We start from the raw sequence: 72,089 nt of genomic DNA on the forward strand, positions 1-72,089 counted from the left end.
GGATGGAACTTCTGCCCACAATTAAATTGAGTTAGTCCAATGAATCATTTTTTTGAGTGTAGATGAGTGAGCGACGAAACCAAAGAGGCTTTATCAAGCTAAGAGGAAAAGTCGATTTATCCCAGTGTTACACATTCGTATCTGAGTGTTTAAATATTGTTCACTGCAACTTAAACATTACCATTTACAACGGATCTGTTGTTAGTAGCTCATAATAACAATGAAATATTAAAGAACCCATCTATAATCAATGCTTCTGTTTGAGGCTCCCTGGAAATATGTGAAATGGGCATGGATTAATCAAGACCTGCATATTTAAACAGGGGCAGGCTAAAATAGATTTCTAGGTAAAAATATTTCCAAAAGGCTGTAATTGGAGGAAGTATTGAAGGCAGAAATGCAGATTTTGGTTCATTTGAAGTGAGTTTGTGGTTAGGCTCAAGGATGTGGAATTAACAGGCCACCTTTCTTCCAATCATTTTCAACTTAGTGCTGTTTGACGGAGACAGATGGGGAAGGTAAATCAAGGCAGCTGAGTGGAGAGCACTGCTGACAGCACATTAGAGCCTCTCTCAATGAACTGTCACAAGTGCACAGTGAAAGTAAAGTTTGATCATACGTGGCTGCTGTCCTGTCAGACATCCTTAAAAGCAAATGGGGCCTAAGTGCTGCGGAGCTCTCAATGAGCCTGAGATGACAGTTGTAGCCAGAGCAAAAAGAGGGCATCGGCACTCTATCCTCCATCCTGTAAAAGGACAATGAGGTGAGAAGGACTCTGACTGCATTTCTCGCCCCGCAGCCGCACCCCCGCAGTAAAAACATCTGACAAAGTGTCACTCTCCCACATCATCATTCCTGTCGTCAAGGACCAGGTCCAAACTTTTATGCTGCTTGTGCAGGAAGGTGGATGAATATGGGCAGCCTTTAATTTTCTACACTCATTGTGCAGAATTTCATACAAAAGAAAACAGCTACATTAAAAGCAATTTGCGGTCATTATTGAGAAACACGTCTTTGCAGGTAAATGGACTTCACTCATATAACACTTTTCAATTGTGTGAGCAGTCCCAAAGCGCTTGACATGGTTAATCACATTTACCCATACATTTACACACCAATGCAGGCTGCTGCCATGCAAGGCACTGTTAATCTACTGGGAGCAATTTTGTTCAAAATGTTCAATGTCTTGCTCAAGGACAATTCGACATGTAGACAGATGGAGATGGGAAATTGAACATGCAACCTTCAGATTGGGACGATCAATCTACTAACTGAGCCATGCCAGCGAGCCAGGTAAGTCTGATGTCAACATTCAAAGCTGGTCAGTCTCTCATCAATCTCACCAACCATAAAACGGCAAGGTTGCTATTGCCCAAACGTTCAACCTCGACACTATGGGTGCAGAACTTTCTCCTGCAATGTATTCTGCTATATCCAACACAGGGTTACGTGGCACTTTACCCAATCCAAAATGACTATGGCCAAAGGCGGGGGACACAATGGGCAAGTCCACAGTCCATCACAGAACAAACAATACAGATATTGACAATAACACACACAAACAAACACAGTCGCAGCTATAATAAATTTAGTAACACCAAATAACCACAAATGGCCTGAGAGAGGAAACTGGAATACTTTCAGAGAACAAATATGTAGATGAAGGACATGCAAAATTGGGTTTGGCCAATCTTGCTTGCCGTTATTAGCTCTTGTTTTAATCTGTTGGTGTCTCACTTTTGTCTTTACATTTTAAGTGCATTGTTTTTTTTATGATTTTCAGATGTGCCTTGAGAAGTTCTTCTAAATCCAGTGTGTCTTTATTTGTGTTTATTTGCACAATAGAGTGAGAAATGACTTGTGATTATACACAGCTTCCTTTATAGAGCAAGGGAACTTGGGTTTGTATGTTATAAAGTAGCAGTTTAACTCAGAAAGTCCTGAGAGGTCAGGACACCTGTCATTACTCCACTTTCCTGAGCTGCTCCATAAATTGGGTTCATAAGATCAATTTATGTCATGCTATAGTATGCCAGTGTTGTGCCATAATGTATGCACCTCCTGCAATATATGCATTTTGAAGCTTTTAGAGATATTGCATTGATTCTCACAGTATAAATATGTTCCTCTTTAAGAATTAACCTTTTTGGGGAAGGCATTGTTTACATGTATAACTTGGCAAAGGATATTACTACAGATAGACTTCCATATATGTCGAGACTAAAAAAAAAAAGAGTTACTTTCAAATCCTAAGTAGGTGTCCCATTTTATGTAAAACATTGTTCCATTTTAGTCTGACTGAGAGTGGGACATTGGAAAATATACCTTTGAAACTGAAATATTAGATTGATGTTTAATTCTATGCTAATGCATTCAAACGTGATGTTAGATTCTTCAATAAATAATTTGTTTATACTTTTGAAATCTACCATTCATCCATCCAAATGATGGCATTTTTCTCAAAAGTCAGAAAGATACATGAAGCTTAATTCATGTGCTCCAAATGGTGTTAAACTACTTTTCCCTCCTATTTTGGGGCAATATGTAGACTTTTATTGAATATTTTTGTGAATGTTGCTTTTCACTCATTTATCCGTGAAGCAAAATTACATATTAAAACTGTTTAAAGCCTGATCACATCTTTTCATAAACTTAACTCGCAATAAGCAAACTCTAATTTGCCTGATTGGAGAGCAGACCACCTTAAATTACAGAAACCACAAGAGAGCTAGAAGAGAGTGCTGACATATCTTTAATAAATAACTTACAGGCCCTTGGACCAGCAGCGGTTAGAGCCTTGTTTACCTCAGCCCGAACCTGCACTCCTACACTGCATGATACTTCACTCTTCCATTAGTGGGTGTGTTGAGGCCTGTGCCCACTGTTTAGCCTGGCACAGAGGTACTTCTAGTTGTAGGAACTCAGTCTCCCACATATTTTAAAACCCACTTTTACTCACTTCCCAGTAGGCCAGCATACCTTATCTCTGACGCAAAAGAACACTTTCATAAGTGCCCTGCTGAAAAGGGAAAACACACAAACAAAGACGTATTCAGACATAGATTGAACTTTGTTGTTCACAACCAATTTGTTTGGCGGGTGGTGGTGGGCAAATGGACTGTTTTTCCAAATGGAATGTTTTACACACTTAAAAAATTTACCAGATGGGCGAGTAAAACATGTACATTGAAAGTGGTATCATCATTATGACATTAAAAATGTAAACATTTCTGGAGGCCTTTTAGAGTCCCAGTGTGAGAGCATTTCTTCTACGCTGGTGCTTTCAGTGTTGACCATTTAACACTGAAGATCTAGCTGTCCTCTCGGGAGCTTTTCCTTAACAAAGATGATAAGCCAGCTCTGAAACACTCAACAAAGGACAATAGTGGAGCAGAAATGGTCCATAACATGGTCCATCTCATTCTAGCTGAAGGCTTTTAACGTCACTATTTCTCAGAAAGACATCCCCCACATCTAAAAAGTGGGTCTGGACCAGGAAAAACAACCATTAAAGGCAATTCAACTGTATGAAAGTAGTATCTGACAGGTCCACTTTTAGTGACAGATGCCATTTTAACCTGTAAAATGTGATACTGGCACTTTAATGTTATATCATTTTACCTTTCAACTCCAGGAACCCATCTGGTTCATAATAAGAGCACAGTTTTTCTTTAACATTGGCTACTGCATTCAACATACTGGCATTTAAATGTCTTTAGTAAGGAACCTATTAGATAGCTGTTTTAGGTTGTGGGTCTGTCATGAAACAAAATGACTTTTTCAGTATGTTAGATTAATATTTCAAACGCAATATACCATCAATGTCCTCTTACAACGAAATGAAATCTATATGCTCCTGATGTTGGGAGCATATAGCCTCTTAAGCTTTAAATCATCACCTCATTTCTTTAGCACCAACTCCTCCAAACAAGAAGCTTTGGAGGAAAAAAAAACAACTCACATTTTCATCGTCACCACAGTTCAGATGACAATTATGACAGCCCAGGTTTAATCATAGAATCGGGTAGTTCATTTTCTCAATGTCAACATGAAACCTTGTCAAAAAATGAATTCTGTCTTTCTCTCGGGAGATAAGCAGGCTCCAGTGCACCAGGCTCATTCAGAGGAAAAAAACTTGCAGGTCACAAGGCAGCGACTTGCATGTTTTCTTATTTTTTTTTTTTACCCTCTCTCTCTCTCTCTCTCTCTCTCTATCCTCCCCCTCTCCTTTTTTCTGAAAACCACCCAAGAAGAGATTAATCATGAAGGGAAAACTCAACTTCACCCTCTAGCTGCAGGTCACAGTTCTTATTTCGTGTGGAATTGGCTTTCGGAAAGCAGAAGGCCTGCCCGGGGGGCAGGGACCTGATATGAGAGGAATTTGAGAATGAAGCAGAGGGGATTGATTAGCCCACTTCATATCCCACACTCCGTAAGCACAGTCCAGCTGCAATCTAACACACCGCTGAGCTGAATAGACAAGAGAAATTGGATTCCTTCCTAATATTTAACCTTCAAGTCAGCTCTAACAGCTGTTGATGGGTTGCTCTCCCAGGTAGTTACAAGAGGACTTTTTACATGTTACACAGAGAGGGAATAGCAAAGTGGGAATGTGATGACTTTTCTGTAGGTTATTCAATTACAATGGTGCAAAGAGCAGCTAGGCCATTGAAGCACATCATCTGCATGCCACTGCACTGAGGGATTTAATTTTACACCTCTACTTGTCTGAACAGGCTGTACGAGTGTGTGTGGGCGCACAAATATGCAGCACTCGCACACATCTGCACACACACACACACACCCACAAACACACACGCGCATGCACAAACAAGTGTATATGAGTATATGCACGTAAAAAGCAATTAATGCCACAAAAGTTGAGAGTGCAGCTAATGGACGGATCATATACCGCCATAATGGCTTGCTTTGATGTCAGTTGTCAAAGTAGACCTATTTTACACTCGGAGCAAAAGGCGCTTGAAAATATCCTGTAATGCTTCCATTCTTTTTATCTCTTTTCATGAGCAGATGTTGGAACAAAGAGCAGTGGCATCATTTCCTTACACTTAGATCTCAAGAGAGAATATCGGTTCGATTTCTGGTTTTCTTGGTCTGCACTTGAATCCTCATCAATGTATAAAAAATATGAAGAGTTGACGGATAAATGGTGCATGCCTCTCAGTGATTCCACATCCACATTAGAAGGCAGTGAATATTTAGTGGCTTCGTTTATAGGCCAGTTTGATCATATCCTCCCACCATCTCTTGTGCCAGTCTTGGGGAAGTGTTGATAAGAGAGCAGGATGTCATCAGGCTCCTTTTCTCAAGTCATTAAGCCATACAGTTTATTCCAAGCAAAGTGTTGCCCATTTGAATGAGCACATTAGCGAATGTCTTATGATAATTAAGTGCTTGAGTTGCAGAATTGCAGAATTGGATTCATTAGTAGAGTCACACATTTTTTATTAGCACCTTATTCTGTTCCAGGGCTGCAGCAATGCCTGACGACATCCAGCTTTCCCTCCCCACACAATGAAGAGAAATTTAAGTACTGAACTTCCATGATTAGAGAGACTGTAAAAACTTCACAATGCCAGCTTGAGAGTAAATTTAGTTGATTTTTATGTTCCCCACAAGAATTTAGGTCAATTTGCTAAAGCATACTTCAGGCACAGGAAAGCAATCCAATAAAGTAGTCTGGTACAAATCTATAGATAAATGATGCTTCACATTCAATTACAGTGAGAATTTTATCTTTACTTTTCAATGATTTTGTCAATTAGTCAACACAGTCTTTCTTAATTCATCAAGGACTCTGGCCTGGTATTAGTCAGTGTGTAAGCATTTATTAGATTAGCAAAGGCAGGGAGAGAGAAGAGAAACCCATTAGATGACTTGGATGCTTTTTGTTAAAAAAAAACCAAAAAAACAAATCTGTAAGCAGATAAACAACTCACATCTTACTGACGATGTGTGTCTGTTATTTGAGAACAATCTCCCATTCTTCTTCACTTATGAACTGGGTTCATAGCAGCAAACATGAAAAGATGGTAAACAATGCTTTATTCCCCGAATTTGACACATTGACTATCGTGCAAATAACAGCACACCAAACCAATCCACTGGGGAGCTCATGCAGGGACCGTGAAACTGTACTCACAACACAAATTAATTGGGGAAAAAATAACTAATTCTGACATTCCCTGAAGAGGGCCTTTCATCTTATAAATACTGGCTGCAAACTTGAGCATTTTTGCTTAAGTAACACAACACTGCAGATGATAGGATTCGTTTGGCTCAGCCCCAGGGGCTCAGCGTGACAAAGAACACTTGTTTAGCAACTGCATAACCAGGTCCCAACATGGGCCTGTGACTGTGCCCAACCTCACCTAGAAACCTGCTCCATTTGCATTTCCCCTTCTCCAGACACAGGGCAACACATTCAGTGGGGATACAGAATCGTGGCGATGCCATTGGAGGCTTGCACATAAATTAAGCCTATAGTCCCCCTTCTCTCCTCCTCGTCTTCTCCCACTGCTGCTCCTCCCCTCACCTCTTTATTTGTCCCATGGCTTCATCACATCACAGTTCATGCAAAGGAGAAAGTGATACCCAACTTTAAAGTTTCTCCAGCTAATTACGATCTGTATTTACTTTCCTGAGGCTGCAGTGTGATCCAGCATATCGGCTTTTTGAGTGTGGAAACCAATGTTTAATTCAGCATGGTCTCTGTCTTTAGGAATAATAAAAACTGTGTGAAATAAAGTTCAATGCAAACCCACACCTATATCACTTAATCCCATTCAAGCACAATCTTTTATCGTTAGTTTTCTATAGATTTTCAATATTGGCACCACAATTTAAAGGATTCAAACTGCACCCACAGAGAAAACTATTCAACCATTTTAGTTAGCCATCTGTTTCATTTCTTTGGGAACAGAAAAGTCTACCCATCCATCTTCCACAACGCATTATTAAAACTCAGGGTCATGGTGCGCTGAAGCAAATCCAAGCTGACGATGGGTGAAGGCAGGGCACAGGCTGGACATGCGCTCAATTTCAAACCTACAGACAATATTAAAGACATCAATTAGCCTCAGACACATGTTTTTAGACTGTAGGAGGAACTTGTAGTACATGGAGAAAAACCTACACATGAGCAGTGGGAAAATACAAACTCATCACAGAACAGCTCAGAAGACCCAAACCAGGAGCATTCTCACTGTAAGGTGAGAGTGCACGCCACGCCACGATACATAACAGCTGGGTTATGATTATAATTCCTCTAGATGTGTACACACAGAGCTCACAGGGAACCAAAGAATATGTTGAATCGGTTTCCCTGAGTTTGTACCACTTTACTAAAGAACATGGAATTTGGCAAAACACAGTTAAGCGACAGCTGAGCGCTGCACCTGAACGCCTCCTATGCAGACATAAATGGAGAAGTGGAGCCACTGCAGGTGCTGCTTTGCTAATGTACTACTTGGACTTCTATTTAAAACATATTGGTGGACTTTAGAGAATGTGAAGTTTTCTCAATGGACATCAAATCCTTAGATGAATGAAGTCATTCTTGTCATTACCAGTGTTTTTCTCAGTATGACACCCTCGATGATGCCATTTCTCCCCAATTGACTTTAATTTTGTGAATTATCTCTTAAGTCAGTAATTAGATAGTTTTGGGACTGAAAGGGTTAAAAGTACAGATATTTGGTTTTTAATTTTAAAGAGTAGAGGTAAAAGCTTGAAAAGTGAAAACCCATTAAAAAAAACTGAAAAATAGATTACATTATAACATCTCACCAAATGATACTGAATAGGGGGGAGTGGAGAAATCCTAAAACGAGTTTATTATTGGAAGAAAAAAGTTAAAGAACTCATTATGACATTTCCATTTGTCAAAACTTGGAAGCAGTCACAAAAATATTGTGGTTGCTAAACAATATAAAATATGAACTAAAACAAAAATGTGCCGTGTGTATTTCTGAAATATTGGTTTACTAATGCAACTCCTGAACACTTTGTTTTAACTTTCTCACCTTTCACATTTGTTCACACAAACGTATAACACATTAAATTGCAGTTATATTGGTCTCTATATGTGTTTGAGCCTGCGTCTGCATGTCCTTGTGATAAGACTGGAAACCTGATCTGTGACTGCAGTTCTGACTGCGAAAGGCTCTCCACCCTAAATAAACAGACGGATACAGATAGAGCCTTCTGTCCACCTTCTGAGTTCGTAATTTTTGCAATTTGGTATGTTTCCAGGTAACTTGGGGTTGCGTAGCATACTGAGTAATACCACTGATGACCTGTGGTGTCAGTCTTGGGCACTATAGCTTATTTGCAACCAGCATTGTGACAATATGATCATTTTGAAAAAAATATATTTAAGCACAATTCTAAATCATAAATTTGGGGGGGGGGGGGGGGGGGGGGTGTATGATACAACATGTTACAATAATGGCCCTCAGTAAGCATGTACCCATCCATTCACAGAAACCCAAAGTGAAAATTGTCTACGTTTTTTGCACTATAAAATATAAAATATGATTTTAGTCTGTTTAATTCTTATTAACGCATTTAATTACATAAAAGTGGTACATGATTTATATACGTGTGTATATTGACATTATCTTGTCAGAAGGTTTTTTCATTTCATTTTAAATAGCTTTCACAAGTGCTCTATAAATCATCAATAACATATAAAGTATGTGGTGGACAAACATTTCAACAGGACATGCTATTATATTGTGATAGTTTCTTTTTTTAGTCAAGTGTTTTTGTCATAATGTCTACTGGCATCCTTTACTAAGATGGCATTGTTCTATCAGCAGCAACGAAGCCCTCAATAGTGAAGTGTCCAGACAACAGGAAAAAAAACACTTCTTCCCATCTGTCCATCTGATTTGAGAAAGAGAAGACAGAAGACCACTATGGTGTTGATTCATTTTAACACCCCCCCCACCCAATCCTTGACTTTCCAGACAGCCACACTTTTATTTGGCACATCATTTGCTATTGCCACAAATGCAATCATTAATTTACGGTTCCCAGTGAAACGTCATATACCCAGGACACTTTTTTTTCTTTGTCTAATTAAATATAATTTTGAAGCTCTTTAAATCCAACTTCATCCAGATGCACAATCTAATTTTTCATTTGCTTTTGTACATGATATAAGACATCAAGTCAATAATTTATTAAATTACTATTCCCATTCATTTTCTTCTATCTATAATTGATCTCTCCAGTTGAAATTCTGTTGTTCCTCTTACTCAGCCAGTCTGTGGAGAGCCTGCGTGACATCACTGTGAACAGGGCTTGTACCTCACCATATAACCCCACTGGAAAACACACTCAGACACACACAGGCACACGTTGGCACAATGATTTTTTTTTTTTTTTTTTTTGCAGCTGTTATTCTTACAACCTTGACTTTTTTTTTAATAAAGAACAGCCTAAACCGGGCACAAAGCTTCACAATAACCTATTTAGATCAAGCTCCCAGCTCAAGTCCAACCTGGATTCACATCACGCCTGCAAGCTGACCAGGTCAGAATTTTTTTTTCCTATTTGCTTGTTTGTTTGTTTTTAAGCTGCATTTTTTTTTCTATGAAGCCTGTCCATCAGGGATTTATTGATCATGGTGTACAAATCATTACTCTGGTATGCTCTGGATAGCAAAACATGTATGAAGTCGTCTGCATTCCTCATTGAACTATGGTAGCCTTCTCACCTCAAACTTGTCGCTTATGCATTTGTTCCACAGTATACTGCAATTGCTTCTGGGGAAAATCAGAGTTGGACTTTAGCAGCTCCAAGACCACTTCACCAAGCCACCCTCAAAATCTCAACGAGATTGACCTGAATACAGCCAAAGTCCAATACTGCTTTTTGTTTTATAAATGCTGGTGAAAGTTTGCTATATTTCCTCTTGTCATAGCAACAACTCCAAAATTCTAAATAGTCACAAATTATTGATGCACAGTGTTTTTCTAGAATTAACTCGACTTGTTCTGCAGAAGTTAATATTTTTCATCTGCTCTCCAGCTTGTTTGCTCCTGGTGGGTGAATATGCATGTGGCTCAAGCTATGGTGGATGATTGGTTGGCAACACAGAGAAGCTCTCACTCCATTGGTTAAAACGCTTTGCCGCTCAAGAATGAAAGCCAGGCCGATATTTGTCGCGGAGCTGCAACCGTAGGGGAGAGGGTTTATTCGATTAATCGCCCAGCCTGAGTGTTCATACTGTCAAAAATGTCAAACAGAAGTATCAAAAATAAATTAAAACCCACATACACAGATGCTTTGGATGTCTTTCCACGGTGTATAAAACAACAATTTCTGAATCTTATGCCTGTCTTGTTAGGAACAGTTGTCATACTACGCAGCAGCAAGCTGAACTCCAACATCAGGGCCATTACCTCTGGTTTCAGTCAATCACAAATCATTTTGAGGTTCCTCAGAAGAAATAAACCATCCTCTTGGTTAAATCTGAGAACTGCTTCTCACAGAGGCAAATTCAGTTCCAGTGTAGGACAGGAACAGAGAGGCTCTTTCCTGACTCATACAAACAGGACACCAGAGCCCTTCTGGATCTGCTTGCAGAGCAAGTATGCCTTTCTTCTCACCCACATTAAAAGGCTGCAAGAGCTGGCTCAGCCAGGTGGTTCACCACTATCAACCTGAGAAATGTTAATTTTTATGTTACAGTGGTGCTCCAAGATGAAAAGTTGCTCTGTGTGACTTTCTAGAGAGTGCAACTCCAGCATGTTGGTTTTCAGCTACTTTCTTGTCGGAAAGATTTTGTCCTCTTCCTCTAAACCCCAACCTGACCTTAAAATGTTTTTGACTTGATCTTCTGGGTGTTTCACACACTGTAGTTTAGGCTGCATCTCACCACGTTAGAGTCAGGCTTCAAATCCTGAGAGAGCTGCCAGTAATCCATCAAACAGTAAAAATGACTTGTGACACCTCAAGTGCCAACCCTAAATGTCTAAATGCATAGATGATAACTCTTATTATGTATTATGCATCTTTCAATCTGAACAAAACTTGGACTTTTCAAATAATAATCCAAGCATTGCTTTCATTAGAATTTTTTTATTTTTACTTTTTAAGTGCAACCGTTTCATGGATTTGATTGTGTACTCATTATTGTCACTGTGGTTAAAACCTGATTTTTGCCTCCCTTTTATCAATGCAACAACTTGTTATCTGTTTAGAGAACATTTATAAACCTGTGCTGTTTAAAAGAAGATATTTTGACTCCTGGTCACATTTTTGCTGTGTTGAGTTTGTACGTTCTCCTTGTGTCTTCAGGGCTTTTCGTTACATACACCGCCTTTATCAGGCCAGTCTGTAACAGACTGCTGACCTGTTCAGGGTACATGCTTCTTTTTACCCAGTATTATATAAGCATCGTAACCTTTGATGAATAGTACATTGCTATCTGTTATGTATATACAGCATATTTATATGTATATTGTCTATAAAATGCTATTCATTTGTATAGTGAAATTTGTTTTCATGGGATTTTGCTCAAATGTGGATTGAAAATCAAAGTAGGAAACAGAAAATCCTTACATTTGTTGTCACAATGATAATAGCGAATAGTTGAAAAAGTCTTGGTAAAACTGGCATAAAAGCGTTGGACAATTAACAATAGACTTCTAATTAAATGTTTAATACAGAGATTCATTTGACTTCATTTTAAAATTCAGCGCTTTACTGAAACAATTTCCTCTCAATAATTACAATTTCCTTCCGGGCCGACACTTACAATGCAATCTTCTGATCTTATAAAAATGTGTTTTGATTCATTATTTCTTAATCAGTGTAGTTTGTGACAAGAAATGAGTTTATAGAATAAGAGCTCAAATAATCAGGGCCTTTGACCTGCTACAGCTGACTCATTATTGTATGTCAAAGAAGAGCTGAACAGTTTTGACAACCAAGCACAGCAGAAAAAGATCAGAGAAAGAAATAGGTTGTTTCAATTGCCTCTCTGCTATTGAAATTAACTAAAGGGACATCAAACATTCTTGGCTGCATAGTTCTCTCGGGGAAGACAGACAACATTATTTGATGCCATCTGAGGCTCACCAGTGCTGAGGATCACACTACAGCTAACTGACACACCGGTGATTATTCATGGCACCCGTGCTTATTATTGTGAAGGAACTGAACAATGGTTTTCTGTTGTGGGAAGTGAACAGTTAGAAGTTCTAACCCCTGCCAAAACAATCGCCCCATGCATTTCTCTCAGCAGTGGAACAACAGAGGGCTGCAGGGATGCAGACATCTCTGTCTCTCTCGGGTGTAATCGGACTCAGATAAATATTTGCCATGCAGTGTGAACATCACACAAAGTCATTGTGATGCGCTTGTGAAGCTTGCTGTGATTGCTTTACTCTACCACAGAGATGGATTTTTGTCTTCAAGTGACTTTCCCTTAAAATGGTTACTCTTTGGCCCAAAAAATAACAGAAAAAAACCCTCAACATTCGACTGGCGATGGTGAAAATGGAGTGTAAATCTATTTAAAAACTGTTAGGAATCAAGCCAAGAAGTAATTCCTCAAACATAACAAAGAATAAATATTGGCAAAGTAAAACTATTAAAATATTCAAAGCAGTGAAGAAGATTTCCACTTCTTATGTTGGAGGTTTGTTATTTTCCTTTACAAGCCACACCACAAACAGGTGGCCTAGTATGGGCACTGGCATAAATAATATTGCTTTGTCTTTGAAGAGCACAGTTAAAGCTCTTCTCTGAATTTCTGCTTCCCCCACAGCAAGCTGGCCTATCTTGCTCATGTTTTACCATCACACACATCCATCACTAAGTCAAGAATCATATCAATACTTGCCCATTTCCCCATTTGGGTTGAGCTGAGTAGATCAATTCATTTAAAAGGAACCACAGCCAGACATCCGTTTTAGAGATTAGTGCATATATTGGCTAGTCATCTGATGGAGGGTTGAAGGTTCATTAAGTCAATGGAATCCTTAATCAATAGGCAAACTTTAAGCCCGGGCTTTTATGGTGGACTTTCTACTCAGTATGTTGTTACACTGCTGAAGCACAGAGCACTGCACTTCCTGGGTCACATTTCCATTATGATTTTATTGTATTTTAAACCTTTTGTGTGTTTTGTCCTTGATAAACAGCTCGTCTCACAAAAAGCTTGAGTTACTCCTAATAGAATACTATAATGTAGCATCTGAAGTATTGTGAAAGCGAAATATAAAAGCCTTTACAAATATGCACCATAACCTTGGTGCTTTCGGTAAGCTTTGACATGACAATATTGGCAGTATAATATTAGTCGATTGCGATTTTTTTTGTTCTATTCTGCGAGTCTGAGCAATTGGTGATCTTGGATAGCTACACAGGACTGAAAGGCATCTAACTCATGCAGTCATATTCTTACAGTGTTGTCTGAATGACAGTGGGTGATAAGTCACCACAGTCCTTAACTACTGGGTTTATGTAAATCTGGCATCTCAAGTTTCTGTCTCTCGTCCAGTGTGTCCCCTCTCCAGTTAAATCATGGGGCACACTCCGGCTGTGATTCTTAAGTGTCACTTGTGTCCACCTGAATTATTGTTTGTGTGTAATGCAGGGGAAGAACTGGGATGCAATGAGAAGTGGTTGTGCCCTCTGATTGATTGTTAAGTGTTGTCCAGGAGCCCATTGCCAGACTCCACTTAACGGCCTGCACAGCAGAAAGCAATCAGTGGCTGTTACTAAGGGTCTCGTGGGGACGGGCCCAGTCATGATTGATCTTCAGTGGATCTCTGAAGATGTCTAAGAGAACTGGGTTTCACCAGAGTGGTGTTCAGGTCAGAGCGAATGCCCTCCAACTTGAGAGTGAGGCATCACATCACCAATGAAAACTTTGGGTGGTGCAACACAAATACGCTCAAAGTCTTTTTTTAACTGACTGAACTTTCGTTGTCTGAAGAAAATTAAACGTCTTGGTATGAGTGATCACAAGTGTTATTGCCACATGAGACTTTTTAATTGGCATGACAAATTGTGGGCATTTGCATACATCAGTTATATGGTATGTTAACTGCAAATTACCACATGAAGCCGTGTATTCTAGTCAAATAGTAAATCCCAGTGGATATATTGCATGTCTTCAGGCACTGTTGTACCTGAAGTCACACACACACCCACACACCCACATAGCAGAGCAGTCGGCTCGCCGGTGGTGTGTCAATGTGTTCAGTGACCACAACGCCTGGTGTTAGTCTCATTACGGAGGGATCAAAGGGACATGAGCTTCATAGCAGTGGGGACTCTCCTCAGCCCCCTGAGAAGCAACTCCTCCTCTAATCTCAAAGGTCATATTTAGTCATTCAAATATAAAACAGCGTCGCATCACATGCAGCCGTGTGACATGCTGAAGTCTTCTCCAGGGCCCATATCAAGGATAACCCCACCAAAAATGAAATAAAAGATCCAGAATGTATAAATCACATATAGATATTGATCATATGGGAGTAAATATATACATAAACGATCATTTTAATAATCCTCACAGATGCTGAGTCGTCAAAATATTTTCTTTGAAATTAGCATGACACAACACATTAACGTCATAGGTGAACTGAGGTTAACAGCCCTAATAGCCTGAGAGGGCTGTCTTTTCAGCATTACTTTCATGTACATCCGCCTTTTATTTTTGATTTCATGTTCCACATATTCTCTTACTAAATTGTTTTCTGGTCTCTATAACATGTTTTTGTTTGTTTTTTTTACCCAAGAAACCAAGTAGATGTGATGCTGGGCAACTTTTGCAAACACACAAATACTGCAGACAACACAATGCCCACAATTAAAATCACCTCAATAATTTTTGTCATGGAACTTAGTTTCCATTCTTTAAATGACACAGTGAGTGGACAATGACGGTGGCAGCTAATAACATTGCAGTGCCAACAGCAGTTCCTCGGGATCTGAGCAGCTGTTCTGCAGTCTATATTGGCCTGTTCTTCAAGTGGAGAAAAAAAGAGAAACCTAGATGAGAATTTTGTGCTTCAGTGGCTATTGAAAGATGAGGCAATAAACTGCTAAACTTGAGTAATCACACACTCCCCGAGGAATTTCTCAAATGGGGATGGTCAAAAACCTTGAAATTTGAGCCCCTTGCACACGACCCAAGCTTTAACATTTGATGAGATTCATTATTGTGGAGAGCTGAATACAAGTGTCCTCTGATTACAGGGCAAACCATTAAAAGTTCCTACCAGTGTGCATTTCCATGGTAGAATGTCAATGGGATTAAAATCTCAATTCATTCCAGTCAATTCTCCAGTAACAAGATTTCATTAAAAGCAGGCAGGGAGGAAAATGGACTCGAAAGCACTGAAACAGCTGGACTATAAATTATAAAGATGTGCTTTCTGCTAACTGAACACACCTTCAGCTTGCAGATGCATTATTATTTAATGTTCAGAGGAGCTGGTTTTATGTAAATTGGAGTCTTCTATTCTCTTCTGCCCCCTTCTCAATGCCAGGTACTTCCAACCCAAGCAAAGGGAGAGATTATGCAAACCAATTAACATATGAAAATAACGTATTAATATACTGTCTCTGAACTGTATCCAATCAGTTCCTTTTCACTGGCGTGTGTACAAAACAATTAAAATTAAATTTATACTGCTCTTCCTTAACATATTCTGCAGAAAATGGAATCAGTGAGCAAATGCTGACAAAAGTTTTACAGGCCTGTGTTCTTCCTTAAAGGCACACTGACTTTAAGAATATTTATAAGACACCATGCTAATAAATTCCAGTCTTTGTTTCTCCCTAATGATGTGTGCATCTGAGACAAAGCAGTGAAATCCATAGCGGTAGCCAGGTGCTAATGAATGGCTTACATTATGCTGTCCACTAATTACTACTGCACCATAAATAAAACACAAGACAATCAATTAGTGGTAGACGTGTGTTTGTTAGTCACGGGCAGCAAGTTCCTTCAGGCCAAGGCTTTGCAACAGACCTGCCTCTTCAGGGTGTAACTCAAGAACAGATAGGCTGAGTTCAGATAAATCACATTTTGAATGTTAGTGAATGCACTTCGGGCAATCTGCGCACGCAGATTGTGAGTAAATTAATATCTACAGCGTCAACCAGGAGAGGAGTAAAACGTTAGAATGCACATGGAGCAGAAAGTCCCTTCCACTGAATTAGACAAAAGAAATCCAAAGGGCAGCTGTCATCTCGCCGTCTTCTAATGGAGTTTCGCAAAATGGCTTTCTCCTCCACTTCATACGAAGCTCCTCCAGTTTCCCAGACACCAACTGGCTGACGTATCACACTTGATTTGAACCAGAGCAGGGGAAATCAGAGTGCATTAACACTGCATGTAGAAGGCACTAACTGAATGATCCTAGCATTATGTGGCCTCTGGTCTGGCCTGCCTGCGTAGTTTGATGCATAATTTGAGCATTAATGTAATTTACATTTTAACACAGTCCCAAAAGTAAACTGATTAGTTGATAGTTATCTACTAATGTGGTGCCAAGAGGACCCACATGTCACTTGCATCCAGGCGGGGGTGGGGGGGGGATTAGGCCACACATGACAAGGTTGGCCGTACAGGAACACAAAGAGACAATGCCTGCCAGAAGGATAGAAAACAGAGAAAAGGTACCGCGCGCACACACACACACACACACACACCCACACACAAACACACCCACTCACACACAAAATGTTATGTGGTATAAATGGCTGTCGTTCAGGTTTGCTAGTGTAGCAATTTTGTCTAACAGGATCCATCTTTCTTTTTTATTTTCAAGGACCTTTAAACAGATCATACCAATAAGTAGGGAGAACCGTAACGCTGAAACCCGGGGATATAACAATAAGTTCCCGGCTGTGTTTGGAGGCTTTGGACCAATTGCATTTGCAAAGTGTAAAATGCTAAGCAGCGTATTAATCAATCTAAAATTCAAATGAAATTTATAAAAAAAAAAAAACTTTGAAGTGTTTAAAGTATTTCTGAGCCATCAAATGCAATTTATTTATGACCCAGAAGATCTCTTTCCCTTTTATGGAACAAATTAGTGCCCCTTGAGATGACAGAGCTGCTTCAAAAAAACAAAAAAAAAACAAAAGTGCAACAGAGTTGCAGTCCCATGATGCAATGCTCCCAGTGGTTACATCTGCTCCATTCTTTCATCTTTCTCCATTGTTAGGTGGGAGCTGTCACATTAGGAGGAGAATCGTGGCTCCTTCCCACCCCCAAGTGCCCCTTTTTTTCCCATTCCAGCAGTTGGCAGGGTGGCAGGGCCATACAAAGGAGCGTGCACCAGGAGCGCAGAGGGGAGCACCGTTAGAGGAAAAACAGTTTGGGAATTAAGGTCATTAATTTTCCACTTTCAAGGGCTGCCACACAGACGGAGATAAAGTCAGCATAAATATTCTGCCGAAGTTTCTCCTGTTTTTCTCCTCTCCCCATTTTCATCGGCAGCCCATTTATCTCCATGCTGTCAATTAGAGGCAAAAGCAAAGAACTAATTAGGAACTGTGCAATTTTAATTAGCTGTTTTGATAATTAAAGTAATTGGTTCCCTTGTGTTTCTGCAATGTGTGCTGAGAACTTTTTTGATATCTGGGCAGCAGATTTCCTATCCGCTGGTTAATTAGTCACTTTTGCATTAAAAAGGAGCCTTCCTTAATAGCCTTAATTTGCAGTTGAAAAGAGAATCTACCATCAATAATTTGTGTAATTGGTAACCGTTTGATTGTAATTTAGAGGCACGGCCGGACAGCTCGGCATGTCTAATTCCTAATGACTAGGATTAAAGTTGGATTAACTGTTTGGGAAAGGGATTCACTCTCCCCTCTTCCCTATCCACCAAATGACACCTTGTCTGCATTTGATTGGTCATGAAATTCAAATTGACTAGGTGAACAGCAGGACTTATGCTCTTTCTATTACTTTCTATATGGTGAGCCTGTCAGGCTACATCAAAAAGATTCCAATAATTCCTACTTTCCACCCACCATCCGAGAAGCCCAGCTAAGAGGAGAATAAAAAGTGGTTACAATTTATTATGTGATGTCTTAAACCCCTGCTATCACAGCCGTTTGTGTGCAGCACTGAGAGGAAAGATGTCCACGTTTGGCCACTAGGGGGAGCAGAACCTTAAATCTCAGAGTAACAAAGTAAAGTCTCAGTGTTAAATAAAACTTCACTCATGGAGCTGTCAGTGTGTTCCTGTCTGAATATTAAATTGCATATTAGGCACAGAGTACATTCACAAACAGCAGCTTTATGTCTGCCTTTACTTTGCACACCCCATAAACTCAGGCGAGGCCGTGACTACACAATTTTTCTGAACAAGGACTGAGAGCAATGTGTCCTACAACAGCAGAAACGTAAACAGAAATCACGTTGATGTTTACAGGTGTCAGTGTGATGCTACAACACATTTAAATATTAGTGGAAGCCGGCGAAGCCAGGACTAAAAGCATATCATTTAGCATCTTAACTATCAGGCAACATCTCTATACTTTTACTACACAGAGCGCCGTCAGTAGTCTGATTAAAAAGCACCATTCATCCCACTTAGCCAGAATACAATTAAGGGACATGGCTTTAAAAGCCCAGCCCTGAAGCCGCTCCCCATCCCACATAAAAGGAGCACTCTCCACTGAGCCTTGCCTGTAAATATCATGTTTGATATGAGGTTTTAATCTGCTTAGCCATTCTGAACTATAGAATGGGCTCATCCTCTCTCTGAAACCCCTGTCCAATGGCTGTGTGCCTGAGGACGAATAGGAACACAACACTAGTGCGCTATCTGATTAGGTGGGGTTAATTACAGAGCACTGTTTTGTAGTGGCTGTATTTGAGAGCCGCCCATAAATAGATGGGCATGGCTAATGCATGCTCAGAAACGAATTTTAATTAACCGTGTATCAGAGAAGCCCACTCAGGGGCTTGTTTCTAGTATTCACTGACCCAGCTGCTGGATGTGGAGTGGGAAGAGGTCTGCACCCAAGACACCGTGAGGGGCTGAGAAGTACACCGAGGCCTACATGAACCATGTATGATAGCCGTGGCGCATGTTCATGTTCGTGTCGCCACATACGTTCATTGTTAAAACATATGTTCTGCAGGTAATTCATGAAACACAGGCGCAAATACTGGAGACACTATAATCTACATGAAACTTCAGCCGCAACATGCAGGTGTCCAACACTAAGAGTTTAAAGCCAGGTATACTCGAAGGGTGATTGTGGCGAATTCACAACTCCATCCATTATAATCCACCCTTCACACACACCATTTTCATTCCCTCGCTGAATGGTCTTCACATTCAAATGTCAAATGGCTATTTGAAGTCAGGCCCTGATGATACTGAACCATTCTTCTCTTTTCCTTTCCAGTTTTCTGTGTGATTGGATTAATTATGTGTCACTCACTTTGCTAGAGGTCAGCAAACATACATTCTCGGTCATAAGTCATCAATCTATGTGACCGTGGAGATGAAAAGTCAAGCATGTCAGCCGGAGAGCTGTACAGAGAGGGATCAGCCCATTGATTTCAGGGCCAACCCAATCTCACCACAGCGTGCTGCCCTGAGAACTGAAATTATCCCTATGGGCTATGTACAGTGAGTTTCATACCTTAGATTTGTGGCGCATGAGCTCATAAGTAAGACCTATGAGATGCTAATTTCAAAAGTGGAGCTGGAAAATGATTAAACAGTGGAGCATGTGTACTCCATACACTGTAGCTTATTGTTAATTCCTATTAAAATGCTGTCGGATGTAAATAAACAAAATACCATATCCATAAATGTGTTACTTTAAAGAAGTTCTGACAACACTCCGGTATAGATATCTGATAAACTTCCACTGCACAACAGTTTTTCAAAATATAGTTTGTCACAGGTATTCAGAGGAAAAGTTTGAGATGAATATTTCACAATTGTTTGATTATAGAGGCGCTAATGATAATGTGCTTGGAGTAGGGTTATAATATCTGGTGCAAAATGTAACAGAAGGCAAGGACAGACTGAGCAAGCTCACACCACAGACAGCCTGCTGGCTGCTGACGAACCAGCATTATTGTAGCTATACTCCACTCCACTCTCCTAAATGGCTAATCTTTGTTGGATCTCACCCTTAATTGGTTAACAGTCTCCTCAGGGCAAGTGAAAGTGGTGCTATTTAAGGCTCCACCATGAAACAGCAACACTTTCATCTTGGCAATAACAGGCAACAATTATATTACCAGATTCGAAACTGAACCTTCTATCTACCCACTAATCAAAAACGCAGCCCATCTGTTGTGCTGTCTCTTTTGAAACGACTGTTTATCTGCAGCCTGCGCGATAACTGCGTCTGGACACTAATTAACTGCTAAATAGACCACAATTAGATGTTATTTCTATTAAATTCTGCAGGAGAAAAGTACAGAGGAGAAGAAAACAATAAGCGCATTTCATGTTTACCCAAACTGTACCGGGCACTGAAGGGGCAGCATCACATCACTCTTCCTCTCTCTCTCTCTCTCTCGCACACACGCGCCCGCGTGCGTGCGCACGTGCATCAATACAATCTTGCGTGTATGCGCTCTCTCTCTCTCTCTCCCCTCTCTCTCTCTATCACGCACATTAAGACTGGCAGTCACACACACATACACGCACACAAACACACGCGCGCACGCGCACTTTCCCTTAGCTGTGCTTTTGTGTTTTGTCAGAATTAATGAGAAAAGTTCCCTTGCCCTAGGGGTAATTAGTGTCCTTGGAGTTAAATAAGCTAATACTTAGACACCTCTGGCACAAGCAATTATGTTTGTGTATTGAATAATTGATTCAAAGAGGGGGGAAGGGCTGCTAATCAGATCTGAGCATAATGAATTGATTTAATTAACAGGGGAATCCGAGGGTCTCTGGAAACTGCGCGCATTTATTCAGTGGCAGCAGAGGCGAGCGCGGCACATAAACTGGGAGAGAGGCGGTGCGAGTTTGCTTTTAGCAGTTGTCAGATTTGCAATTGGATTTGTTTGAATATAGTTGCTGTTTGGGAGCAAATGAGAAGGAGAAAGGGAGAATATTAACAGCTCGGGGAGCTCAGCCGATCAGTCTGAGCGTCTGATCCCACCGCGTGTGCACATTTTACAGATAGGCGACACTCGATTTACATCGCTTTTCATTGTTTTGCCTTTTTTCCCCCTCCGTCTCTTATTCGCATGGAATTTATCAAGAGCGACCAACGCTGTTCGATCGCTGTTTATTCGCATCACAGTTCAGCCCGGTTTGAGGGTTCTCGCCGCGTTTATCGCCGTATTCCGAATTATTATTGATAGGGGGGAGAAAACGTGCAGACGGCAATTCATCTCTCCAGCCTTTTTCTTTTTTTTTTTTCTTTCTTTTTTTTTTGTTGTTGTTGGTTCATCGAGGCGTAGTCTAGTCAGCCGCGCGTTTCAAAGCCATTTCCAGGAGCAGCTCCGAGCAGACCGAGCGGTGCAGCCTGCAAGGAGCCGAGGACGGATCGCCCGGGGAAGGACTCCTCGTTCCTCAGGACGATGGTGTTGGACAAGGAAGAGGGTGAGTAACACGATCTCTCAGCCGCCGCAGGATGCTTTAACCTGGTCGGAGTAACAACGGCAAACTACTGACATTTTCCCCTCCCGCCGCCCGGACCCTGCGCACCCGCAGCCTGCCTGCGCTCCACACACCAGCTCTTAAAGCCCCGCTCCAGTCACGGCAGGGTCCGTGTTTTTCACCGACTGCCTCCGTGCACCGCCACTAAACACACCACCTCGACTCTACTGCTTTTTTTTTTAGGGGGGGGGGGTTGTTTTTTTCCCCCTCTCTCTTTTTCTCTTTGCACGTTTATTTAAGGCAGATTTTTTTTTTGCAGGAGACGTTGAAGATGCTGGAAAACCGGAGTTTGTGAGCAGACTCCACAGTAGACTGCAGTGCATGTGGCTCCTGGTTTCTTTCCTCCTCTTAAGTGCTTTTCGCGTCTGTGAAGTTGGCGAGGCAGCCTTTGACATCACCACGGGATGGGAGATGACAGGAGAGTGCTTTTAACTTGATTGCAAATTATGGATAGCGCCGCGCAACGCTCGCTCACTTTCCATCCAAATAGGCCTACTTGCATTACTTATCTATTTCAATGTATTTAGGTTAATGGGTGAGGCAATCTAATTAATTTTAATTTAAATCAAACTCGCCACTAATGACGTCCCATTTTGGATTAAACTGATGTTCAGATGTGCAGCGCATTCATCACTTTCGGGTCTAAATGGTTTTCAGTGCATATGCGCTGAATACATTTATTCAGTAGATTAGATATCTTTAAGAATGGGCTATTTACAGAAGGAGTATTTATGTACCTTCAGTCCTCTGATCTTTTTCTGTATTTCATCACTAAGCCTGATTTGGTAGACCACCTGCTGCCATCCACTGTGACAGCTTCTACAAATCATAAAGCACATTTGTTTTTTGTGTGGTACTTCTCAAAGTGTGGTGCATTTATGTTGTACACTTGAGTTTATCCAAGGCTCCTCCTCCCCCAGAAGTAATGGATGCATCTGTAACCCATTATTTATGTTTGAAAATGGATATTTCGTTCGTCTTTAGCGGAGCATCCTTTCACTTACACATCTAAAAACCAATAAAAGGATTGCGGCAGAGACATAAATTGGTCTGTCTGGCTGAATCCATGTTGTGCTGCTAATGTACTCAAATTAACTCAACTGTAAATTGCCTCCTTTGGATGTCTGTCTAGCTAAAAGTTCCCTATATGATTCATGATTCAGATTGCTTTTAACAGTTATTGGCTAAGCAATATGGTAAATGTACAAGGTGATGCAAATGGCATTAGTGGGAAAGGATGCACAGGAGCATGTAATGCAGTCAATACTACATTAACTACTGATGCCCAATTACAGAACCAGGGAGAGAGGCTTTTAGGAGCATTAGGACTTGCAGAAAAGCTGAGATCACCTGCTGCTCATTGCCTAAAAGCTTCACCCTTTATTTGCTGGTCCCAACCAGCAGCTCCAGCATTTTGGCCAGGTTGTCAACAGAGCAGCTCGGATCTGGTCTCTTTCACTGTGGTGCCTCTTATCGTTTATTGGCTCTAAAGTTATAGGCTTGTCAATTCTACCTTCTTGTCTAATGTATCCACTTAGTGGATGCACACATAAATGCGTGCAGTCGGAGATGACAGGGGTGTGGGTTAGTGTTTTGGGATTGCGTATGTGTATGATTACTCTGTTTTTCGTGATTGATTTACTTTCATGCACGTGAGTTTGTGCGAGCAGCTTAAGTGTCCATATTTAGTCCTTATGTGGCCAATAAAACAGGTCATCAGCGTGTTTGTTGTGGTGTTCAAAGTCTGTGCTCCAAGTTGGCAACAAAGTAAAGATGCCGCTTGTTTGGCAGACTGTTTCTGAACGCTGACATGTCTCAGAAAAGTCTGCTACAAATTGTGCCGCAAAAACAATCACCAGGAATGAATCCCAGCACACTTTTCCTCAGCTTCATTGAGGAAACCTGTCCCATACAAACATGTCCCACTGTATCGATCTATTAAATGTGAAACATTTTACGCGAAACTCAGCTGTTTATGGTCATTTTATCTTTCTGTCTTTCAAACCAAACGTACATTTATGTTAGTTTCATGTTGGATGCAGGCACCTGCTCATATTGTTGCACAACTCCAAGATAACTTAACAAGCACATTGGAAATTCCCAGCTTTTTTCTCAGATGTTCAGGTCAATAACTTGTAATCTCTGGTAAAGCTCCGAGTCTGGGAATATGGAGGAGGCCTGGGAGAGAAATACAGACTCTGCTCTGTGAAACGACCTAATACGCAGGTTATGGTTAGCAATGAATGTTCCAAAATATTCTGTGTCAACATTTTTATTTCAGCCCTCGATATGAGGTTCCAATTTGTGTCTAATTTGAGAGGAAAGAGCAACTCAGCCATTTTCTCTTCTTCTTCATACCAACAGCAGGAGAAGAAAGTGGATCCAAGCTGAAGGCACATTTCTGCTGAACATTAACATAACTCCTGTATACTTTTTACAGACCCGGCAAAAGATAAATCCTCCAGCTACTGATAAATTCCTGGTTACCTGTGCTTGTTAATTTTAGATCGTGTTATCACCCTGTCCGGTGAAATTTGTGCATTCATAAAGCAGGAGCTTGAAAAGCAATGCTTCACATGAATACAGACTGGCGATCTGTCGGCTGCTGTAATAAAACTTGGGCTTGGGGCTCCGATTTTTATTTTGAAATAATAAGAATTGCTTCATTCTTTACCAGCGTTACCATGGTAATACTGTCTTGTAGCGATGTTATATTGATTTAGAAAGTGGACAGCAATATTTCTTTTCTGTTATTTGGTTTCTGAGGGTTGATTTCTAATTTCCAGCTGGAGATTACTTTTATATGTTCCTTAAGTCTTTTCACTTTTACAAAGGAATGCAATTTGCTCTCTTGTATTTGCTATTTTCTCGGCTTATTGGTTTGCTCTTACTTCAAAATTAAACTTGCCCATTTCAAATATTGAAATTACATCTGGTTTTGGTGCTCAAGGCCTCGAACAATATTAAAAAAAACACATTGCTTCATTTGATATTTCTTAAGTCACTACAGTTTGTTTTTTTTATTAAGCTTTATTAAAGTCACCTGCATTGCCTTTGCTGCACTTTACCAATTTCCTCTACAACATATTGTCAGGAGACAGAAGTGTCGCCTGCATAGATTAATCTCCTTTTTTTTTTTTAAATGTGCATAGATATTGTAAAATGCTTCCAAATTGTGCATATGTAATAATAATATTGCCTACTCTACATTAACAGGTAACCTATCTGATGCCCAGTATTTTGCCCCCACCCCATATTATGCTAAAGCTGTTCTCATTTTCCATTTCAGCTAAGCTCAGGAAAAAATTAGCACAAAATCACATTAATACCATTTTCAGCAGTGAGTGTTTAATTCCATCTAATCTGAGTCTGATCTTACAAATGCAGAATTCTCACTAGAGACAATTTCGTCTGTCACCACTAAACCCCTAGATCCCTATCAGTCCTGATCATTTCACATTTACGAGTGCGGGAGATGTGTATCATTTTCTGTGATCTAAGTGGAATTCAAAGGGACTGGATTGAGACTTAAGAGACATGTGTTAGCGAGCGCGCCCACCTGCCTTCGATGTAAATGGCTGCACTCATCAGTGTGGCACACAAACTCAATTATGCACACTTGAGCTGTAAGAGCATCCCTTTTATTATCACCGGAGGCCACATGCTAGCCATGTTATCACAGAGATCCTCACAAGATCTGCGGTTATGCCCCATGCATCACAGACTACAGATGAGCTCTGTTGTGTTGTCCCACGTCTGACCCCTCTAGTTCCATTTGCACTAAAAAGGAGAAATAACTTGTAGAAGTTAAAGCCATTAAAAAAACAAAAAAATTCAACATTTTCACCATGTATGTACGAGACAAACGCTGTAGGAGTGGCAGCTGAACCTGTAACAAAATCTACAGTATGCTGACAAGTTGGGGGGAATCACTACTTTTGAAGTGTCATTTCTGGATGCAGACATAGGTGTGTCATAATTGTTGTACAGAACTGTTCTCAAAGCCGTACATTTGATTACTTGCTGAATTACGTCATCTGGATCTAAGAATATGTTAATTGACGCCTACAATACAAAAGAAAAATACCCATCACACGTGTGCACACTTCCTGACATCTCAAACATCTCAGGAGTTTCCTTTTGCACACAGTTATTTATTCACCTGTTTACCTACTGCGCGCTCACTGTTCTGACTTGTTTGGTATTCGTTGCACTCTGTAAAGATTATTCTTTGCTCTCAGGAAAATCATTTCCCCTTTATTCTGTCATGATAGGCTTACAAAAGAAAGACAGGAGATGGGGGGTGGGGAAAGAGGGATGACATGCAGCAAAGTTCTTGAGACGAGCAGATGTCAAAACTACAATGTCACCAGCTGTGGCTCTTCGGCAGTTCACTGCTGTATTAATGCGGAAAGGATTGTGCAAACGACGTGCTCCATAGAATTTTGCGCTGAGACTAAAATTGAATGTTTACATGTTTATAGTAGTGCAGTGCTTTGTTCGGGTGTAAATCTAAAATCATAATTGCAGTGATCTTAACACATTTCCTGTGTCATGAGCTAATCTATTATTCATTGAGTATTAAGCAGGTCTTGTTTAATCCCTCCTGAAGTAGTCCCTCGATGCATATTTCTATAAAGTCTCACTGCATGTGTCATAACTTGAATGACACTGACTTTTTAAGGTCAATACCAGTCACCAAAAAGAAAAAGAAAAAAAAGATTTGCACTGCTGCTGTAACGTTGAAGAAGCGCTCAGTGTATCACAAGTTGTGCACACAAAACCAAAAAGCTTCTGCGAGAAACCAAGTGACACATCAAATGTGCAAGCGCTCTTCATTGTGCTTCAGGAGAATATCAACTTTGTCAACAGTTGTAAGTCGGTTTTTAGTTGTCAAACTCATTGTCGGTTATCTGACTCGCTGCAATGTAGATCGTTTCTCGTAACTCCTATAGCTCTTGGCGTCCACAAAATGTGTTCCCAATCGTGACCTTCATCTGATCTTTCTTGTTCTTTTGCACACTTTCAGCTTTCTCACTCTTTCGCTTCTCCTTTAAGATATTCATGTTTTTTTTTCGCGGTATATGTCATTGTAGGCAAGGAAGATATTAGAAGCATGAGCTGACATGCTTTACACAACTTCTGCAAACACGGCGTGGAGTCTGGGAGAATAGAGGCACAAAGGGAAAGCGCAGTATAACTGCATGATTCTTATTGATACAGAGTCGCCCTAATGTGTCAGCGAGCCTTGACTGGATCTTTAATTCAGACTGGGGCAAGTGTTTCTTTTTAAACATTAAAAACAAAGAGGCGTACATGTTTCTTTTTAAGAACTTTCACAAAATAATGTTGACTACCAAATATTTTTTTTTAGTTATCCCAATCAAAATCACGAAGGAAAGACATGGCCTTTAACCAACAAAGGTCGAGCTTCAGTCTCTCCCCTTTGTGCTTGTACTTTAGACAGTTATAGAGAAAAAGTGCCTTTTTATATTCTGCACCCCAGTTGTGGAATCATTTGTTAAAAGATATCAAGCTAGAAACACTAATATCCTTTAATGAATTCTTTAATAAAATATGCCGAGGGAGGAATTTGCAGCTTCTCTTATGGGTTCCATGTGTCTAATTAGCTGTACTACACTATGTTTTCATGAGATACTTTTATATATGTCTCAAGGTTTTGCTTTGTCCTTTAATTACTGTCTTATAACGGTTGTAACCCTGGCCAGGTCTACCTGGCAGTGGGATCCTCCCGGCACAATATAAACAAAATATGCTAAATTAAAAAATGTTGGTAATGCACTCTTGTGGAGATGCAGATTAGAAGATGGCATGAGGTTATTGAGGTACATACAAAAGTTTTAAAAAAAAAGATATATTTAATGATCTTTTTAGGGAAAATTCCTATTTGAAAGTGAATGTAGATTTATCTTATTTTTCAATAAAATGTATCTGAGAAGAAGCAGTAGACAGTTTACAGTAACAGCCACGTGCCTTTAAGTTGTAAATCAAGTATTCATTGGTTTGATTAGTATAGGCTTATGCATAACAGCGAGGGACAAGACACCTGCAGAAATATAATATCGCAATATTGCTCTGCTCTACATTTAGGAGTCTATATGAGCAGGTCTGTTGTGCTCTCCGTAAAGTGCCAATTGGAATCCCTGCCAATGCTACATTTCCTGTGTGTAAAAGCTTTGATGATCATTGTTGCTGAGTAATTTCACTTGTTTTATGCTCTGTGTCTATGTGAGCGTGTGGCACTTAGGGGGGCAGTGTTGGTTGGCCAGTAAAAGAGCCTTTGTTTTTGTGGGTGAAAAGAGCAAAACAGCCTCTAGTGGCTGCTAGTGAGACCTTCAAGCTGTTCAACCGCTTTTACCACAGCTTTACTTTCTGTGTTCTGCAGGTTGAGTTTCAAAAAGTGAGTTTGGCTTGAAGTGATGGATGTTTCATATCACATTCAGACATGCTGCCGATTTTCTGTCTCACTGCTGCCTCTTTTGTTCGATCCTCACTGACTTTCTCTGTATCACTGCACCGCCAAGTCCTGTAATTTTACTGGACAGTATATTTGCAGTTTTTCTATTTTCAAATGCAGCAGTGGTACAGTATGTAATCTAAGTCTCTTCAAAATGACCTTTGCGCAACTATTTTTGGAAGAACAAAAAATGTTGCATGAATTTATGTCAAAAGCGACACAATTCACAGTTTCCTGAGAGGCTTTAACAGACACATTCAAAGTAAAGCAGGGTGGATGCTTCGCACTTTCCTGAGATGTTACAGTTGTCTTGTTGGTAAATAGGAAAGCTGGGGGTGCTTTCTCCTAAACAACAGCCAACTTGCTGAGAACTAATCTCTTATTGGATGACCTTCAGTAAATACAATCTTAAGTACCTAATTAAAGCGTGTGATTAAGGGAAATAGTTCTGTGTCCCTTAAAGCTAACGGATTAGGTTTGGATATTGAAGTTGTTGATTTAATCAGCCTTTAACACTGATGTTTGTAACTACAGACTCAGAGGCAAACTGACACACATTTCCAGTGAACCTGGCATTAACTTAAACTTGTCTCCCAGATATCCAGACTGGCCCCCCCGTTACTTTCTTTCGTTTTTACTTTGCATGTCATCTTTTTTCATTTCAGTCGACCAGTTGTGTCGAGCTGAGCGAAGGCTTGATTTCATCCAGTCACAGGAACTACTCCTCGAGGAAATAAAGTCAATCTTTATAATAAGAGTTAATATAAAAGCATTTCATTAAAGCCATTTTCATAATGAAACATCAAATATCATCTACATTATTTCTCTCTTGAGAGCTTTCAGATGAGACGGCTTAGTTTACCATCTCACATGTTCTCACTCCGTCTTCAGCGAGACCTTTCCTCTAATTGTGCACCCACCCAGCCTTCCTCATTATTTACCCCATCAGGTGTGGGAGTAGGTGCATGAATGACATTAGAGGCCTATGCGGCTAAATAACTGCCCCCTGTGGGGAATTTGCATTATTCAAGATTAAAGAACCTCACACAGTGCGCCACAGTATGGTGTTCCTTCTTCCCGTCCATTTTCAACTCACTGAGAACCCTGAATGGCACACCTGTCTCCTGGCATATCCTTTCAAATAATAAGTGCGCAGTAATTGCTGGGGAGTGGGGAGGATTTTGTACATCACTTCCTGACCTCATGAGTGACACAAACTTTAGAGGGCTACATTTATTCCTGTGCAAATGCATTTTTAATGTGGACTAAAAAGTGTTTGTGCATTCTTTTCCGGATGGCGGAAAGTGGCTGTGACAGGTCTAATGGTTTGATTTTTTTTTTTTTTTTGACAGGAATCATAAAGTGGCAGATAAGATTGCCTCTTGTATGAAAGTTTAAAAGCGTATAGTTTAAGAAAAGATGGATTTTTCCTTTATGCGATCTCAAATGTAGACTGTGGAGGAAATGTCAGCTGCTCTTGTACCTACTCCATGAGGACTGAAGATGAAGATGTATTCACCTTCGTAGTTATTGACAGCTTGCTCTTAAATGGAAAAATGGCAAAATGGGAGGTTTCAAGAACAAAATACCTCAATAGCAAGAGCAGTCAAAGCCTAACAGCACACCTACATTCGATTGGTTGGATGAAATACCAAATCTTCTCCTTGCTCTGTCAACACTCCTGACAGTCCTCCTTCGTTCAGAGCTCTCATGGGTTTATTTGAGGTAAACCTGCATGATAAAACCCTCAATGTTTTGTGTCTTTTCTCCTCCTCCTCATTCATCATATTCCCTCGCTCTCATTTCCTTTCCCCATCTCCCCCTCTCCCACTCTGCTCCTGCTGCTGACGGCTTACCTTGCAGAGCTCTAATCTCAACCTACTACTGAGCAACCAAGTGTTGGAACAAGTTGCCTTCTGTAATAATTTGGAAACTCTGCCAGTTTCATGTCTTTAAAAAAAAAAGGCAGCAATGAATTTAATTAGAAAGCTGTTGCATATCTCTGTGATACATTTCTTTTAATTAACCCCATGTGAATAAATTAAAAATAATAGGGGGCTGAAAAGTGGAAAAAACACCCTAATGAAGTTTTCCGTTAATTGGGATGGAGTCTGCAGCCAAACCACAGTGAGCAGTGAGCACCAGGAGCTAACAATGCCTTCTGTAAGCCTCAGTAAAGGGCCCAGGGCCTTCGTGCTGACTTCAAGTGTAAGAAATGCACCTCTGACGTGATGGAAATGACCGTGGGCTGGGAGAAAAGGCAGTCCTGTTCCAGGCTGCTCTGCTGAGACTCCCCACGCCGCGCTTGAAGCTGGGCCAGTGTTATTGCAGCCCTAATGCGGCTGACTCATTTGGAGCGGATCAGGAGTAATTATGGTAGGGAAAGTGGCTGCCGACCGTGGGGGTCAGGACACTTGTAACATGTGAAAAGAGCAATTATTCCAGGAGACAAAACCCTCCCTTATCCTGGGCAGTGCCAGGGTCAATGTAAGGGACGGCTGGGCTCCGTTTCAGCGGGGCTTATTAGCCGCAGCAAGCTGCAAAGTTTGAGAGAGTGCATCTTGTTAATGAACAGTCCCCTCCTCAACTCCACCAGCCCTGTCTGCTCGCTCTCCCACTTACTGTGGGTGTTAATTATGTCATAATCATAGCATGCATACAGTCCCAGAAATCACCTCACAGACCCCAGCATTCATACACAACCATCTGGAAAAGTAGCATGCCATACAGTAATATAGAAGGCTCTCAGAGCAAATTATAAGAAAAAAACACAGCCAGTATGAAATGTAATATTGACTTGGGCCTTGTAAGAAACTACCTAATTTGAGAGTGAATGCTTATGTCTCTTTGTGTGTGTGTGTGTGTGTGTGTGTGTGTGTGTGTGTGTGTGTGTGTGTGTGTGTGTGTGTGTGTGTGTGTGTGTGTGTGTGTGTGTGTGTGTGTGTGTGTGTGTGTGTGTGTGTGCGTGTGCGTGTGTGTTCATGCGTATCCTTTTCCCCTACTCTTTTATGCCACAACTAAGGATAGAAATATGAGTCAGTGGTCTTTATTTTGTTTATCATTCAGAATATGCTCATCAGTCTGCTTTCAACTGGCATGTTGTATTCCAGATGATATTATTACCAGATGTCTTGTGTTTTGTCTTGGCGATAGAAAAACATGTCTATGGGCTCAATTACAGACATGATAGTAGCTCAATGAAAGGGGCTGATTTATGCACACAATGGCAAGACATCTGCATGAGATCCCTATTAACCTCAGACGCAGACACCTTGGCCCAGGGACAAATTTTATTTGGGATTGCCATGGCCACCGCATTTACAGTGGTGGCAGAAACACAAAAGATGGGGAGGGGGTGAATTGGCACTAAAGCTTTTAAATTGCAGACTGAGAGTTGGTCTAATGTGGAACTAATGCCGTAATTTCCAAATTTAGCTATTTTATATGGTTATCCATGTTTGAACCTCCTATCTATAGAATGAATTACTTAACTCTGTACTCATCTGTATTGAAATATGTTGCAGCATAATTAATCCAAAGTGGCACATTGGGGAAAGTCTTCACCTTGAGAGTGTGGGACCCAGGTTTAAACCTTTGTTGCTACAGAAAGAGCATCCCATGTGAAAACTAGCCAAGTTGCAATAACTTGCCGTCGCAACACCGGAAAAGGGTGCAGGTGAATAAATACTCCAATATAATTTAATATTTTGCAAATGTGTTTAATATGAGTGATTCTGTTACGTATTGTTAGTTCACTGTTATTTGGTAACCTTATGCTGCAGTTTATATAGTCACTGTTGCCCATTAATGTCTGGATGATGTGTGCAGGAGTGCTTTGAATTGAGAGATTATAGTAGTGGTGGTGATTATGATGATGAGGATGAAGATGAAGACAAATGTACTTGTTCCAGATAAATGCAATAATTTGGTAATGTAGTATTTAATTTCCCTGGGTATCCTAGTCAGTGCATTCACCACGCTGGTGGCTAACAGTTTCTTATTTAGTGCAGCTGGGAGTTGGAATTATAGGGGGCCCCTGAGAGGAGGCCCACCCAGGGCCAGCTTCCACTTCCTTGAAAGCCCACCTCCCGCCCCATGTGTCAGGAAGGCTGAGCGATTCTCATCAAGATCCTTTACCTCCCCATGAACCAGAAAAGCCTGCATCACACCATGGCGTCAGTGCTTTTAATTGATCAAAAGGCATTTAACAAAACACAGAAGCAGATGTAACTGTCCTTCCTACCATTAAGGGTGAGTGCTTGTGAGAGCAGCTGGTCCACTGGGATCATGAGTGTAGTAGTGGAGGGAAGAGTGCCATCATTTGAAAGTGAATTTCCTGCAAAAAAAGAAATAAATTCATTAAAATCATTTGTCAATATCTTGATAGTGGGCTGTGTAGTCAATTATTGTAAGAAAAAACAAACTGCTAGTTTAGGTTTCTAAGATTGTGAACGACAGTAAAAATGGGAATACAAATAGTTTAGACTATAAGACTTGTGATTTATCCCTGACATCCCAAACAACACGACACAGAGTATAGCTGCTTTTGGGTCTGTGATTCCCAGGAAATGTGTATACATGAAGGATACAATTCAAACGCCTTCTCACTTGTTTTGACAAACACATCCAAACATTTTAGTGATAAGACAGAGACAGGCGTTTGGCACAAATCATCTGTCTGTTCAGTCTTGCTATGTCTATTTAAGAAATGTTTTTTTTTTCCTTCCTATTTTCAAATATTTCCTTGAGTGCTACATACTGCAGGATTCCTTTTAAAACCTTTAACATATCACAAAGGTTAGTGAACTGATGTGATTTTTGATAGCTACAGAGATTGAAGTGTAAATAGGGTAACACAAGTCGGATACTATCTATAATGGAAAATACATGCTCTGACAGACTGCTTGGGTTGAGTAAAACTAACTGTACATATTCTTGAGAGATACAATCTAGAAGAAAGAGAGCCATGACAGGCCTCCACACACAGTGCTAATGGCAAATTAAATTCCTGCTCAGGAAGAATATTTGGCAGGGCAAGTGCTGTCTCTCCACTTTGAGGGGTAAAATGCATCCCTTGTTGGAGAATGAATCGTGATGTGGAGAGGCATGCTTTTGGTGACATCAAATGACACTGGAAGGTCAGTGGCACTTGTATCTGTTAAATGGATTGGATTAAGTGGAGGCTGCCTCCTAGTCTGCTGCTTCCTTTCATAATGCAGCTTTTCTTTCTGGGAGGTGGCAAGAATTGGAGGTTCTGTTCTACTCCACCGTTTCTCAGCGCGCCGGGAGTGGTGACAGGTGCAAGAAAATGTCTGGTGGCATTAAGGGAATTGAAAAGACATTTACTTTACACAATCATTTTTTTTTTTCCGTCACCGCTCTTTGTTTAGCAGGTTTTAGCTACCGCTTGCCACACTACTATTAAAGCTGTTTTCCAGAGGCTGCTTTGGTACAAGACATCAAACTCATGTTTGTTCCCCACAATGGCTTCGAGAAAGAGGCATCAGTTGAACAAGCGCACTGGGTTCCTGGTAGGCATTAGGTGTTTCTTCATAGAGACATCTCTCTCGCAGTCAGGCCTGAAGGACCAGGACATATGCACGAATAAATGAATGTCAGACTAACTGCAAACACAGAAGCCAGGTCGCACCAAGACACAGACTGTGTTGTCACTTTAATGATGCTGAGCAGGGTTTTAAACAAAGTGTGCATCTAGTAGCGGAGGTGAGCTGCATACAGCAGCTCCAGGATAGGTTAAGCTTTGGCCTTTTCAAACGTGATGTAAAACACACACGATATGTTTAAGGAATGTGTGGCGGGTGGTGGTCTCAACCAATTAGGAGTAGTTCTCTGGAGGTGGAGGAACGACCTTTTTGTATAATTAGTTCTCTTATTTAAAGCAAAGATTTTGAGCAGAATAACTAATTAGGTGTCATAAAAGGCAAATTAAAGATTTTTGTGATCCCTGAGGGAATTGAAGAAACTCCTTTCTTTTCCTTCGCACAAGCTTTGAAGCACACACACGTACACATAAGCACAGGCACATACGTGCGCGTGCGCACACACACACACACATTTTCTCTCTCCTCATTAAGACTGTTTTTAGTTCTGTAGAAGCCTGTCAGGCGAGCACTGTTGGCATACCTGCAGAGAGCTCCCCTAACAAGCCATGAAATACAGGTAGAAGAGTCCGCCCTTATCCAGTGTGGCTTGAATTTGAAGCTTTTTAGCTTCATTTACACTGAACATTGGTATTTATAGCAGGTTTTGTGATCCTAATGCGCCAGCTTCAAGGGGTCTGTTTTGGGAAGGGAGGGAGGTGAGGGAGCTGGAGGGCAGGCAGAACACTAATTGATGGCTCCCATCACCAGCACTGGACCAATTAGCCTCTCCTTTCCACTTCTGATAAAGAAATAAGACGGCTCAACACCACTGGAGCACTTACTGACATATAAACCAAAGCTATAAATTTGACTAACAAGCTCTCCTATTTCTTTCACCTCTTCTTTAAAAGGGGGAAATGCTAATTATATTACATTCATAGCATTATTGATGTGGCAATGGCCAAAAATTGCAGCGTCTGAATCTGGATCTGATAAGGTACTTTGAGTTCATTTCCATATGTGTGCACACATGTGGAACACACAGAAAAAAAGAGAAAACGATGATGATTTCCATTTGAACCAAATCTCTTTAAAAAAAAAAAAAAAGAAAAAGTGCCACACAGTTATTTTGTGAAAGAACGCACACTCGCCAGAGTTGGCTAAGAAAACAATACAGACAGAAACAGTTTCTTGTCCCTCGCTGAGGTTGTTTTTGTCATTCAGCAAACTGTAAAAGTTATAGTTAAATAACAGGCCAGGCTTCAGAATGACTACAATCACAGTTAACATTGCACAGCTACAGAATACACACACTGATACATTTGTGCACACACTCCTGCGACAGAAATGTAAATTCAAACTTTATCAGGGTTGGAGAAAATGTACCACTGCAGACCTCTAAAGTGCAACAGTGAACGAGTGACATTTCATATAAAACGGAGTATAACATGACTTTAAAATGGGCCTTTACAGATACCCACACATACAAATTGTTGGCCTAGCCCCCTGTGATGCAGAGTGTCCAGTCTTTTTTTTTTTTCATGGAAAGAGAGAGAGAGAAATGTGTTTTGAAAGTAGAGTGGCAAGTGGCGTCCACTGTGTGTTCTTTTAGACGGATCAATAGCTCAGTGTGTGAGAGAGTGTCTTAAGAGCTGTTGTCTTGTGCTTTCAGCTGTGGCAGACCTGTTAGTGCTACAGAGGGGAGCTGCGCGCCCCTGCCTCTGTACCAGCAGTGGCCTGAGGGGGGCTTTTAGTCCAAACACAAATGTCAACCACACATAGACTATTAGTGTTTAGTGCAGTTATTAAATGGACTTTATTTGTCCTTTAGGAGGCTAAAAGGCGCACTTAAAGGGGACCTGCGTGACAGCAGGGCAATTTGCGAGTTTGGTAACTTAGGCTCGCTCATTGCAGACACATGAGTACAGATAAGTGTAAAAGGAGGAAAGGCTGTAATGCTCTGAGTAGGGAGCTCTGTGTGTGTGTGTGTGTGTGTGTGTGTGTGTGTGTGTGTGTGTGTGTGTGTGTGTGTGTGTGTGTGTGTGTGTGTGTGTGTGTGTGTGTGTGTGTGTGTGTGTGTGTGTGTGTGTGTGTGTGTGTGTGTGTGTGTGTGTGTGTGTGTGTGTGTGTGTGTGTGTGTGTGTCTGAGTGAGTGAGCCCATCAGTGTGGGTCCTTGTGTGTGTATGTAAAAAACAGAGAGTGAGTGTATGCTAAAAGGCACTTAGGCCATAACATATCTCACTGGGGTCTGGTAGCAACGTTTTTGTGGTCAGAGGCTTTTTAAAAGGTTAATGTTAATCTATACCAAACAAAGCCCATGAGGAGCTTTTACAGCTGTGGACAGTTGAGTGAAATGGGCTTTGATGAAATGGTAGGTAACTAACGTACTACACAGCTTGTTGTAAATACCACAGTAAGCAAATAAACATTGTGTGTTTTATTCTCAGGGAAAAAAAAAAACACAAGACGCGCTTCCTCCACTGAAGCCTGCCACCAGTGATCATGTAACTTTTGTATTACAGCATGTTCTTGGTGGAACAAGTAAGGCAAGGCTTTGTTGTCCAATGTGACCCGTGTGCCTATCTACATGGAAGAATGTTTTCTTTAATGCATATGAAGCAGGTAGGCAGTGTGCTGTGGCAGTGCAATGTGGCCGTGTGCGAGCCAGGCTTAGACGCCTCGAGAAGCAGCCAGCTTATCAAAAAGAGAACATGAAAAGTCACTCGTGTTCCTGGGCCGTAAATCACGCATGGCTGTTTGTCTCCTTATCACTACAGGTGTGCCGATGCTCTCCGTCCAGCCCAAAGGGAAACAGAAGGGGTGTGCTGGCTGCAATCGGAAGATTAAAGACCGCTACCTGCTCAAGGCCCTGGACAAATACTGGCATGAGGACTGTCTCAAATGTGCCTGCTGCGACTGCCGCCTGGGGGAGGTGGGCTCCACCCTCTACACGAAAGCCAACCTCATCCTCTGTCGCAGGGACTACCTGAGGCAAGAATAACACACAATCACCTTTCTCCACTCTCGAAAAACACAAAAGCCATGCCATTCGATGAGGTGTGCAAGTAGAACAGATCACCTTTTTCCCTCCCTCCTGGTTGTGTTTGCGTTGGTTTCTCAGAGCGCTCCCCGTGGCATCCATACAAAGTTAAAATCAATCTAAATCATGCAAAAACTCCCTCGATGTTGTGAGAACATCAGTGCCATCAGCAAAATGGTGCTGTCCTATTTGTTGCGGCGTGCATATAGCAGAGAGTAATGTTGTTTTCCCATCCATGAGCTGCACAAAACCATCTCCATTAGTATAATACATACATTGTAGTTAATACTTTGCAGCCATCAAAGCTGTCATGACATCTCTGTATCATCATCCACAATACAAGTGCATCATCAAACGGCACGTGGACATTAAATCCCAAAACAAAACTGATCGCAATCCTTGTGTTTAACTGGAGCTCTTTATTTGTTGTGAAGCAATTCTTCATTTAACTCTCAGGTAGTGTTAATAGATATGAGGTGACAGGAACCTTAAAAGAAGAAAACACAATTACTCACTGTTGATGATTATTTTCCTCAGATAATTTTTGTGTTTACATAAACAGAGCAGACTTCTGTCATGGAATAGACTTGCAGTCTTCATTTTACAAGGGCTCTCGGCTGGGGGGGAAAAAAAACCTCCAGGCAGGCTTGTTGCTTCACTAGTACCCCCACCCCTCACCCCCTCCAATTCAGATACCCCTGCCATCTGTTTGTTAAATTAAACATGACCATTTCCGCGGCGTTAGGTCACATTCCCTACCATTTGTCTGCGAGGCATTTCCCTGGGGCCTGACATAGGGATGCAGCCCTTAGGTGCCCCATCCCAAAACTCCCTGTCCAACAATGTGCACCCCGTTTCCATTTCTTGTCTCTCCACTTCCTCAACATCCCCGAGTTGGACAATTTCAGTATTGTAGTTTCACAAAATAATTTTCTCAACATTATTTCAAAATCCAGTACAAAGAAAATCTAAGTGAACTTGGGTTGGGTTTTTTGTCTTCCTACCTCAGTCATGACGTTCGGTGACATTTCACTTTTGTCTGAGCTCTTCCTCTGACCTGGAAGAAGCCTACAGACCACTTCAGAGGCGCTTAGGGACGTTGCATTGAGATAGGCCATTACCATCCATCAGTCCCCACCCACAGTTAATGCTTTTAAGATGCAGTGAGAGGTTCACTAAGACCTGGTGTTGCCCCCAGAAGGGGCAGATGGTGCAGATGAGGTAATAATAAATGGCCAAATGACCAAGAGGAGGCAAAAATGATGAAGCCTGGAGTTTCACTTGGTAAAATACATCAGCTGAGAGGACAGCAGTCTCAACCCTAAAGTCATAAGTGCCTAACTGTGCCAGTGACGGGAGATGGAAAAGGGTTTTTTGCACATTAGACCAGTAAGATGTAGAGGTCGAGGGAATGAATGAAAAAAGAAAATGACGTATGAAATCAAGAGTTAGGGATACTGAAATAAGAATAAAAGAGAAAGAGTAGTAGAGAGCTTCCTGTGCTCCTCTGCTGCCCCAGATTGCCTAATGAAATCCATCCCACTCTCCTGCTCTTCAGCCTGCGACAAATGCAGAGCACTTAATGGCTGAGATGCTTGAGATGAATTCTATTATGGAACAAATTAAAAACCTTGCCTTGCGTATAGAGAAGAGGCAGTTTGAGAGACCAGAGTATTCAAAAGTAGGCGATGCAGTCCCCATCCGGCACCGTTTTCCTTTTCATTCCCTCTTTTCTGAGCAGTAAGACGAAGGCTCCGCTCACCTGCAGTAATGAAGTTAAATCTGTGCACTGAATTAGCCTCCTGCACTTCATTAAAGACAAGCAGTGGATCAAACACACTTTGGTTATTTCCCAGGCTTTGGAACCCTGCCATGCTCACATTAATTATTATAGGAGCTCCATCTGTGATTGTCCTTCAGTGGCATTAGCAACTTATTGAATGCACCCACACTTCCTTGAATCTTACACTTCAACACACACACTGAATAGGCTCGCATAGCTCAGTCCATGTCCTCTTGTGCCCTTTAAAACCATGAGCCCCACAGCAAACTTCACCTCTAATTTACCTGATCACATTTTCCCAGCATCAATTGGGTTGTTTTGGAAAGTATTTGTCTTTTTTGAATGACAAATAAATTGCATATTTCAGTGCAAAGAGCTGAACTTTGTACCACATCACCAAAGAGTGGACAGTCAGAGTGTGATCACCAGGACTTCAAGCTAAAAATCAGTTAATCTTCTATTTCATATATTAGAGAGGACATAATAGTCACCCACTTATCAAAATGGAGTATAATTAACTGTAAAAGGAAAACGTTTTCAAGATAATGAACATTATAAGTTCTCCACAAACCGGTGAAATAGCGGGGGGCAAGATGATAGCTCCATCTGGATGTGACTGTTTTTCAAATGTGGTCTCTCTCTCTCTCTCTCTCTCCCTCTTTACTCTGTTAGGAAATAAAACCGTTGCTCTTTTTCTGTAACAGTTGCTCTTCTTTTTCTTTTTTTTTTCTCCGAGCGGGATAGATCTGAACAGAAAGGTTTACACTTTCAAAAAGACACAACTGTTGGGGAAGGTCAGAACATGCGATGCATGCATTAACAGCTTTCCCTTTTATGAAATCTGACAAACCCTGAGCAGGTAGGGAAGTCTCAAAGAGCTCAGAGAACAGGTAGAAAACTTCAAGAGCCACAGCCCAATCTGAGGGAGGCAACACACAGAGGCAGATGATGCACTGTCGGAGCTTTAAGGGTTTGAAGTTCGCAAAGCAGTGAGTTGAAAGAACTAAAGAAGGCCCTCTATTCTCTAAAGACAAATTGTAATAACCCAATAACAGAGGAAGGAGAGCTTCTTTAAGTTCCTGCCGTCCAACTCTGCTTGCAACATCCCACACCAACACACTGTTACATTTTTAGCTACTAAAAAAGGACCCTTTCACCGAGTACAGTCACTTTACTGTGTTAAAGATAGCAAGGATGCATTGCTGTAACACAGATGTAACAGCATTGCAAAATATACTGACGGACCAAAAAATTATTAAAAAAATAAATTTTGAGATGAGACTTTAAAGTACATACAATTCTGTCAAGTTACTATTGAACCGATGACTAGGATTTGTAACTCTCACTATGTTATCTATGCTATATAAGAGAAAGTAACATCATTACGTTCACATCGCATATATACACCGGGATTATTGAGGCGTTCACAAATTACAAAGAAAAGTGCAGCGACTGTACAAATCAGGAATTTTTTTGAAAGAAGCAATTTAAATAAAGTAATGTTAAAATGTTTATATTACAATTGCTATTTTAATTGCACATTGATACTCATTTTAATCAATTTTTTTTGTTGCTTGATTTTTTAAATAAAATGCATTCTTATTATTACATTCATCCTCATTATCAGCACAGAAAACTATATCCATTTGTAAGTCAGGTTGAATACAAATTTAAGACATTTCAACATTACTTTCACATGCAATAAAAGCTTGAAACATACATGTGGGAAAACAAAGCAGTGGAACATATTTATCTTTTGCAAAACTGCTTAAGTTACCCCAGCAGTTGCAAGTTTAGTGCACTTGAAGTTTTTACTCTTATGTCCTATAATAATAATAAAAGTTAACATTTCAACAGATGCTGAAATTTGTATCTAAAGCACACACCCATGACATAAATGCCCATCTTGCTTTGACTTCATCCTTCATTATCCCACTCCGAAAGCTGTGCCAAAATGTCACACACATTGATGAGGGGGGTCCAAATCAGCACTTCTAACCCTTTAATCCATTTAAATGAACCACACAAGCGTTTATTTTAGGAGAGGACTTTTTGTGGTTGAAACCCTGCAACAATACCAACGATTGATCAGCCACATACGCGTGGCTGAGTCTATTACAAGCTGCTCTGAGCAATAATTTTTTCGAGAAAGTTGTCATTCACACTTTATTTAAATGGTATTGCTTGAAAAAAATGGGGTTGTTGATTTCCTTCTCTACCTTCCTTTGGAGAATATTGATTTATTTAATCCAAATGACCAGGGAAATTGAAGTGCATGAGCCAGTGCTTTCCTACAATACAGGACATGTGTCAGAACAATACGTGTGAATTCTTCAGAAAATAGTCTATTCAAATAAAATATATAATAAAATTTTAAAAAATCACTTTAAAAGAAATGAATTAAGTTTTTTTTCCTTCCAAAGGAATTACAATTACAGTCTGTTCTTTGAAAGGCACTGTTTCAGTGTTGTGAAGCATATCAACGTTTTAGAATATGTCTGCAATAACTTGTGTGTGTGTGTGTGTGTGTGTGTGTGTGTGTGTGTGTGTGTGTGTGTGTGTGTGTGTGTGTGTGTGTGTGTGTGTGTGTGTGTGTGTGTGTGTGTGTGTGTGTGTGTGTGTGTGTGTGTGTTACTGGACATGACATTTGGTGAATTGTTAATTCAGTGTCATCACTTTTCTCGACCTTAAGGGTTTTTCTCCATGCTTTATTAAAATATCACCATTAAATTTCCAATTGTTATATCAAAATACATGTTATCTTGCAGCATATTGAATAGAGCGTCAACATGGCTCATCTTGGTGCTTCTTTGTTTTTGTGGTAATATGTTGCCGTCCTTGAGCCGAGCTCATGTTTTGCTATGAAACTCATTGCTTACTAATACATAGCACCCCTCAGCTGTTACTCATGAGACCACTGCAGTGGTGTTTCTCTCTCCAGTCGCTTTTAGCTTCACAGGAGCAGGAAGAGAAGAGTGTAATGTGTTTGAACAGTTCTCTCAGGCTGTAATCTCCTCTTAGCACGAGGAGCTCAATTAAGCCATATGTTGATGCCACATTATAACCCAGACACATCAACTGTTGGCTGAAAACCTGTGTGAGTGGGACGCAGCCATTTCCACTGCACTTACTTACAGTCCAACTCTTTTGTGCCATTTCTGCCTCTGATTGCGAACCACAAAGCAGATAAGGAAGTCAGGTTAGCATGAAAGAAAGTGGACTGCTCCGTGATATAAAAACGATTAAGGTGATTACGAAGAACCATTGTTAGTGAGGTGAACATGGCACGGTGCTCTGGCTTCTTTCAGCTTTTTGTACATGCACATAGAATGTCCGTAACCTTTTTTTTTTTTTTGAGGGCAGAATACTAGACTGAAAGCTTAGAGTTTGAAAGACGTGGGCTTCAACAGACTGGAGTTTATGAATTCTCCAATATGAGCTGAAATGACCCCATTAATATAGCAAAAAATAAGGTTATTCCCACAGTGTTTGGATTATTGGTTTGTAGAGAATATAGATAAAGCTGAAAGGTGAAAAACTCGCCACTTTTGTGACCCACCGCTAGGTCTGATTGTCAAACTTAGTGTCAAGCAGCAAGCTGGGATTCCCCACCAGGCGTTTTCACAAACTGTATGTATCAACTGAGCACCGTGTCTGGAGCCCAGCGGGGCATAATGGAGCTGGGTTAGAATAATCCTAGTAGCTGTTATAGGTGTGTGCATGTCAGTCTCTGTAAGTGACCAAGGCTCTCTCGGCTCTTTCATAGCCTCGGTTCCCTGAGGGAGAGAAAAGGGCATCACTGTGTGAGCCCTCAGAGCTCAGGTGTGGTGAAACATGGACGAGTCTCCGACTATCAGGATGACACCAGGAGCTGTGGGTTTTTGTCGCATGGGGGCAACCTTTTGTTGAATAGTAAACAAAATGTGCAATGATAAAAACAAAATAATAAAAAAAAATCACTTGGAAACTTGCGGCGTCACAGTCGAGAATACTTGTTCTCCGTCCAGCAAAAATCATCTTTAATAATAGAAATATTGGATTATAATGGTAACAAGGTCAGTCTCTGAAGCACTGATATTTGTTTTGTTTATGGATCAATAGTGAATGTGTGAGAATTGTATTTAGACGTTTGGATGAGCAAAAATCTTTGTATCCCTCTCTGTGAAGGGGTGGGTGGGGTGGGGGGTGGGGTATCCTTTGTGTTACGGCAGATGTCTACTGTAGAGCTTCTTTTTTTTCTTTTTTTTCGCTAAAACAGTAACCAGTTGTAACAATGTCTCAGTTTAACACCCTGTAAATCCCTCTCATGGAACATAACAACCTTTCTCCCTCTGTTTCTGTCTCTCCTGCTCCTCTGGGGCAGTGGCCCCTAATTAGAAGCAGAGCTGCTGGATAGACATTTTCTTTAACAAGGTGAAAGCAACTGAATGGGACTAGCATAAACGAGGCCGAATATCAACACCGCGACTCCTCCGTCTGAGCTCAACAAGTTTGGAGAAAAAGTGTTTAACATACTGTTGGAATGACAATCTGCTGTTGCCTTATCCCCTCTTGCAAAGCTGTGAAGCGGTTCCTTTCCTGCTGCAGAATATATAAATCTATCTGCGCTTCAGAATCTCCAAATTAAACATAAGGGCAGGCACTTGGAAAATGGAAATGTAAATCTGACTGGAAAAAAGTATTTGAGGTTTCTTTGCTTTGTGGCGAGGAGAGATCTCCACCAGTTACTTCTCGCAATGTTTGTGACCTTTATCGTTTGGCTCCTATCTAATCAGCCTAAACAAGCTGCGCTGAGGTTTGAGCCGCGAGTCTCTTCAGTGTGAAACATTTAGTTAACTCTTCAAGGTTACGTCTACCGGGCTCCTCTCTGAATCAAAGAGGAAAGTGAAGAAAAAGAGAGACAGAATTCAGTCTAAATTCTCTTAAGAGAAATTTATTTTACCTTGTGAATGTCTCACAGTGTGTAGCCTCTTGTGTGAAAATCCAGCTGGCTTTGGTTGGAGACAGACTCATTAGGTACTTTAGTATTGAAAAAGGAAAACTTTCAGCAGTTCAGATGATTTGCCTCAGACCTGTTTTCATTGCTTTTGCAATGTGTAAATGGGAAATCCTTTGAAGAAGGAGATTAAAACCATGTGATCATTTTAATTAGATCATTAGCCAAGAATTAAGATCTATGTTTGTACCTCTCATTAACTAAAATACCAAGTGAATGCCAAGAAAGATTTGCGCATTACATTCCACATATTTCCATTTTGGCCTATTTCCTCTTCCATTGCAGTATTTCTCGCTGTCATTTTGCTTTTTGTTTGCTCTTCATTGCATCAAGGTAAAGAGAAGGTGGGTTAATCTCTGTCTGTGCTCTCTGTCTTTCAGGCTCTTTGGTACAACAGGGAACTGTGCAGCCTGCAGTAAACTGATCCCAGCCTTTGAAATGGTGATGAGAGCCAGAGATAATGTTTACCATTTGGACTGTTTTGCCTGTCAGCTTTGTAACCAGAGGTAAGATAGAAGATCATAACTGCACAACACATTACCGTTTTAAAGAAAATCATGAATGAAGTGTTTGAGGTGGCCTGAAGTTCTAAATATCAGGATCTCATGGAAAATAATTATTAAAAAAAAAACTTTCTGGTACAAATTATTGGTTTTTCTGTTTTACTACTTCATTACAAACAACCATTTGTAAGTAGGGGAAATATCTAAATTGTGTTGTTAGAATTAAGGTTGCTGTTCTGCATGTGTAATGGTCTGCTAATTATTTTTTGTTATGACATACTGCCAACAGTTTCTCCTTGTTTGTTGCCGGATATTTAACTCTTTTAAGCCACCAGTATGTAAAATTAGCTCTTGTTCGCATGTGTTCGAAGAGGTAAAGTCGCAATGAAAAACAAGCCCTCCAGAGGTTATGCTGCAGGAAAAGAGAGAATAGTCCAATGTTGGTTGGAATTGGTGTTTCCTTAGGGATGGGGCCCATTATAAAATTGGAGTGAGCACAAAGCCCATGGTATGATGTACATAGAATATGACATACCCAAATATTGCTTTTTCCCATTAATATACTGTCAGTAATGGCACCACTCTGAGAGCAGAACGTCCTTTGCATGCTTGTCAGGGGTGCTGTGACCCTGTTCCTTCACACAGCACAAGCCCATTAACCTTCTGCAGGCCAGATTCAGTTACCATAGTGAACACCTGCTGTAAGGGAATTATGACTGCAGTCTCTCTCCTCAGCTGGCAGAAGCGAAGCCAGGTCTCATCTGGCACACAATTGCCATGGCTGTGACTGTTACCAGCTTTATTTACTGCGTTACCAGTCTGGCACATTACTAAAGCCAAGCTATTTTCAGCTACATTCTTATCTTCAATCCCCCTTCAGTGATAATATGGAGCCGTATAAACTGTGTCCCACAAACAAACCGCAGCATAGAGAAGAACAGCGGTAGGGCACACCGCTTTGTGTTATTTTGTCTTTGGAGAAATATCGTTCTTGAGAACCGGAACCAAAGTGAAGTGTGAAAAGCCGACCGCCACAGCGGTTTCTTTGCAAACTCTAGTGGCGCCACCGCCACCACAGGTTTGCTCGGCCAAAGAGAGTTGACCTGCCTTTCATTGGGTGCCAGCGACTGTGTTTGCTTTGAAACAGGAAAAGGTTTTACTCTTTTATTTGAAATCACACAATTTAAGACGACCATCAGAATTTATCTCAAATGTGATGCGCTATCGTGTCAGAGTTGACGGGTCTTGAGCTAAATATGTGCCATCAAACAGAATCAACATTGTTTGCCAACGTTCAATGCAGCATTTTCCCTGCCACTGCAGAAAAGTGTCAGCCAGTCCACACACACACACACACACACACACCACTCAGTCATGTCGCCAACAGTAACCCAGTGCTTATAATATTTTCTCTCTTTTTTTCTCCTTTCTGCCAACAGGTTTTGCGTGGGGGACAAGTTTTTCCTTAAAAACAACATGATTTTGTGTCAAATGGACTATGAGGAGGGCCAGCTGAATGGCAGCTTTGAGACACAGGTTCAATAGTGGGAAGCTCATGGCAGCAACAATCGACTCCACACTTTACACACGAGATGGATGTTCTGCTGCACTTGGAAAAAAAAAGACAAGCGTCTGTCTGCTTGCCTGCAATACTTTTTAAAAACCCCTTTATCAGTCCCTAAGGACTTTATTGTAAATGTTCAACTTTTTGCCCCTCCCACCCCCCCCCCCCCCCCCCCCCCCCCCCCCCAACACTGAGCAGTTACAAATTTTGATGTACAGTTGTGCCTGCTTAGCTGAGCACTGTATTGCTTGTATGTTTTGTGAAATTTGTTTCAGGTTTGGTTTCTTTTTCTTTTAGAAATGGTTCACTGGAGGGTATGTACAGTCTGTTTTCTCTGTATATATAAACTGGAACATTTATTTTATGAAATGTAATGCAATTTTATTACTAGTGTGAATTAAAGATTCTTAAATGTTCATAGTGACTTTTTTTCTCTCTTACCAAAACCAAAGTTGTTGGAGGTTGGTCCATGTGTTGATGTGTAATCATGTAGTCAAAAGCTGCAGCGTGAGAAAAAAAGACTTGCAAGAGAAAAATATATTTGATCTCCTCTTTAAAACATGATGCAACAAAGCAAGTTTTATTACATTTTGCAGAGTTCTGATGGAATTAGAAATGCTGTTTAAAATGAACTAAATAAGATTTTTATTTGGAATAAAAGAATGCTTCTCCAAACTGTGTTGTTGTGAGCGTGCAGGTGTCATGAAAGGGAGTGAGATAAGCTGAGCTGCTCTCTGTGATTCATGCTTCACTAATTGCCATCTGATTATAAGGGTGAATTGGCCTGGAAATGAAATGCAACAGCTAATAAATTAGTGGGGGGGATGCTCATTGAGGTTGAGCTCATCAGCAGCAGAAGTGCAGAGCTGTATTAAAAAGTACTTTTCCAAGAAGACCCTGTTAATGGAGATGTGCGACACTGTTTATTCCATGAGGTTATATGTCACACACGTAGTCTGATCCAGCTGTCAGATATTCAGTTTGGTTAGTCAAGACCTACTTCAGTGACTTAATTTATCATATGTAGTTATATGAATTCAACTTTAAGTAATACAAATTTGTGAAGATTGTTTTTTGTGATAATCCAACATTACAAGATAATTGCACACCATTTACAAGACAATCACCTCAAAAACCACACAAAAATCAATAACGACTGGACTTCCCCTTTGTTAACACATTTAAGGGGGCTATTCACTATGTGCTTCTGGTTCTGTCTGAGACAAAGGACGGACAAAGGTTGTGTTATCTTTGATCACGGCTTAAAGTCTTTGGTCTTGTGTTGTACAGTGAAAGAGGTTCTCAGATGACTGCCGTTATTGTTCTGCAACCAGAGCCTGAGATGGTCTTCTGACAGTGTCAGAAATGTCTAGACGAGCAAGCCTACTCCTTTGAGATGTCAGAAATGTGCTGCTGCTGCTACGTGCTACAGCTAACAACAAATAGAAATGCATCATAAATGGGACGACAGAGCAACAGCAGGGCTGCACCAAAAACAATTGTCTGCAATTTCTAAAGGAGACAAAATACTGGACCCATTCCAAATTCGCCATCTACGTGCATACCAAACTTTTTCCTTCTACATAAAGATACTTGAACAATGGTTTTATGCTGTTTGTTTTGTTTATGTATGTCCTAAATCATCAATTTATTTTGAAAAGTTAAAGTAACTTTTCTTTTTCCAACATCACCACAAGCTTTTTACCAGACTGTGAATTGGTATGTGTCTGAGGAATAGCTTATCATCCATTTTTATTTATGTAAAAGTGACAGGTAATATATATTGTACATCAGTCTGAAGAGGGGTCATTGGCCTCTAATTTCTCTCAGTGACATCACATGTTACCGGACCCTTATATGTGACCTTAAAATTAAAAGAAGGCTTCGGACAGCTTTGATTTAGTTGGATGCTTTCTCTCACTGATGCACAGCATGTGTAATGCAGACCTCAGAGATCACATCACTGCTTGAGGTTTAGATCAAACCTGTGCTAAAAGCACAAGCTGTTCACTTAATATATCCTTGATGTTAGGGGCCCAAATAGAGCCGAGTCTTAAAAGAAGCCGGTCGGTCACAAAACGGCTAAATGTGGTCCGACTGTCTCGGATATGTTTCCAGCAGTATGGAAAAGGTAAAAAAAACAAATACAAATAAATATCTCCATCACTCTATCAGCTTTTAACAATCAACTCAGAGTCCTTCCTTTTGGGAGAAGGCAGACAAACTTCAGATTTGAACGCAGCTGTGACATTCTGTGGGCACTTTCCAACCAGCAGGACGCAGAACAGCAATATAATTCGCCAACACATAAATCAAGTGTGCAAAGAGCATTAATTAGGAATTCATTAAAAATTCAGACTCACCGGCAGGTGTGCAAATAAAGGATTAGGTAGACATCAATTATACCACATAAGAGAACATTTTAATTGCAATTCCTGGATTGATTTACAGAGGGAAACAATCAGGCTTCATGCAATATGGCTGATTGCTCATTTTCCTGAAAAATAATGAGGAAAAACCTCACCAGGTAACACATTGTCCCCAGCTGTAAGTTCATAAGCACATACGGATTAAGAGCTGTGCATGTGGTCACACGTCACACACGGATCTATATAGACTTCCCTCCATCCATCCATCCATCCATCCAGGAAAAGCATTACACACAGTACATCCATGTATTACAAGTGCACATGCTGAAGAAACACACTTCGATACGTGTATCGTTAAATACATGCACATGAAACATACACGCCGACACCACAAAGACACATCCACAACATGAATTAGTAGCAGGGCACACACCGCGGCATATTCACACACATAAATACACATGCATTGCAGCTTGGCATTCCCATCTGCTTGTGTTGGTGGAGAAGTTCTTAAGCACCAAATGTTGTGCTGTTATGACTCAAGTTTGTGAATTCTCCAACCTCCTCTGTGTTCCTGATTACTGCATTATGGCATCTGCTTAATTAGCTTGGCTGGTGTCATATGTTGCACACGAGGGGGTGTTAAAAAGTGCCCTTCCCTCTTGCTCATTATCTGCCTCGATTCATGTGATGTATAATCTCTCTTGACAGGCATTCATATTGACATAGGGACAGCTGTCAGCAGAGCGTGGTCATAAAGGGTGCACGTAGAACAGAAACCACAAGGAGAGCAGATAAGTGGAAAGGCTGCCAAATTTTTAAGTGAAACTAGTGATTCTGCGTTTCATTCTGGATCCATCAGCACTGCAACAGCTCTAATTATACTGGATTTAATTTTATGGTTGAGGGTTTTTTGGGAGAAGGAACTGATAGAAGGTTAGGCATTTTGATTACTACAGGTAATATTCAAAGTATGTTGCTGCCAGTGTATTTTCTAAATTGGTGCAGTGTCCAGCTCTTGGAGAGGAATCAACCTCATTATTGCCATATGGGAAATTGTAATCATTATCCGCATAACAGTTCTGGACAATCAGTACTGTCCAACAATATGCTGCTTTCTTCGTGGGACATAGTTTGTTGATGAGAAAAAAATCCTTTTTCACATCATCTTAAAACAAGAAGAATCTCAATTGTTGTTGCAGTACTACAATAAAACAACGTTTGGTAGATAATGGAAGATTTATTGCCATGACACAAACATATCACCAGTCAGATTGCTGAGTCAGCAGTTCCATCTCAGATTATGTAAAACGAGTTCTGCAACATTCAGCCTCAAAGTTGTCTTTTACAAATGTGAACTGAATATAACTGAAGATGCCGTCAAGCAATACAAGACACGATACAAACAATAAAAGACATAAGTGCACCCTAATTGTATTTCCACCCTTTCTCCATACATAAAATACTGTATATAAAAATAAGGCAGATAGAATTTCCTTATCAATGTCAATGGAGGAGTTATGGTATGGTTGAATATGGTATAAGTAATAAAGGAAACAATGCAGGTCAACAGCAAACCAAGAAGCCACCAGCAGTGGCAGGAGGCACATGGCCGCAACGTCACTGTTGTTTTCTCAATGTAATCTCATTTCCTTTATTACGTTTTTAACTCTATGATCGCTGAACTGTTCGTTGGATAAATATGTTGCCTTCTTAATTCTGCACAGAGTGTTTGAAGATATATTGGCATCTTGCTTGTTCTGCTGTCTTGATTCGAGATACTGCTGCCTTGCATAGCTTGACATGATTCAACCAAAGAATTAGACTATAAAGCCCAAACACTTTTGAAACACTCATAAAGTGGAGTGCAGCCAGAGAGGGAACGCCAGGACGAGGAGCACAGTTAATGGTGTCATTGCTAACAGTATCCTGACTGAGGTCCAAGTAGGAAAGCGCCTCGAATTTTAAAGTAAACAGATAAACAAAGATACAGAAACTGTTTAACTCCCTCAGCTGTAGAGTGACTTTATTTTCATTTCCAACAAATAAACTTGGCACCACCTCATGATACATAAATGTTACTCAAGGTTTAATCAAAGATCCTTTTAAAGAAATTATGCTCAGAGTTTGCCTCCTCTGTATGTATAGAAAATTCTATTATGTCACAACTTGCTGTCTAAAAGCTAAGAAACAACTTCAGATAGACTTATGTTACTCAGTATGCTTCATTATTATGGCGTATATCTCTTTAATTATCAATGGTACAAAATGAACCTCATGCCCTTGGAATGAATACACATAACGCCTCAAAATACCACAGCAGTAAAAGAAATCACTTTTTTCCAGTTTTGAGTTATTTATTCAGTATCGTATTATTTGAGTAAATAATATGAAACAATGTTCTGGATAACTCTGCTTTAAGCCATTTAACAACATTTCTTCCCGTCTAATGTAATAATATACACAATAGAACATTACCCCTCATCAAAATAATAGTTTAATAGTTTGTGGGCAGTTTCTAAACAATATTATTCCCACATCTAGTCTCTCAAGGCAGCGTCTTGGCGATAGCTTTACATGCAACAGCTATGAAAACTGGACATTTTCATTCAGTTATGAAACCCTTAAGGACTCCTTGGACAGAGCATGAAAAATGGCCTGGCAAAAGAGTGATTGCGGTCACTCTATTCAGCTGTCGGTGTTGTTGAAAAGCCACATGGATGTTTACTCTGGCGCTCTGGATGGTTGCCTCTTGATTTATCCAGGAGCTCACTAGCTTTAGCATTAGTTTAGCGCTGGTCCAGGACTGATCATGTGCACAGGGGGAACAGGCAGGGTATACACTGACATGCAGATAAGATAATCCTTAAAATAATCCTTTAATTGCTCACAAAAGGGGAACATTTTTCAGATCAATAAGTAGACAAGGATGTGTGTCATTTACGTAATTGTGTTGTAGTAAAATTTATTAGAGTTGTTTTTGCAATACTGAGGAAAAACAAATCTGAAGAAAAGCCCTGTTTACATGAGTATACTTTCAAGTGAAAATGGAAAACATTTGTTGCATTTTAGGTGTTTGTTTACACAACAGTGGCGATTGGAGCTACTGAAAATGTAAATCTTTGAAAAGCAAGACAGAAAATACAAAGCTTTTCTGAAGCGCTGGAACAGCTCATGCGCACTACGGTGATAGTAAATAGTTCCATGCATGCGCGAGAAGGATTCATTCATAATTAATGCAGTGTGTGCGCTTCATTTGAATTCAACAACACTTCTCTAATCATTTGGATCACATGTGGAGATATTTTATTTCTTACAAACAATATTGAGTGGGTGCAAAATGATGAAGAAAAACAGTTTACATCGTATTGTTCTCTTTATCACCTAAGAACAGCACCCACTCGTGGCCTTTCATGAAACCTACATTGTTTTCAGAACTTCTGCCATTTTCATGTGAACGGAGATCATTTTCGAAACATTGCTGTCAAAACGAGAAACCTTTCTGAAACAAAAACATGTTTTCACTTGAAACGTCATATAAACGGGGCTTCAGATCAACTACCACTTCTATGATTTGGCAACTAAGCAATATTTTGATCATGCAAGCCAGCTGACCAAATTTAGGTGCTTTAGATGCTTGACAACTGTCCCACGATCAAAGAGCTGGACTGTGTGTTTTGTTACGACACATAAAGGGCACCTGGCTACTTCCTGCACCGGCACCAAACATTGACCCCGGATTAAAGTCGAGTGCAATAACTACAGTAATGTGTACGACACCTGGCTGCAGGACAAGATCAACAAGAGAGGTTGCGTTTTTATAAGCAGTTCTAAACTTAACGACAAAAGATTTCCATTCAAGTGTCTCACACTGTGTGTCATATATGTGGAGCAATTTCATTGTTTGCAATCATGCCCACAATGTGGGTGTGGGTGGCGCGTTTGAAAATAGAAAAGCACATTATCATATAAAAAAGAAAAAGGGTGTTGATGTCAATAAATTGCTTCATATATTTTTGTCTCAGGATGCGTAACGCTTATGGAAAAGAAAAATGAATGGATAATCCACGGTCTACTCATGAACCATAACACTGTGTCTCCGAGGCAAATCTACCGTCTTTGTTCCCAAATGAACACAGTTACCTTCCCTCAATAGAAAGATGTGCAGAGATGCTTACTGTGGTCAAGTGATTATTATTATCACTCCTGAAAAATAAAACACATTCTCATAGGCACTCAAAAACTGCAGCATATGTTCTATTGATGCCTAATGGGCCTGCTCGTGCCATGTGCAGGAGACTAGAGAGGGCAATTAGCTCCACGTGGCTTTGATTAGCAGTGATTCCACAACAGAGCTGCAAGGAGTCTCGAAAACAAAATACTAAATTACTGTTGAAGCTCTTTGTGACAGAACGCAATAAAATGAGAGAAACCATTTAAATTCATGGTAATAACAGGTAAATGTGAACATGTTAACTATAGCATGGTGCCTGTGGCTAAGATTATGCATATTCTACCTACAAACAGCCTGTGCCAAGCAATGCATATAAAACTGAAATAAATGGCTACAGATGCATGAACTTGCCCTGAAAGAGGTTTGCTTACTCTGTGATCTCATTCTTAAATGAAACCAATTTGCCTAGAAATTGGTTCTAAGGCCTAATGTTGAACTCTGCACATCAGCTCCACACACACACACACACACACGCACACACATAGACGCGCGCGCACGTGCACAAACATGCACGCGAGCACACACACGCACACACTTAGGCTCTTACAAACACACTTTCACAGTCACACTGCTTCCACCCCTTCCCTCGCTGCAAATCATGTTTGACTTTGAAGTGCTAATTTTGGAAGTTTAGCCAATTTTTATTTGCTGCTTTGAAATGTATCCCCTAAGCTGCTGCACCAGCAATGAAATATACAGACCTTTACAATGAGGGATAAGTGACCAAAATGAGAAGCGCCTGGTTTTCTTCCTGACATTATATAACTGTGAATAATCCCCACATAGCATTTTTCTCCTGTGCCATCACAGCCTCAATTTATATTCAAAAATATTATGCAGAATTCTTTTTTTTTCTTCTTACTTTTTGCTCATTCCTCAACCGTCCCCACCTAAAGTTGGAGCTCATTTAGGATAGCTGCAGCACAATGCCATACAGAAAAACCTTACAGCGTTGTTCAAATTACTGCTCCATCATGTTTTATCAGACTTTTGAGAACAAAGAGCATAACTAAAGCTGGGATGTCAAACAGTAATGTGAAGAGATGGTTTCATGAGATTACCGAGGTGTCTGATAACGGCAACATATTATCATTAACGTTTCTCCGCAGGTAAACGCACAGTGCCAGCCTTCAGTTCATGCACTCTGCTTCCCATCCACTTCAGTAGCATCTGAATCCTGGCACTGCACTCAGGAGCACAAACTAATGGTCACGATTAAGACATATCAGTTGTCTGTGCACATCTTTAAAATAACATGATGCATGCATCTCGGGTTTTGTTCCTTTGTTGTACAAAAATAAACCCTCCACACAGAGTGTCTTTGGTAATGGACGTGGCAGTGTTCGCCATCGTCATGGATGCAAGAATGACCTCAATCACAAGCCTTTTTCAACGGCTTTTGGCGGGAGCTTGGGCATTGTATAGTGAAATAAGTTGATCAGATTGGCTCCTCACCAAGCGGCCCAGCTAATAATGTGGCAAGCAAAGAGCTTGAGGGAGAGAAGATTTGGAGTGTGGGCCCCTCCGCTCTCCAACGCCGCTCTGCTTTAACACAGTCCTGGACTTGGCAATAAATTGCTTTGGTAATCAGCTTTTTGAAAAAAGCTGATTTACTGCTTGTTTTGTGTTTATTGTAGTTCTCAGAATAAAATATGAAATTGGATTTTATTACATGTGCAATTTTCTTCTCTCATAAAGAATAGCGGGAGTGTGTGTCACCTCGTTGAGTATGGATGATCCAGAGAAGGCGTACACTGTATATTATGTTTATTATCTCTGTTTTGATGCGCTCTCCTTACACTCCTAGAGATATACACAGCGGGATTGAATGGATGCATTTCATGTAAAAATGTCCAAAAGAATCAGAGAGATCAAAAAGTTGATGAGGCGAACCAGGAAATGTATTTTTATATACACAAGCAGCACAAAGTGAAGGGGGGGGGAAGTACTGAAGTGGAGGATAGTTTGCACTTTGTGCAAGTATATATCCGATTGGTATTCTGTCAGCAACTGAACAAACTCGTTCACTGTACAACTGGAATATGAGCTAAAGTCACTTCACAAGTGCACAAACCCAAACCATGCTCTCAGGAGTGGCGTTTTTCTCAGCTTCATCATTAGTACTCTGACACAAAGTGCTTCTGTAGAACAAGGTTAACTTAAAGCTAACATAGCATAAGTCTGCCCTCAGCCCAGCAGTTCATTTCAATCTTTGTTGTTGGCACTCAGAACGCTTTTAGTTTTCACTTCATCTTATTTAAGCTTTGCAAATGCATTTAACTACAAGCTGTGACAAGAAAACTCAGCATTCTCCAATCCAACTAAGCCCAACATCACTTCAAACTACTTGCAAATTTGTATCCACAAAACATGTTCAACTTCAAAGACCGCTTTTATTTCTTCCCCCTTCCAGAACCCCATATTTAATCATAAAATACTCTAAATCACAGCCACTGTTATTAACAACAAAACATGTTTTGGGTGACTTCTTAGAAGCTCACAGATTTCTTAGAGTGTGTCTGCCAGGACACATTTTAGAGGCATTTTCCAGTCGTCCGGCCCACACACATCTCGATTTCCATTTTAAATAATCGCTGTGGCAAGTCTTGAATGCCTACAAATAAGACAAATTACAGTAAGTCTGACACACACACACACACACACACACACACACACACACACACACACACACACACACACACACACACACACACACACACACACACACACACACACACACACACACACACACACACACACACACACACACACACACACACACACACACACACACACACACACACACACCATAATTGATACAGAAACAGACAGTTAAAGTCTGAACAAGTGGAACTTTCTACGTGTATTTGCATATTCTTCCTGTGCATGTCAGTTGCCTTGCCTGTGAGTGAGTGAGATTGAAGAAAACAGACTTACTGTAATTTGTATTTGCGTTATTTGTAGGCATTCAAGACTTGCCACAGTGATTATTTTAAATGGAAACTTGATCATTAATTTTAAGTTTTACCATGCTATGTTGTCTCATGTGTATATTTTCTATTCAGGGAGGCTGTTCATCCCATCATTTGTTCTATGTTCCCAATTGTGTAGCACTTTGTGACTAAGTTTCACTATGTAAGCGTCACACATTTTATTGTGGATTACAGGTTATTTTAACTTGATATTTTTGAAGGCACGACAGCCTTACTGCCTGTACCTTCCTGCTCTTTACCTACCTCAGTTTTACATGCATCTGAAAAATTGACTTGAAATAAGAATGACAAGGCCAACATTTGCTGCAGATTTGCATCAATCACAACCATTCTTGCTGCTGGTTTTCATGAAACTAGATAAAGGTAGGTAGCGAGATAAAACTAGGTAAATGACTCTGCAAGTTGACAGCTATGCGGGTAAAAATTGTGAAGATATGTAGCCATGCAAATTCCTCTCGCATTGAAGCCATCTTTGTCAGCTATAATAGACAATGACTGCAGAAGCAAGTTGATCCAGAATGTTTTTTTTTTTTTTTTTTTTTTTCTCAATAATGACTGATTTCTACAATGGTTGTAGGAAAATGTACAAATGGGAAATAGCATTTCAAATTCTTTGCCTTTATGCTCGGCTTGGGGTCCTAAACTAGTCCTATTCATATTCAGCAATTATTCTAGTGGCACATAGTTACAATGAAATCCAAATGAGATCTCTGTAGCACTGACATACTTTCTGCTAGAAGGTACAGGATGCCTCATATATGATTAATTAATTGCGGCAGCCTGCCATCTGTGTTTTAACTGATTAAATAGCTCACAAAGTGGGATGCACCTTTTGATGTGAACCTTTGGGGAACTGGCTCTGTCTTTGTATTTCTACCTTGATTAAGCACAATGCTCCGGCACTTCCTGCAGCCCTCTATTTCAAAGTCTCTTTAATTTGGGAGGAAAGGACACAAAGGCATTTGGGGTGCTTTAAAACGTTGCCCATTTCCAGTAGTCAAGGGCCTGCGTCTCCTTTTTTCACTTTTTTTTTCCATAAAGTGAATGTTTCACACAGGGCTGGGCTGGTGAGCAAGCGTCGAGCTTTCAGATAAAAATTGATTCCAGTAAATTCTCACCTGAGATCCATCATGGTGAAAGGCTTTAAAAGGTCACACATGTAATAAGTTCCTATGGTCTCAGTCCCTCCAATAATAGGCCTTTAGTCTGCCATGGACGGCTGGTATATAGAAATAATTGAGTAATCTGTGGACCATTCAATTCAATCGTGGGACTCAGTGACAGTGCAGGGGCTGCTGGGCTGTGAAGAGGTTGTTCTGGAGAGTCTTTCCGCTGCAAGGGAAATGGTTTGTCCCCTAAAGCCGTGCACCTCCATCTTTGCAGCGGCCCAGTGGATCACTAACATTTTAGAGGCTCTTCCAGGTCTGGCTTTCTGTCATCATTTAAGTGAGAAAAAGGGAAGACAATGACATGACAGACGATGCCTGCAAGCCGTAATTAACTCCGAGGCTCTCGGAGTGTTGAACTAAATTAACATGTACCTCAACATATAGCGGAGTGCATTTGATGTGAAGGAGTATAATTACTGGAAACATTTAAAATAACATTTAAAAAGCTCTGCAAGGTATTGGTGGCTGTTTTTTTTTTTTTTTTTTTTTCCTGACGCATTGAAATTTCCAACCCCTTCTGCTGTTGCACCTCTTTGAAGTTTATGATCACAATTTGCAACCTTGAAACACATTCCTTCCACAATTGGGTTTTAAACCGTTCCCATCTACAGACGAACAGTGACTAGAAACTTTGGCTGCAAATACTGTAGCTTGTATATTATCCACTGTATCCAAGTTAGTCAGCTGACAATTCTTCAATTGAAATCACTCCTACCGGAAATATAGAAGCGTGTTTTTGTCACCCTGTGTGTTACTTAAATATTGATGCAACAACAAGTAAAACTGCTTTATTATTGTTGTATATGTGGGTGTAGACATCTATACATTTATAGATGAACTGTGATCTTTCAGAAACCTAAAAGAGTGTGGGGCTAGCCTGATCTGTCCTACAAGATAAGTATAACCTAAAATACAGTCAACGTCTTCCTATAAGCTTCGACCACAGCTGTGGTCTGCAATGAGAGCTGGATAACAAATTATGTTTTTGAATTAAGCATCAATTGTTCATACTGTCAGTTCGTGATGAGTCAAAGACCCTTGACGGTCACCACATGTGTAAAAATATATTACCGCACTTTGACACAACATGCATTAGAATACTGAACCTTACTGACAGATTTACGGGTATCCTCAGTCTTTTTTCTGGAAAGTTCTCCTCGGATCTTGCATTATGGCACCAGAAACTTCAAAAGCAAAGAGAACAGCAGACAAGATGTTAGAGGTGTAAGTAAGACAGCTTCCACATGTCCCTCTTTCACAAGATTCAACTAATGTGCACCTCATCTGGACTGGATGAGTAAAACGTTATGATGTATGGTAGTAATAGTAATGCGCCTATGATTTATATTGATAAACTCTTATTATATTATTTATTGAAAAATGATATTTAAAAAAAGTTTGAACAAGGGAGTTAAAAAAAAAAAACACTGAACAAGCAAAGTGAGAGATTTAGTTTTTCCTGGTTTGACCAGGATATCAGGCCTTTGTGATGTTTTTTTTTTTTTTTTCCATCGCAGTTCCATATTTAAAAAAAAAAAAGTGCTAAACTCAAATTTCAGCTGGTGCAACCAAGTTTTAAAGTTGAGACTGCAAGCTCCCAAAGCACTTAGAGTGGGGGGGTTGTCAGTAATTGACTATGAAGCAATGTTGAATCTCTCAATCCCTCTCAGCTTATTCTGATTCTCTCTAGCATTTGAACAACCTTTTCACATTGCAATTCAATATGAGGCTTCTTACAGTAGAGCCTTTGAGTGAACCAGATTGTTCCATCTCAGTATCCGTCTTACCGCACGGCTGTCTCTCTTTTTCCACCTTTACACAACATCTGTGTATCTGTATCGAAAAGAAGAATGGGACTAATGTTGTTGTGCTGTGCGCTACATACAAAATGCGAAAGCTTTCCTGTAATTAACGTCTTTTCAAAAAGATAATTTGTTGACTACATGGTTGTCAATACCATGCAGCTCTTGGCAGGCAGAGTTCGATAGAGCTGGGTCTTGTTCAGACTGCAACAGCATTTTCTTGCAAGACACAGATGTCACAATAGTCTTTACATATCATTTTGTTTTCAGCAAAAGAATAGTGCCACCAACCATCAAAGAAGTGTTCTCCGCACACACACACAAACGCACACACACCCACCCAACATGACAGATTCAGAAATATGAATTAAAGCAGAACAGATGGCCCTTAAAAGTAAAACACAGTAATTCAATCTGGCTAATGGGAGGAAAGCCACAAACTGCTCCATTCTCATTTCTTTGACTGAGAAACTCGGCTGAATTGCTTCTCCAGCTTTAATGCTCAATCCCTCTGTCATAGTGTGTTTCTGTGTTCCACATGCATATTATAAGACATTTAAAAGGAAAACAGTGTATATTTACAAGACGCGTCTCACCATGTGCACAGACAGGAGCTATTAGTGCCGAGACAAAGAGGGAAATGTATCGTAATTGATTGTTACAAAAGATTACGCTCTTCAAGAAAAACATTGCGCCATTTCACAACTGCATTTGATGCTTTAAAGTGCTGTGCAAAGAAGGCTCTCTCAGCACCACAACATTCACGCCGACATGCAGTTTGCAAAACAATTACCATGCACTGTTGTTTGATCTCCATCCCTCCTTTGGTTCTTTATAAGTGTGAGCACAACTCACTTGCCAGCTATGTGGGCAATCATGGCTCCCATCAAGGGATGTCAGTTAGACGCAAATGGGACACATATTTCCTGCACGGGTCCAAAAAGTGCAATAAGGAATTGCTTTCACCACTAAAATGATGTAGTTAAAATGATAATGAATTGCTATTGGAAAGTTGTGGCCGCATATGTTCCTGCAGTTATTTAAATCTCCACAATGCGTCTCCACGATGTTGGTGTGCGAGATGTTGCAAGTTTGAAATATAAAATCTGAAATCTACAATGTGTTCCAAGACATAAATTAGGTTGGTTAGGGAGAGGCATTCACCAAAAAAAGGCAATTTAATCATCAATGTAGCATCCAGCTGCAGAATACAAAGGCCTTTTAGGGGAGTCTGTGAGGCTGAATGAACCAGTGTTTGCCTTATGAAGACAAAGCATCGCAGAGTCCAGACTTAATTTAATTTCACTCAGTTCCTGTATGTTTAGGAAAAACTCTCCAGTTACAGAGGGGCTACATTCCCTTATGAAGTTTACCTAATTTCCAAGTGAATCTGAATGTAGATTTCAACTCTACAATTACATCAAATCCCCAGCATTCTGAAAAGAAATGATGGCAGGCTGAATGGATGATTCATTTGGAGATGATTAAAGAAAATGTGCGCGTGTAAAGAAGGTTGCAGGTATTGAATCTGGAATTCCTAAGTAGCAGAAAAGTGGTTTCTGTAAAGGAGCAATATAGGTTGGGCACTTCTATTCACTCTTTGGTTCAAATATATTAACCTGCTGGGCTACACACAAACTTTCTAGCCTTATTGTTGACAGGTTTTATGAGCCTAATGCACTTTGTGATGTATAGCATAATAACCCAGTCTGTGACTTTAGGGCCTTAGTCTTAATATCAGCCACCGAGTGGATCAGGCAAAATTATTGTAATGAGACAACATTTCCATACAACAGCAAAATGAGTTCATTACTCCAAGTTATATTGGTGAAGTAGCCAAAAGAAATTGATGGTTTTATTAAGCCAGAATTGAATTTTGGCTATAAACAGAATTAGGCAAACATGCAGACTGTGAAATGTAATAATAATTAGATTTGTGATATCAAAAAGGTTATCATTTCAGCCCCCCTATGGTTTCTTTCCCATTGCTTTCAAACGAAGGCCCCCTTTTTCAGCTCTGAGAACGCGGATTTACTGGGTCCGGCAAGCTGACTGAAATTCGTAAAGTTGATAATCATCACAGTTTACACATCTGTAAATATGCAGATGGACATCAAATGCAGATTAGAGATCAATTCCAGCCTTTTCATCCCCAACACATACAGTCCATCACAGGGCAAAAACACAGAAAGCCAGACAGTTGCTCACATTTACACCTAGAGATAATTTAGAGTCAATTTACCTCAAATGCATGTTTTTAATCTAAGTGAGGCAACCAGAGCACCCACAGAGACAAAATGCTAAATCCACAAAGTAAGTCCCACAAGCCCACCCTGGAGTCAAACTATGGACATGCTTGCTATAAGGAGGGGATGTTACCCACTACACCACTGGTACAACCTGTCCACTGTGAAGGCCAAGTAGAAGATGTCAGATCTCTTCAAAGGAGGAGCTTGTGGGCATTCGCCATCTTGTTAGATGTTAGAATCTCATTCAAATCACCTAATGTGAAATTGTTGGGAAATGTTAAACTTCTAGGAAAAAAAAAAAAGTACTCTGGAAAGAATAATTACAGAGTAATATATTAATTTTGCAGGGGTAACAGTAGTAATAACAATTACACAATTAAGGACACGATTTACATTTTTGTGGATCCTGTAACCCATGTATCCATTAGACAAATTATCTGCACTCATTTCTCTCAAGGTTACCATCTCTGTAAGTAGCTGGCTGTGCTCTCCAGCTGTCCACCGAGGACTGCTTCAGTGCATCCTTTACATCAGCTGATTATGCTATCTATCAAACCCAGCTGTCATTGCCCATTTAAACCTTTGTCAAGTCCTGCATGCATCCAGCCTGCAGTAAACCAAGTAATTGCACTTTTGTAATCCTACACCTCAACATCACTTACACTGTATATTTCGAAACTAGCGAGGTAAGACAGTGTGCTGGGAAAATACAAAAAAAAAAAAAAAACCCAAACAATAATATTTTGGAGTTGTGTTGCGTTGATCGAGGCATGGGGAGTAGTCTTGATGATGAACACACTGGTACTGAAAAGAACATTGTTTTTGTTTCTGTCGTAGTTACAGCGAGCTAAAAGAAGGGAAAACAGATGCCAACTGCTTTTTTCTTGTTGCCAAGGCACAAACAGGATGCTGGCAGCTACAAAGATTCAATTATAAAAAATACAGAAAATAATTAGAAAAAATAATAGCACTTGAAAAAAATGGCCCCTCCGGAAATTGCGCATAACAATAAATCCGTTAATTAGCTCATTAATATTCAATTGGGGTCAGTGGACTTAATGGAACCTTTTTCATGGGCCAAGGAAATGTTTAACACTCAGTTTTTCCTCTGCCTGTTCTCATTATCAACTATGCACAGGCAGGCCTTATCAGCCCTCCAGATGGTGAGGAACAATGCAGCACCATTATCGTCTTACAGCAGCGTGTGTGCCTTGTAACCGGTGTGTGCCTGGGACAGTGAAGTATAGATACTGAGGCATTTAGTGTAATTGATATGTGGTATATATCGTATTGTTTAGGCCTGTTTGTTTGCTCTGCTGGTATTCAAGGCGAGAGGAGAGGCGAAGATTGATTTTCACTGCAGCCACTCCCGCTCTCACCACAGGTCACAGATAACTTGTCAACGCAGGTTTTGGGGCTAGTGTAAAATGCATCAAGGCTAAACTCTCTCAGGCATACTGGAGGATAGGGAGCTTCATCTCTGCAAACACAGGCCCTGTTGTCGTCGTTACCTTGTGCATGAGACAGATGTTTTATTCAACAAGTACATGGGATGGAGAGATGTCCAAGCAAAAGCCTTTTTTGCATATCTGCTCCCCATTCCTGGTCCCCTTTATAAATCTTTTTCTTCTCTCTGTTTAGCAAATACAAAGAAATGTAATTTTCAGTACAGATAAATGCATTTTACAGTTGATCTATAATAACAATCTTCGGGGTTTGGATCATTTAAAATAAATATTTTAAGCTATCCTTATCATATTACCCTTTAAAAATGACCTTTTACGCTTCAATAAATCAGCAATGCATGCAAATGTAACTGGTTTCTCTTGTGTTTTTATACAGTTATTTGTATGAATACATCAAAGCATTCTCTCCATTAAAAGAGCCATCTTGACTGAGATCACCAGTGCTTATTATAGCCTCATCTTACTTCATTAAGACACCTTGCCTGGTGGCACAGGATCTGTGTGAGCTTGCTGGGCCCATGCCTCTGCTCCGTCTCTATATAAGCTCCTCAAAGATTCAGATTACTTGAAGCTATTTTCACCAACACACAGCATCAGCCTATCATCAGAAAGCAGACCAAGACAGAAGCACTCACCCATACACAAATGACTGTCTCAAAGTCTATGATAAAGCCACGTTTAATTAATGTAGGTATGATGAAAGCAAAGTTGTCACTATGGGGCATTTCAAACTGGTGACATTTACATTGCCTTTGTTGGGATCTCTCCCAGAAATCGAGGACATCAAGAAATGTGCTAGCAAGGATTTTACAGCTCTGTGATTTCCTGAGCAAAGTAAATAATGCAATCTGCTAAGAAATCTTCATTCACTGACAGTCAAAAGGGAAATTGATGCCACTTGTTACAAATATTCAGCGCATTTATTTTTTTATCAGCATTTTCCATAACACTGCTGGATTAATGTGCCTGAATTTGGAAGATGAACCGTGACATCGTCATTTTCCATTAACGTGCACCATCTCTTGTATCCATCATAATATCTACAATAGTTAAATGCCAACCTTTTGAAAGCTAACATTTTCAGTTGCGTCCAGGGTTATCCTACTTTTAAAGAATAAGGCAAAAACATGAAAGCTGAGAGTTTGTTATTGTCTGTTTGAAGTAGAAGGTTGTGAATTTCTACTGTGATAAAGGCTATTGCATTTGTTCTTAACATGTCAGTTTATTGACACCATTCCCGCAGCAAAGACAGATTATTAGAAATGATATACTGGTTGAAAGAAAAAGGGGGGGTTTTGTGCCAATTCAATGGTGCAGAAAAATACAAAGATAAACTGGATGACTGAAAGGAGATTTCCCACCTCTTCCTGAAAACTAAGTGCAACTAAAGAAGGTATAAAATAAAAATAAATATGCCTTGCTGAAACCATTTAGGTGGAAGGATTTAACAATGAGAACATTCGTAAACAAATAAATGACAAAGGCTCTGGGCTGTGACAGCGAACAGAGCACAATGTGTTGGATTGAATGTGCTGAATGTGCTGGGGCCAGCCTACAAATAGAGGTGATCCTAAATCATGTGCTTAAAGGTTGCAGCTTGAGAGCCCAGGTGTCATGGATAATTCCCACTCAGATATCTATAGCCTTCACTATCTCACCACACTCCCCCCCTCAGAGCTTTCCTTCACCTCTGTTAAACAGACAAGCCGCTATACTATTGATCCCTCCAGCCTCCAAATGCCCACCCCCTCTCCTCAGGCCCCGTATAAGGGCAGTCACTAAACCTGTGGGTAAAGGAGAGAGGACACTCCCCACTGAGTGCAATTGGGATTTGAGAAAGTTAAACACTTCTCAAGCACAAAATTCCAGCCTGGACAGCAGAGAGGGGATTCAGTCCTCAGGCCTCATCACACTCACCTGATCAGAAGGTCAGCACCATCATCATCATCATCGGACTTCTTGCCCATCTTGCACTCTCACCGCTTTTCAGTAACTCTGGAAAGGCACAGCTTTCTCATTTACTTCAAACACTGCTGTCAACAGTTTTTGCCGCCGTCCTTGGCTCTGAAATGATAGTGTTTGGATTTTTAGAGTGACACACAGTAGGGGGTGAAGGGCACAGGTGTGGGAGGGATGAACGGGGTCAGCAGACATGGAATTTGTTTTGATGGTCAACAAAGAAAAAAACGTGAGCACATGAATGAAACTATTGAAAACAAAATGTGCAAAGTTCTACAATTCAAACTGAAATTAGACCGACAGAGGTTTTGTCCATTTCTAAGCAAAGCAGTGAAAAACAAAACGTATCCAACACTGATAAAAAACCTGTGAGAAAAAAAACTAAACAAAGAACATTGATAAAACAGAGCAAAACTAAGTCAGTAAAACGTACTGACACTGATGATTTGTTTTTAATTTATATATAAAATTATAATAAAAAAAAACAGTATTTTCCCCTTAATGATTTGATTGATTTCCTGCAGTAAGTCTGCCTGTGGATCAGTAGAAGTGCATTAGAGCTATTATTAAAATGAACAGATTACATTCACCTCATCACGACACTGGTGAATGTTGTGTGACTGACCAGTTGTACAAACAGACAAGTGGCTAAAAAAAACAATCTGTGCAACGCGCTAAATTGTAGATTTGAAGAGTCTGGTTTGTTAAAAAGTAGTGGGTTTTTTCACTGAATATTTTTGTTTTGGTCAATATGGAATCTATTCTATTGCTTGGAGGAAACTTTTGTCTTGCAACATTACTCGTGGTCTTAAAGCTGCTCGGTCTGTAAATGAACAGGTTATAATACTGTATTGGATTTATCCAATTTACTTCTGTCTGAATGTGTGAAAAGTCCTCCATCTATCCATCTTCCACTACTTTAGATAGTCCATCATAGGGCAAACACAGAGAGGCACACATCCACACACACACAAATGTAACCGAAACAAATGTGCAACCTGGACTGCAAGAACAAGTGGGAAAGCACTCTGTAGCATTAAATGGAATGTAGCATTAATAGTGAATGAATGGCGACTCAAAAGTTACGTTACAGTGACCGGGACAGATCAAAAAAATACAAAGTACAAAACTGAGGGGAGGATACGAGATACCACAAGGCCTTCGTCAAGCAGAATAAGCCACTGAAACACCCAGGACAAAAACAGAACAGGGCACAAACAAGTTTATCCAATTGTACTTCCTGGGACTCACACTGTTAAATGAATGGGAGCAGAAAGATCAACAACAAACTCACTGAATATATCAACCGATTCATTGTTTCCAAAAAATCTTCCTACACCAGTACAGTAAAAAAAAAAAATCTTCCTCTCTTGCTTAGATGATACCAGTGTTACCCACTGCAGTTTATCTATTCAGACCTGTGGGTCCCTTGTATTACAACCTGCAAGAGTGAAGGAGCGGTATTTAAGGCCGTATCACCGCTACGAAAAAAAAAAAAAAAAGCCACATGTTTACAAGAACAAGACAAGCACATTACGTTCAAACAATGCAGCGCTGCCTCCAATCCTGTGCTCCCTTTCACTCACTACATCTCACCCCCTCGGGGTTAGCAGACCTTCCTTCATGTTCAAAGATTATCTGTTAATCCAAAATGTGCAGGAGCATGAGACGACAGGAAAGGGACCAATACTCTGCGGGGGAGGGAGGGATGCATGGCTTTATTTGTCTGTTGGCTTTCATATTAATCCATTGGAACACAGTGCATTTTTTCCCCTTCTTTTCTGGGCATGTGTAAATGTTTTAGAGCCATTTAATGGAAGATGAAATTTTCAATGGATAGCATGTAAAAGTATTAATTGTAAAGACTATTATTTGGTGTCCATGAGGCTGAATCAGCTTAGCCACTCCATTCCCCCATTTGCATACAAAATGCTTTATTTTGGCAATCAATGAAAGTGCTCCACTGTATGTGTGGCTTATCACATGCTTGCAGGAAATGGATTCCTTAGCCATCTCGTTAAATTCTGTTGATGCAGAACAATTTGAAACATGGCACAGGCAGCAATGACATTTAAAGATGCCTCGGCTTAATTATATTTTGCAAACATTTGGGCTGTTTGTCCTCAGGGATAAAGCGCCTCCACTACAAAGTTAACTTGTTAATAATTCAAAATGAGTCTCTCTTTTTGTTGAGCACCAATCATTATCTCCTATTAGTGCTGGTTAAGGGCATTCAAGGTGCCTCAAACACACAGGGGAGACATGCAGCTGCTTAATACTTAAAATGAAGAGCACACATGCAGCACAATGAACTTTGTGAATTTCAGCAGAAAAATCAAACCGCCAAAATCCCTGTGCGTATTTTAATCTTTGGTAGCCAGTAAAAATGTATAGTTGTGGGGGGAAAACATGCAACAATGACACATTTGTTCATTTTAACTGATCTGTAGTTCTGTTTTCTCAATGATCAATTGAGTCACAGAGATCTGACTGAAAATTAAATGAAGGAATTCATTCTTTTGATATTTTTTTATCATTCACAAGTGGTAAATGGACACACTTGCATAGCTCATATTAATAGGAATCAGAAAGCATTTTACACAGTTTATCCGCATTCCTGCAGGCACTCCTCAATGGCGAATGCTGCTGTGAATGGTGCCTGACCTCCATTGGGAACGCCTTGGTTCTTAGTGTACTGCCCAACACAACACAACACAACACATGACATAACAAGTCAACATACAGAAAGGGCATGAATGGAGGATTGAACCACTAACCTTGCACTGGATGGTTGCCTGCTCTACCATCATAGAGCTAGATGCAAATAAAACCTGCTTGTTGTCTATTGTTGTCCATTTCTTACTGTAAGCATCAGCATAGGAAGCAGCAAATAGTTTGATTAAGGAGAAAATATAAATTGAAACTTAAATATCCAATTTTTGGAGGTGGATTCATCTAGGTTGGATCTTTTTAATGGTCAGAGTGAACACAGAAAAAATTGTGTAACTTCAACACAAGGCCACAGCTGCTTCAATAACACAGTGTATCATCTAACCAGCAATGCTTGTTGTGAAAGAGCACGAAAGCCTACAATCACTGCAAGAGATGGAGACATAATGGTTTCAGTTGGAGATCGTAATGAAGTTTACAGCAGCCCTCTGCATACGGACGTGAAAAATTATTCCATCAACGGTTACATTTTAGGACAAAAGTTTCTTTTTTTTTATTATACAGCAGAAGAACTGGTACACAAACACAATTGAAGTATGAAAATACATCAACCCAAAGAAATAAAAAGAACAAATGAAATACTTGTTCATCCAAAGAAATGCATATGCAGCCTGTATTCAGGTACGTTATTTGTAACTCAGCCATCTGCACTTCCAAAACTTAGCCACAAAGATACAGTGATGTTCTCAGCACCAGAGTGACAGAATAAACCAAATGGTCATTCTGTCATAGGACAAGCGAAAAAGCTGAAGATTAAACTTTTAGAAAGCCTGAGTCTAGAAAAAAAAGTTACGAAGAGTAGATAATATGGATGCACCAATAACCAATTGTAATATGCAAAACATGTTTAAGAGGTTAAAAGAACGGGAAATGTCAGATAATCCATGAAAACTAAATGATCAGAAGATATTATGATGGGAAATAGTTGGGTGTTTCTCAAGTGAGGAGATGATGAGGTGTTGACCAAACAGAAAATTTTGATTAAGAGTAGTTGGCAAGCAGAGGACAACATGAAAAAACAAGAACAAAATTTAGCACGATTTGTAGTTTGGGGTTTCAAACACTGCCCACAAAAAATATCAAATATATGGAGAAGTTTTGTTTTTTTTACCATTATGAATACCTGCATTGGATTACAAATGCTGCAGAAATACGCCGTTGTTCAGTACTCAGTTGGCATTTAGCTTCCCAGCATGCTTTATCAAGACCCTGTTTCAATGTTTCAAATGAAAACGCATCATTTTTGCATTGTCATTTCAGAAGAGGTTTGCAGTTTTCAAATGGATGCTTATGATCATATGGAATGGGACTGTTGTCTGACAACATTGTAGCACCAACTCATGGCTACAACCATGACCATAATCTAGTTTTCTCTCACAATGCCAAAATATGCATTTGAGGCTAATTGATCATTGGAAAAATTGCCTTCAAGTGTGAATGTTATTGTGTGGGATCGTCTGTGTTTGCCCTGTGAAAGTCTGGCGACATGAGTGCTTCCACTGGTTGTGCCCCTTGAGGATAACTTGGAAGTGTATATTATATATATATATATATATATATATATATATATATATATATATATATATATATATATATATATATATATATATATATATATATATATATATATATATCTTTTTTCGTCACTTCTACCATCTCATATTTTTGGATTTCTTATCCCTGAAGATGACAGTTTGAATTTATCAGAGTTTATTGTGTTCTTAATGTCTCAGGAAAATCTGGAGATAATTTTTGAGAGCAGCTATTTTGGTTATTATTGTTAAATTATAAGGTTAAAGAGGTTAAAACATTGCTTCAAAAAGAAAATGCAACATCTTCAAGAAACACAAGAATGGGAAAACCTATTGCAGTGCAGGGAAACACATTTTACATGCATGCTGCATATGTGCTTTCATCAAATTCTCCACAGAAACAGGTGTGCATGTTTTGTTCATGACCGTCCATAAAGGCACCACAAATTCAAATTGCATCCCTTAGTGATAGTGTCTGTCCTTCTCATACTAATAAATTAAAGTGTGCAGAGTGGCAGCCATAGAACTAAAAGACAGTCAAGGACTGGCCCATATTGTAAAACATGTTTCGGCTCCATTAATCCACTTCATTCACTTTTCACAACTGTCTTTCTTCTATGAATATACAAGATTCAAATTTGTGACTGTGTGTCCTTCATGACACTCAAAGCCAGGTGCATCCCCATCAATATCAACAAACAGAGGGAAAAAAATTAAACCTTCTCAAAATATATACTGTAGGAGTGCAGTGATTTAATATACTGCCATAAGCCCTTGCTCCTACACTCGACATGCAATTTGGAAATAAATTGACTGATTTAGATAGAGGCACAGGGAGGAGTGGGGGAAAAAAACTGATGTAAACCTGGTTTGCTGCTATTGAGTAAGGTGACATTGCGCAACAAATCACTTGCATGAATAGAGAAAGAAAACGATTTCTATTTCTAAAAAGTAATTTTGTTTGGGGAAGCCGCGTTGATTGCCATGTATGTGAATCTATTCCTCACTCGACTCGAAGAGGCTGAACATTTTATAAAAGTCAATGTTATATTTTGCTGTTAGCATAATAATCAGAAAGGCCAGACTTTCATCCAAAGAATAACAGAATCTCATTTATTCCAAGTACATAATAGAAGGCCAGCTGCAACAGCCTATCTCCCCCATTCTTTCTATATCTTGCCGTGCAAGAGCAGAAATAGTTGACTTTTACAACAGCAGAGTCCATTGTGTTTTAATTGGGCCCAATGAAGAATAATTAAGTAATTAAAGGCTTGACAAGAAAGAGGCACAGTAAACAGATAAAAGGAGGCAAGAGCTGGTATTAACAGTGCCTGTACACTGCACAGTGAATTGGACATACCTATAGACTGGCACCACCAAAAGAAGACTTGGCATCAAAGGCGAAAATGGGCCAACAGCCTAGATGTCATTTCTTTAAAGAGGTTGAGGCTGTGGATGTGCACGTGGTCTGGTTCAAAATGTAATACTTCCCAGCTGGATTTTGAGAATGGGAGTGCACTCTGATATTTTAACCACTCTGACATTAGCGGGTTTTATTTTTTGAGTAATTGCACAGCTTGATGTGTACTCAGGGGTTTCCATGAGAACGATGAAAGTCTTATTTCAACAATGCTGCAATTATGGGGAAAATATGGAAATACATTTTGAGTTCACAGTTGAGTTGCCTGGAATAATAGGAATAGAAAACAGAAACGGGGAGCAAGGGTGAAAATGGCAATCCGAAACTCAACTGTCTTTAAAATCCCAGCCAGTTATGAAAAACAATCCTTGCTACTAAAATCCTTAATACCCTTCAAGTGTCAAATACTGTAGCGTGTCCATATTACCTTGAAGTAGCTCATGGGGCTACAATTTCCCAAACAGTGGTATCTGCTTTATTGAACATACAGCAGCCATAATCTCTGTTGGCATCATATGCTGGTTGGCAGTGATAATCTATAATCCATTCATCCAGAGAGGGTACACAAATGCATATTTGTTTCCTAGGATTAAAAGCTTATGGAGGCTGTATGGCATGGCCAATAATGTTCATCCATGCCAGATGACAGAATTTTCAGATGTATTTTGGATACAGGATTATATTTTAAGTCACAAGGCAGTAACCCAAGTATCTGAACACAAAGTATAAGCTGAAACGATCGGATGTTTTGGTGAAAATCAAAAGCAAATGTTCTGTCATGACAGTATCTCTTTGAGAAATAATTTCATTATTTTGGAGATCCACACAGAAGTGCTGAGAATTGTTGAATAGTCACTTGATACTCCTTCCCAGCCAGCGTGCCATGTGGCCAGGTCAAGGGTCAAAGTCCAAGAGTGGAAACGTCTGCAGCCATTGTTTGAAAGAAACAAAACCTGCATTGCAGCAGAAATCTGATGCCCGTCAGTACAATGAATGTTTATTTCTTCCATTAAAAAGGACCCGTATGTGGCATTCTAGTGTCTCTAAAGGGGGAAGCTGCAAAGAGCTGAATACTTCTCAACTAGCATCAACCTCATGTAAAAACAAACAAACAAACAAATAAAGTCCCATAAATAGAAACGCTTGGGTTCAGCCATTCCAGGCTACTGGAGAAACGTGATAGTTCAACATGGCGAGCGCCACTACTTTTAATGCATCAAAGATTATAATGATGTACTGAAAAGACAAGTCACATCTTCAGGTGATTGTCCGTCTTCTACCTGCTTTGTTGGAGTTGAAATTCAAGAAACATACAGGTCAACAGTCAATAACCGGGCAGAAAGGAGAGGACCATCACTTACAGACTCCCAAGACACAGGGAGAACATGCACGCTCCACATAAACAAAGACCCTGAATCAAACCTGGATCTTTTTCCTTCCATGACAGTACCAGATGATGTTGGACACATGAAAACATAAAGTGGATTAATCTCTTCTACATAAGTGCTTAAATGACCTACCAAAATAGCCAATACCAATATTATTTAAAATATGCTTTTTTTTTTTTCTCGTTTTGAAAAAAACATTTCTGTATCATAGTTGTAGTATCTCACTACCTTTTATATCTCGATTCTGAAAAATATAAGAAAAAGTGCATTGGAAATAGTTTAGTGTCAGGAAGTGAACAACATGCACACGGCGTGTCGTGTTGTTTTGTGTAAAATGTACTTTATCAAAAATGTCCACTGTGGAGCGATGATTTGCTGCCCTGACATTCTTTACTTAGCATGAGGAGATCTGTGGTGTGTTTGACAGTAATAAAAGGGGCCTTTGCCACTGTAATGCACTTAATAATTTCTTTTATGTCCACCTCAGCAGAGCTGTCCTTATACATACACTTTTCCTCTAGAGTAGCCTTTTACAGTTTACATCAGAAACTCGCTGCTCATAAAAAAGTAATCTGCAAATTTGATGTAGGTGCAGATCTTTACAATTAGTGCTTCTGAAGACTTTTTTTCTTTTTCCTGGACAAGGAAATAACTTGTTACACCATACACCTAGTCCAGTGTTTGCTTGTCACACTTTATATAGTGTCTCTAGTCAACCTTTCAACACAGCAGGAGTCACATATAGCAAGCCTCGACCACAGCAATAGCAGTAATGATCAGATAGTCTAGATAACGCTTTCCAGCCGTCAAGACCAACCACTGAATAAAAATAATGATCTGGAGATCATAACCATTGCAAATGACTCCACACACAAAAAAAAAAAAGGTTCAAACTTACAGGTTTCCCAAGAGAAACACAATTGACAGCTTCAAACACCTCTTAATAGCTTTATAATTAGCAAGTGGCTCCTCACTGTGAGACATTCCCAACCTTGGTGGCCAGAAGCTATTTGTAACACAAATATGCCAAACATGGGGCAATACAAAACACAAACTGAAGTGTTTCCTTGTGACATGAGCTGACAATAATGTATACCATAGGTGTGCCTGTCGAGGCATGTACAGCGTTGAGAGTTGGCCTTCAAGGTAAATGTTGA

General features: G+C 40.2%; 1 protein-coding gene across 1 annotated transcript; it reads left to right on the top strand.

Annotated features, from left to right (window-relative positions):
* Window positions 1–20,884: 20,884 nt before the first annotated feature.
* lmo1 (LIM domain only 1) lies at window positions 20,885–46,048 on the top strand. The gene is made up of 4 exons (XM_080496796.1): window positions 20,885–21,596; window positions 36,513–36,726; window positions 43,935–44,060; window positions 45,497–46,048. Exons 1-4 carry the CDS (start codon window positions 21,575–21,577, stop codon window positions 45,600–45,602), a joined length of 468 nt encoding a protein of 155 aa, XP_080352922.1. The 5' UTR covers window positions 20,885–21,574; the 3' UTR covers window positions 45,603–46,048.
* The last annotated feature ends 26,041 nt before the right edge of the window (window positions 46,049–72,089 follow it).

This window comes from Blennius ocellaris (genome assembly GCF_963422515.1).
Source record: "Blennius ocellaris genome assembly, chromosome: 1".
Classification (NCBI taxonomy): domain Eukaryota; kingdom Metazoa; phylum Chordata; class Actinopteri; order Blenniiformes; family Blenniidae; genus Blennius; species Blennius ocellaris.

Coding starts and splice junctions, on each gene's coding strand:
- lmo1 (XM_080496796.1), top strand. CDS start 21,575: ATGGTGTTGGACAAGGAAGAGG. Junction 36,727..43,934: donor TGTCGCAGGGACTACCTGAG/GCAAGAATAACA, acceptor TCTGTCTTTCAG/GCTCTTTGGTACAACAGGGA. Junction 44,061..45,496: donor TGTCAGCTTTGTAACCAGAG/GTAAGATAGAAG, acceptor TTCTGCCAACAG/GTTTTGCGTGGGGGACAAGT.